This window comes from Euleptes europaea, chromosome 17, assembly GCF_029931775.1.
Source record: "Euleptes europaea isolate rEulEur1 chromosome 17, rEulEur1.hap1, whole genome shotgun sequence".
Classification (NCBI taxonomy): Eukaryota; Metazoa; Chordata; class Lepidosauria; order Squamata; family Sphaerodactylidae; genus Euleptes; species Euleptes europaea.
In genome coordinates, this window is record NC_079328.1 from 40580646 (window position 1) to 40651995 (window position 71350).

The 71350-nt window shown below is 46.1% G+C and overlaps 2 protein-coding genes across 2 annotated transcripts; one reads left to right on the plus strand and one right to left on the minus strand.

The window, feature by feature from the left end:
- Positions 1-5431: 5431 nt before the first annotated feature.
- LOC130488898 (borealin-2-like) lies at positions 5432-15804 on the plus strand. Its single transcript, XM_056862578.1, has 10 exons — positions 5432-5570; positions 8891-9019; positions 9322-9371; positions 9722-9782; positions 10170-10246; positions 10616-10680; positions 11244-11342; positions 13652-13781; positions 14748-14834; positions 15757-15804. Exons 1-10 carry the CDS (start codon positions 5432-5434, stop codon positions 15802-15804), a joined length of 885 nt encoding a protein of 294 aa, XP_056718556.1.
- Positions 15805-18863: 3059 nt separating this feature from the next.
- Positions 18864-37691, minus strand: DNAJA2 (DnaJ heat shock protein family (Hsp40) member A2). The gene is made up of 9 exons (XM_056862577.1): positions 37540-37691; positions 32148-32207; positions 28719-28942; positions 25142-25222; positions 24604-24737; positions 22424-22620; positions 21430-21574; positions 20568-20695; positions 18864-19169 (listed from the first exon to the last, which is right to left on the minus strand). The coding sequence occupies exons 1-9, from the start codon at positions 37615-37617 to the stop codon at positions 18981-18983; spliced, it is 1236 nt and encodes a 411-aa protein (XP_056718555.1). The 5' UTR covers positions 37618-37691; the 3' UTR covers positions 18864-18980.
- Between the last annotated feature and the right edge of the window lie 33659 nt (positions 37692-71350).

A 71350-nucleotide genomic window follows, 5' to 3' on the forward strand; every position in this document is an offset into this window, starting at 1 on the left:
ACAGCTTGGTGTCAATAAACACCTTTCTGTACTTAAAAAAACAACAGCCCTACCTTCTATACAGAGACAACAAAGCTTTCTGTCTTTTGTAGAAGCCAATAACTGGCCTGAAATATTTTTCGCATGAGCTCTTAGGTAAATTGCTTACTTGAGAGAGTCTTGCACAGATGTTTGTGGTGGATCAGGCCCGGTGACACCCTGTTAAGGCTCATGATTTTGAGCACTAGCAAAAAAATAAATGTGTTAATTTTTGGGGGGGGGGATTCAATGAGTTGCCAAAATTATGCTCTGTCTTTTGAATTCTGCCTTTCTAATGTGGGCTAGGTTGGCTCAGCATGAGAATGGTACTATCCAGGGTTTTTGCATGGAAATAAATAATGCCAATTCATCTGCTCATGAGTGCGAGGAAAGAAATTAAGGGCCTCAAAGTAAGGGAACATAGATAATCAGATTCATGCTTGCCTGTTGCGTTTGGCTTGGTGCAGCTTTAGGAAACAGTCACAGAGTAAATGAGTCATACAAAGGAGAACGCTGTTAATTGGAATCATCCCAGTCCGATAGAAAATATAAGATGCTGACATTGGATTCATACTGACTGTATACCAAACAGTGGTGTTAGGAGAAAGACATCAGACTACCCACAAATTGGGCCCAGAGTTAAAACAGTCATAGCCAACTTTCCAGGTAATGGTACAATATTGTCTGCCTATACAACCTCCCTAGCAGGGCTGTAGTTTTCAACCAAAATAGACCCCACGCCGGTTGTTCAGCAAAAAACATTACCCTACTGTTACCTCTCTGTGCTTCCACCTTTGGAAAGGGCGTCGGATTTGTGGTGGGAACATCCAAACCAAACTGTCGAACAGTGACCCCGATCTGAAGAATTCAGCCGTTCACAGCTGTTAAGCTTCAGTCTCTCCAATGAACGTTATTTCAAACCCTGTGACGTTTGCCTGAGATGCAGAATCGCTTTTTGATTTCGTGACATGTCGTAGGTCGTGGTTGCAAATGGGCCTACGACCCTGCTAACCAGAGTGGGTTTTGCCACTTGACAGTCACCACGCCCTATCCAGGAGTCCTCCATGATAGTTCCAGTTGGTGTTAACTCTATGATATGATGAAAGTACCATTATTTGTTTGTCCATACATCGCATTTTGGACATCTTGGCATGGTATCTGTAACCGTTCTTGGTACCAGCCCAAGTTCTCAGACAAACAAATGGTTATACTGAATTAAGTAGACCAGTCCTTTGGTTGGAAATTACTGGCAGCTGTACTTACTGGGCTGTAGATCTGTGCGGACTTCCAAAAAGCAAACCACCAAATCTGACGAGGGGCATTGGCAGACACAACCACCGAACACTGAGAACAGCCGAATCAGACTTCGTAGTTTCATCTTCGGCCTTCATCCTCTATCCCGTTCGCACCTCCTGAGGAGAGGAGTGGTCGAAAAGCATGACCTCTGACGGAAACACTCGGCTTCCCAGCGTTCTGCACTTCCTCTGTTGTGTAAGCTCTACGTAACTCTGGAGCAGTGAAAGGTTGCAACCATGTCAAGCTTTGGCGCACGTCAGTAAGAATTCTCAAAAGCAATTGCACTTTTTCCTGAAATCTGGTTTCGGACATGGAAGTACTACCAAATCCTGTGCTCTAAAAGTGGCAGTTAGGATATTATTTTTATATTTTTGTAAGTGGAGATTTTTTCATTGGGAGTTTTTTTTTGGGGGGGGGAGGGTAAAATTTGTAGTCTTAACAAGCCAATGAGTTTTATATTTACCTTGTGTTTACACCCAACGTTCCTGAAAACCAATGCAAGAGTTTACATGTTTCTAAATAACACTTTTGTGGGTGTTTTAAAAGGGTTTTTCCCCCCTCCTTCTGTCTTAAAAACAGGGGCAGCGATCCTTACAATGTACTTGGTTAAGTCAAGGAACACTGTCCTACCTTCGGTTGCGGAACAAACTATTCTGGTGCCTTTTTTTATTTTATTTTATTTGGTTTCTGGTACTGCAAAGGAGAATGTACGATTTGGGGGTGGGGGTGTCTCTGCATTTCTTTGAAAACAGCGTGGTCGGGCTATAGTTGATTGACGACGTTTGTACGTACTGTAATGAGATCGCGTCTAAATCCCGTTGTGCTTGAACGGAGGTGGCTGTCCACAGACCCCGGTTCGGGAACTGACCCGGACCGACACTTCTGCAAACTAAACCGGCTTGAGGATCCCCGACCCAAAAAAACCGAAGACGTTTAGACCCTGATTTTGTCTTTCGTTATGTTTTATGTCCATATCTTGAGTAATGCCGCTATTGTGATGCATGCTTGTAGGTATGAACTTCCTACAGGTGCTCCTCATAACTGTGTCCGGATAACTTTTTAAATGTATCTACAAAATAAATAAGAGCTATTAAAAACAGTCTACCGTGGATATTACTGCATTGGGGAAAGGGAGCACAGCTGTCCCCACCCTCTGTGTTATGTCACAGTGGACCATAGAGTTGGCTGAACAGAGCGGCTACAACAGCCGATTGCTGCAGAGAGGGAGGCCCGTGGTGGAATGGCGCTAGTGGTGCAGCTGCTCAGATAAGAATTTATTTACATACATTAGTGCCGTCAAGTTGGCTTATGGCGACCCCAGCAAAGGTCTTTCGAGGCAAGTGAGAAGTAGGGGTGGTTTGCCATTGCCTTCCCCTGCAGAGCCCTTCTTGGTGGTCTTTCTCCTTCCTTTTTTCTTCCCCTTCCTCAGCTTTCACACACACTGAATAACACACTTTAGATATGCTTTTAGCAATTGGTTTGCAAGTGGATTTTGCTGTTCCAGACCTGCAAAGTGGACTGAAAGTGCATAAATATATCCTTGCATGGGTCAGATGGAATTACCTTAGACCCTTGGTCGATCACAGTATTGTCCACTCTTGACTGGCAGCTGCTCCCCAGAGTTCTTGCACCACACTTCATCCTTTAAACGGGAGATGCCGGGGATTGAACCTAGGACCTTCTGCCTGCCAAGGGCTCTTAAGAGCTGGTCTTGCCACATCAAATCCATTTTCATTGTTCTCAATTCTTAGTAACCACTGGGTGTTACCACTTAGTAATCTGGCTCTGCCCTACAGGTCACAGTGAGGTTGAGATCTCCCACTCTACCATGGAAGTTTGTCACTGTATGGATAGAATCATAGAGTTGGAAGGGACCACCAGGGTCATCTAGTCCAACCCCCTGCACAATGCAGGAAATTCACAACTACCTCCCCCACACACACACCCCAGTGACCCATACTCCATGCCCAGAAGATGGCCAAGATGCCCTCCCTCTCACGATCTGCCTAAGGTCACAGAATCAGCATTGCTGACAGATGGCCATCTAGCCTCTTCTTAAAACCTCCAGGGAAGGAGAGCTCACCACCTCCCAAGGATGTCATATAGCAAGTTATAGCTATCAAATTGTGATGCTTTAAATGCCCTTAATACACACGCCTCCCAGAGAGTTGAGTTAAAGAACCACTAGGGATGGGACCCTTTGCTGAGGACTAGCACCTTAATTTCTACACAGTGCATTAAAGTAGATATTAGAGAGGAGTTCTCTGCTCACCATAGAGAGAAAGGATGGCTGTTTAAACTCTAGAAAGGAGACTACTTGGATATATGTTCATTTCGTTATGTTTTATTATTGTGATCCACCTGGGAGAATGGAGGGGTGCCTACCTCTGTTCCAGCACGGCTGGTTTTGTGTTCATGCCGTGGGGTTGGGGGGAGGCTTCAGGTCAGAGTATATGCAGTCCAGCTGAATGCTCTCTGGCAACTCTCAAGCATGGCAGGAAAAGGATGAGCATCCTGTGTCTGTAGGATCTACAATAATGAGGTATGCTGCTCCTGAACATGGAGGTTCTGTTTCATTAGCTGATATGCCAACCTTCCTTTACAAAAAACGATCACCATCTCGTGGAGATGCCTTTCAGCATGAAACCCAGCACTAACTCCTTTGCCTTCCTCTGGAAGAGTTGGCTTCCACGGTTTCTCCTGGTAGGGCTCTTGTGTTCTTTTAGCCACTGAATGGCAGGTAGGAATTCACCAAGTGAAGCCTCCTCCTGCAAACCCTACTGCAATTATCTGGTTGGGGATCGGGACCCAAAGGTCGGTCCACGCTGTCTTGCAAACGGCCGCTTTATCAATTGGACTCTATGTAGGCTGACCATACGTACTGTTTTGAAAGGTTCAGTCCGGTTTTTATCATATTTCCCGGCCGTCCCGTCTTTTTAATTAAAATGTCAATTTTGTCCCATTTTGCACCTCATTACACTCCCAACGTTGGTTTCCTTCAGTTCTGACATTTTCTTACGCTGTGCATGCAGGCATGGCTGGGTAAATTCTCATAGAAAAAGTGCTCCAATCGGATAATTCACAGTGGGTAGCCGTGTTAGTCTGCAGTAGTGGAAAAGGGCCAGAGTCCAATAGCACCTTAAAGACTAACAAGAATATTTTCTGGCAGGGTTATGAGCTTTCGTGAGCCACAGCTCGCTTCTTCAGATACAGCTAGAATGTGAATCCACCTGTCTTTAAGTAGAGGAGAGTGAATTCAGACAAGCATTAGTATGTCAATGTTAACAGTATGTAAATGTGAATAGCAGGCGTGATGGGATGAGGTGTGGTCTGCAGAAGAGTCTGTGATGTTCAGGGGAGAGATGGGCGTGGAGAAATCAGCCTCGGTCATGAGCCATGAATGCAAGGCCTTTATTCAGCCCAGGTCAATGCACTGACTTTAGTTCGAATATCAACCGCAGTTCAGCAGTTCAGCAGCTCCAATCGGGTTACACTACTATTACATCACCCCCGTCCCGTTTTTGCCACCCCAATGTCCCTTTTTTTGTCTCAAGGAAACAGGGTCAGCCTAACTCTAGGGCATTGACGATAATTCACAGTGGGTAGCCGCGTTAGTCTGTCTGCAGTAGCAGAAAAGGGGCAAGAGTCCAGTAGCACCTTAAAGACTAGCAAGAATATTTTCTGGTAGGGTAGGAGCTTTCGTGAGCCACAGCTCACTTCTTCAGATACCTTCGGTATCTGAAGAAGCGAGCTGTGGCTCACGAAAGCTCCTACCCTACCAGAAAAGATTCGTGTTAGTCTTTAAGGTGCTACTGGACTCTTGCCCTTCGGTATCTGAAGAAGTGAGCTGTGGCTCACGCAAGCTCATACCCAACCAGAAAATATTTTTGTTAGTCTTTAAGGTGCTACTGGACTCTTGCCCTTTTCTATGGCATTGAAGTCCCTCCCCGCCTCAAACCCTGCCCTCCTCCGGCTCCGCCCCCCAAACCTCCAGGTAATTCCCTACCTGGAGCTGGCAACCCCACCCCACCCCCGGGAAAGGGCGTGGCAAGCCCGGGGCCGGGCTTTTCTCTCCCCCGGGGCGGGGTTCCCAGTCCAGCCTGCCTCTGCCTTCGCCATGGCGCTGCGAAAGCAGCATCCCCCCGGGGCGAAGAAGCGCAGCGGGGACTCGGGCGTGGAGCCGGACCGCAGCCTCCCGAGCAAAGAGCAGCGGGACCAGCGCATCAGCCTGTGTCTGCGGGATTTCGACCAGCAGGGTGAGGAGGGGCAGGGCGGGGAGGGCAGGACTCCGCCCCGGGTCTGCACAACCGGAGCGCCGGGCTGGAGATTCCCCCCCTTCCCTCCCTGGAGCCGAGTTCGAGTCTGCCTCCTTTCCGGGCAGATTCGGGTCTTTGTCCAAAGCCTGGCCATTTATGCTTGGGAATTAGCAGGGCGTTCCAGGCTGAAGCGCCCAGCAGAGCCACCGGTTGCATCGCTAACGCGCGGCTGTGATTCTCCTTGCTTCCTTGAGGGGATTCTTCGAGGCGGGGGCGTTAAAGGGGGCTCTTCAGAAAGGCGGTTCGGCGTGAAAAACTATATATATATATAGTTTATATATATATAAGGGCAAGAGTCCAGTAGCACCTTAAAGACTAACAAAAATATTTTCTGGTAGGGTATGAGCTTTCGTGAGCTCACGAAAGCTCATACCCTACCAGAAAATATTTTTGTTAGTCTTTAAGGTGCTACTGGACTCTTGCCCTTTTTGAATACTGCAAACAGACTAACACGGCTACCCACTGTGAATTATATATATAAAGTTAATATATAGTTTTTCACGCCGAACCACCTTTCTGAAGGGCCCCCTTTAACTCCCCCGCCTCGAAGAATCCCCTCAAGGGGGCTCTTCAGAAAGGCGGTTCGACGTGAAAAACTATATATTAACTTTATATATATATATAGTTAACTGTATATATATAGTTTTTCACGCCGAACCGCCTTTCTGAAGAGCCCCCTTTAACGCCCCCGCCTCGAAGAATCCCCTCAAGGGGGCTCTTCAGAAAGGCGGTTCGGCGTGAAAAACTATATATATATATATATATATATATATATATATATATATATATATATATATAGTTTTTCACGCCGAACCGCCTTTCTGAAGAGCCCCCTTTAACGCCCCTGCCTCGAAGAATCCCCTCAAGGAAGCAAGGAGAATCACAGCCACGCATTAGCTATGCAACCGGTGGCTATGCAATGTTTGCTAATGGCTATGCAAACAAAGGGACGAAAAAGCAGGCGAGTGGGGGGGGGCTGGAATTTCTCCAAATTTCTTTTTTTTAAAAAAATATATTAAATTTTATAACATAAAACAAAACAAACAAATACAATAATAATAGTATAAAGTAAATTAAAAAAATAAAATTAAAAATATATATATTTAGTTTTTCACGCCAAACCGCTTTTCTGAAGAGCCCCCTTTAACGCCCCCGCCTCGAAGAATCCCCTCAAGGAAGCAAGGAGAATCACAGCCGCGCGTTAGCTATGCAACCGGTGGCTATGCAAACAAAGGGACGAAGGAGCAGGCGAGTGGGGGGCGGGGTCCTGGAATTTCTCCAAATTTCTTTTTTTAAAAAATTTTTTATTAAATTTTATAACATAAAACAAAACAAACAAAATACAATAATAATAGTATAAAGTAAATTTAAAAAAATTAAAATTAAAAAAGAAAATACAAAAGAGTATCTATATATACTTATTAATACATTCATGGTTACAAAATTATACAGTTCAAAAAGATACCCCTTCGACCCTCCACCCACCTTAAAAAAGTGACCCATCACCCGACTTCCGAAGAAGTGTCTAAACAGTTTTAAAGATATCTATTAACAATAAAATATAAGAGTATTTAAACTAGTTTCTATAACTCACTAATTAAAGTAGTAAAATCCATTTTTGCCAGTTTATCCCAATATATGATGGCCTTTGCCCAAGTTTTTTTAAATTCTTCCATATCTTTTCCATATAGGAATTCCGTTAATTTGGCCATCCTCATATACATCCATATTTTCTCTCTCCAGTCACAAATTGAAGGTTTATTGAATTTCTCCAAATTTCAACAGCCTTATTGGCATATATAAAACAGTTCTGGTAAAATTTGCCAGACAAAGGGTCACAGTGGCTGTTACCGCACTAGGTATTCCCAACGATGTATTAAGAGTTTGGAAATGCTGTAAAAAACATCGCTTTAAAAGGGTTTTTGGATGCCACGGCTTATAAATGGTTGGAAGACGTCTTCACAGCTAAAGGGGCCAAACAAAGTGCGAACAGTATTTTTTATAACGTTTTCAAACTCTTAATACATCGCTGGGAATCCATAGAAAGTGCGAACAGTATTTTTTATAACATTTTCAAACTCTTAATACATTGCTGGGAATACAAGTGCAGTAACAGCCAGTGTCTGGGGTATCTGCGTCGTTATCCTGAGACCTTACTGTATGAATCCAATATCTCTTTCAACTTTATTGCTGATTGGTTGGGATCATCTAAAATCAATAACAAATCATCAGCAAATGCTCTCATTTTAAATTCCTGTTTATTTATTCTCAAACCAGGTATATCTTTTGATTCACGAATCTTACAGCATAGGGACTCCAGCACCAAAATAAAAAGCAGAGGTGAAAGTGGACATCCCTGTCTGGTCCCTTTTTGTATAGTACATTCTCCTGACATTGATTCATTCACCAATATTTTTGCTTGTTGTTTGGTATATATAGCATCTATACCTCTTCTAAATCTTTCTCCAAAATTCATTGTTTCCAAAGTCTTTTTCATGTAGTCCCAAGAAACCATATCAAATGCCTTTTCTGCATCCAGGAAAACAAAAGCTGCCTTGTGTTGAATATGGTATTCATAATATTCCAAAGCATCTAAAAGTACTCTAATATTCATTCGGTGAAGCATTCTAAAGGAAGCCAAGAGGAATCTAGCTACCGACCAGGTTACATGGAAATTACAGTCATTTAATAGGAAACGAACAAGCCCCGCGTCCGTTTGAACTCGGCTGTCTTTTAGGAGCGGTTCTATGTTTTTTTCTCTGGCCGAGATGTGTCGTTCACAGTGCTGGAGGATGTGAGCTACCGATTCTGGTTGTTTTTTGGGGCAGGAACAATGGGGGTTACCGCACTTTGTATTCCCAGCGATGTATTAAGAGTTTGAAAATGTTGTAAAAAACATCGCTTTAAAAGGGTTTTTGGATACCACGGCTTATAAATGGTTGGAAAACGTCTTCACAGCTAAAGGGGCCAAACAAAGTGCGAACAGTATTTTTTATAACATTTTCAAACTCTTAATACATCGCTGGGAATACATAGAAAGTGCGAACAGTATTTTTTTATAACATTTTCAAACTCTTAATACATCGCTGGGAATACAAGTGTGGTAACCCCCAATGTCTCTTCTCATAAGGGGTATTTGTGTATTTTTTTTGACCTTTTGTGTCGGGACCCTGCATAGGCATTTTAAATAGGGGCTTTGAGCGTGCATCAGAACTGACCCTGGGTAAATGGCCTCTGGGTTGCTTTTGTTTCCTCCCAAGCGAAGGAGAACCTGCAAGCTATGAAGGAAGACCTAGAGGCGCTGCTGCAGACGGCCGAGAAGGCCTTCCGCGTGGAGCTCCTGACCATGCCCCTGCTCATGCGGCAGATGAAGAGGAAGGAGCTGATCCGTGAGTGCGGGGATGGAGCCCGGCCACCTCTACACGCGAGTAAGGCAGGCCAAGGCAGGGGGGGTGCTGATTCAGTATAAGGCAGCATCATATACGATTGGCCGGATGGATTTACACTCCGATGCATCTGACGAAGTGAGCTCCGACTCTTGGAAACTTATGCTGGAGTACGTTTTGTTGGTCTGTTAGTTGCCGCCAGATTCCTGCTTTCATAAAGAAAGAAAGGGTCCTAGAAGAAGCACGTGATTTTTATGTATCTGCAACCTGGGACCTTAACCTGATTGCCTTTCTCTGTGTGGCAGATCTGAAGGAAGAAGACGCAGCTGCCACGGTTGTGGCCGCGGTGACAGCGGTAAGTTTTCTTTCACGTAGCGGCTGTCAGCTTCACAGAAATGGGATTACGGCGCACTCCGGTGCCTTTTGATAGCTGTGTCGATGAGCTCCTTCGTAGCACGGCTTTTCAAAGGCGTGCATTGAGTCCAGCCTTCTCCCCCCCCCCCCCCCCCCGGAGTTGTCAATCTGTCTTTAAACAGCTGTGATGTACCAGGCTGAATCTGCATTAGAGGTACCGCAGAGATGCAAGTCTTAGCCTTTCTTTCTTTCTTTCTTTCTTTCTTTCTTTCTTTCTTTCTTTCTTTCTTTCTTTCTTTCTTTCTTTCTTTCTTTCTTTCTTTCTTTCTCCTCCACTTGTCTACCCTACAGAACGACTGCTCGGTGGGAGAGGGGCCCAAACCGAAGCTAGTAAGAACAGGCAGCAAGCGAGGTGAGCTGATTTGATCTCGATGCTTAGAAGCAGTCCTGGAGGCAGATGCCTCTTTGCCGTGGATGAACGTGGGTGGGTGCTGACCATACCGAGAGAGGCTTTTCTTCTTGCCAGTTTCCCAGTTTTGGGGGGGGGGAATTATTCCAGGACTCCCCCCCAGTAGTTTGTTTCATTGTTCAAACCACGCCAAATCCGCTTGCAAATGATCGTTTAAGTGCATCAAAAGTGAATTGAAAGTGCATTATTCCGCATGTGTGAAAGCACCCCTAAAATGTTCCGGCAAAGTCTTTTGAGAGATGGTTGGCTCTCTGTACCTAGCCCATGTGGGAGTTAATTGACAGCCAAACATTGTGTTCCTAACAATGGTCTGCTAAATGCTCCTTCTAGTTAAGGTCACCACAATTGTGCAATACGAAGATGCAAAAGAGGAGAGCGGATCGAAAACGAAGAAGACGTCACAAAAAGTAAGTATGGATTCAGGGGTCGGGTGATGGGTATCTTGCTCAACAGTGTGTGCATGTCCCACCACCAATCCAAGAGCTCACAACTGTGAGCCAAGGCGCGCATATCAAAATCTTGTGGGATAGTGCAGACAGGTTTGCAAATTGCTTTGTGGCTTTACTCACAAATGCTGCACGTACCGTCTTCATCTTGGAGGAGACGGTGTGAGCGAGTAGAACGTGATTCAGTGGTTCAGGACTAGAACCTCGCCATGGTGGAACTGGGCCGGGCGTCAGAACTGGGTGGCTTCCAGGAGACCTGAGCTAACTCAGGATTTTCTCGTCGTTCCCAGTTTGCCCGTAACTCAGTTGTATTGCTTACTCTTTCTCCAGATTTTCAAAACCAAGTCGTTGGCTTCCTTGACATCTGCCTTTAAGGGCAAACAGGGTGCTTCCTGGTAAGAAATACCTGGCGCCTTTTTACTATCCTTCATTCAACACCTTAAAATAGATGTAGCCGAGATGACAAAACGCATCAGCTTGCAAAACCACAGTTTTGCTGAATGGTTGAGGACTTGCCTAGTTGAAAGTAAACTCCAGGACCAAATCCGACTGAAGTTAGACGTTAGTCCTCTTGATCTGGGTGCTCAAATATCTCTCCCGTTGGCGCCTGTGATATTCACAGTGTTCAAGTTTGGCTGTGTTACATTCTTGTTTCTTAAAATGCTGTTTGTTTAAATTTGTTGATCTTATCCAGTAGAGGATTGTAGGGGTGGCCATGTGAGAATAACAGCCATTGTAAAACTAACAGTTCAGTCCTTCCAGGCAAGTCACCACCAAAAAGGCCCTGCTTCTTGTAGCTATCGGCCTAGTCGTGGTGAAACGTCTGCCTACCGGAAGATAGGTGCAGGTGCAGGTGTGGGAGGAAGCTCTTTCTAGATTTGAAAACCCTGTCAGTGGCGATTGTGTTGGAATCGTGCGTGCCTTTTTTTCTTCTTCTTCTCCGATCTACTTTGGCCAGGTCTGCATGCTCCACTCCAAACGTGAGAAATCCTGGCAAGCTCTGCCTGCTTGAACGGTCAGCATCTGCCCCTAAGTGCACCCCGCTGGGCTCTAAGAGGTAAACCTTGCAGATTTTTGAGTTTTGTTCTCAGTTTTTTTGGCTATCTGTGATAGAAGAATACTTGCTTGGACTTCCAAATAGGCAAAGAGCAGAGGCTAGATGGCCATCTGTCAGCAGTGCTGATTCTGTGAACTTAGGCAGATCATGAGAGGGAGGTCAGGAAGGGTTGCATCAGTGCTTGGCTCTCGTGGCCCTTTCGTACATGCCCAGAGAAATGCTGATCGCTACTTTGGGGTCAGGAAGCAATTTTCCTCCAGGCCAGCTTGGCCAGGGATCCTGAAGAGTTTTTGTTGCCATCTTCTGGGCATGGAGTGGGGGGTCACCGGGGGGTGTGGGGGGAGGTAGTTGTGAAGTTCCTGCATTGTGCAGGGGGTTGGACTAGATGACCCTGGTGGTCCCTTCCAATATGATTCTAACTCTTTCTTTGCACCCATTAATGGAGTACATCAGATTGAGTTTTGGATTGAATCCCTGCTTGGCTGCGAAAGCTTGGAGGATGGTCTTGAAGTCATCTCTCTTGATTAAATCTTTACCTTGTGGAGATAAATTCAGATGAGCCCTGCTGAAATGGCATTGAGTTTCTTGGAGGAAGGAGGGGATAAAAACAATGAGTTTTAAGGGTGGCTGAAAGAGAGATGGTCTCTGGGAAGGAATCGGTGGATGATCCTGGATGACTCCACTTAGATGTATCAACTGTAGCACCCCAAGGCTACATTGTCAGTGGCAAGATTTGTTTCAGTCCTTATATCCCTCCAACACTAGATATATGCTGCTCAGGATCAATTGATCAAGGAGCTTCTAAGGGATAAAAGGAAAGGAAAGGAAAGGTATCAACTGTAGCTGTGTCAAACTTGCAATCCAGCTTAATAGGAGCGGGTAGTGTCCGAGAGTCTTCGCTTGTTTGCCAGGAAGTCCTTGAGTCAAATTTCATCTTGGCTAAAAATTTGCAAGGTGGCTTTAAGCCAGCAAGTGCCCTACGGTTCCCCTTCCTGCAGTATCGGGATGAAGATACTGACCACGCTTACTGAGTTTGTTGACTTGTTTTTATACCAACCCATTCAGTCCTTCTCTCAAGGACCTGAGGGTGATGTTGCAAGGGTGACATGAACATCTCCGAGAGAGAAGCAAAGGTGGAGTCTTGCTTAGAGTGTCAGACTAGGATCTGGGAGAACAAGGTTCTAATCCCCACTCTGCCACAGAAGCTTGCTGGGTGACCTTGGGCCAGTCACACACTCTCAGCCAAACTTAACATAAGAACATGATAGGGGCTCCTTTGGGGAGGGGCTGTGGCTCAGTGGTAGAGAATCTGCTTGGTATGCAGAAGGTCCCAGGTTCAATCCCCGGCATCTCCAGTTAAAGGGACTGGGCAGGTAGGTGATGTGAAAGACCCCAGCCTGAGACCCTGGAGAGCCGCTGCTGGTCTGAGTAGACAATACTGGCTTTGATGGACCAAGGGTCCGATTCAGTATAAGGCAGCCTCATGTGTTCATGAACATAAGAAAATAAAGGTCATGCTGGATCAGACCAAGGCCCTTCGAGTCCAGCAGTCTGTTCCCACAGTGGCCAACCAGGTGCCTCTACGAAGCCCACAAACAAGATGACTGCAGCAGCATTATCCTGCCTGTGTTCCACAGCACCTAATGTAATAGGCATGCTCCTCTGATACTGGAGAGAATAGGTATGCATCATGACTAGTAGCCATTTTGACTAGTAGCCATGAATACCCCTCTCCTCCATGAACATGTCCACTCCCCTCTTAAAGCCTTCCAAGTTGGCAGCCATCACCACATCATGGGGCAGGGAGTTCCATAATTTAACCTGCCTCATAGGCTTGCTGTGAGGATAAAATGGAGAAGAGAACTCTGTAAGCCGCTTTGGCTTCCTGTTGGGGAGAAAAGTGGGGTATAAATGAAGTAAATTAAACAAGCAACCCAATAAATTGGGTCTCCCAGGGCTGTGAATGACTGATTGGAACGGTGGTTTCTCCAATCCCAGTTCAGCACTAACCACTATACCGCACTGATTTCTGATTTGTCTGTTGAGGGATCTGAACGCTGAAAATGTGCTGTGGAGATGCGTTCATGTTGCCTTCAGAAACGCTATGGCTGTGCACAAAATCTAGATTAAGTACCTGAACTTTAGTGTGTGTGGTTTTAGCATTAAGAGAGGTTTTTGTATTTTTCTGGCTTGCTAGAAACCAGAAATCTCATTTCGCCCCGGAGCAACGGTTCACGAGATCAGCCTGTTGGTAGCTTCTTTTTACTTTGGCAATACCAAGACTGATTCCTCTTCTTCCTTAACCCTAGACTTCCCCAGCAGGGCCTCTCCAACAGCACATCTGCTTCGGAAAAAAAGTTTGGCATGGCTCTCAGAAGTGCTTCCATGCCGCAGGAGAAAGCGGTTCCCTTTGTCAACATCCCTCTGGCTGATGGGCAGGTATTGTTCTGGGACTGTGGTGTATCTGGCGTAAAGACTAAATCCAGGCTGTGTCTGTCAGTCAACTTAAGGAAACCTGGCAGTGTGACGTATTGGTTAAGAGCAGCAGACTCTAATCTGGAGAAACAGTTTTGTTTCCTCACTGCGTGAAGCCTGCTGAGTGACCTTGGGCTAATCACAGTTCTCTCAGAACTCTCTCAGCCCCACCTCCCTCACAAGGTGTCTGTTGTGGGGAGGGGAAGGGAAGGTGGTAGAGAAAGTCAGCATATAAAAACCAACTCTTTTTCTTCTTCTCCTCTTCTTTGTTGCCTATTCCAATAACAGCAATGTTTCTGAGTGTGTGTGTGTGTGTCACAGCTGATTTATGGCGACCCCGTAGTATTTTCAAGGCAAGAGACGTTCAGAGGTGGTTTGCCATTGCCTGCCTCCCTGTGGGCTGAGAGAGTTCGGAGAAAACTGTAACTGGCCCAAGGTCCCCCAACAAGCTTCATGTGGAGGAGTGGGGAATCGAACCCTATCCTCCAGACTGGAGCCCACCATTCTTAACCACGCTGGCTCTCCAGGCAATGTCTGTAGCCCCTCTTTGCTCTTGCGTTCCCTACCAAGTCAACATTTCTCCTGTACTCTGTAATCCAAGGCTGGTCCCAGTCTTGATGTGGGTTGTTAGCCATCCCACAACCAGGTGGAGGAGGGATCATGTGAAATGCTGCATGCTTCCTTGGGGTTTTAAGAGACTACAGGAAGAATGCACAATCCTTGTGCTGTTAGATTCAACCCACAGTGATGAAGCCAACTGGAGGAAGTTCATTCCTGGGATCGTAGCACCTGCATGTGGACTAATAGCTGCACAGGTTTTGTGACCCCAGCAAATCAACTTTCTCGAGATTGGAAGGGAGGGAAAGTTGACCATCGGCACCTTCTACTGGCATTGTTTGTCCCAATTGGTACCTTTCTCCTCTTCTTCAGACTCTCTGTTCGGCTAATGATGACCTCCAGAACATCAACATGGACTTGCTAAATGATGACACTGTCCAACATATTCACACTCTAGTGGTAAGTATGGAGAACAGAGTGATTAATTAGCTAGTTCTTTCCACCCAAAAATGTGTCTGTTGAATGTCGTTCTTCTAAAAGCAGCTTCCTCCCAGTCCAACCCAAAGCAGGAACAATCCAGTGTAACCCATCCTTGAAAATTATTGGCACAAATGTAGATTCATTGGCACGTGAACATACCACATTCATGAAGTCACCTCATACTGAATCAAACCCTTGGTCAATCATAGTCTCTATTGTCTACTCAGACTGGCAGCAGCTCTCCAGGGTCTCAGATGGAGGTCTTTCCTATCACCTACTGCTAGATGCCAGGGATTGAACCTGGGACCTTCTGCACGCCAAGCAGATGCTCTGCCATGGCCCTTCCTGTGGTGGGAGTGGAAGTTTTATGTTTTGTGCTATAAATGGCCAAAAGGTGGTAGTTCATGTGTGTGTTAAGCATCCTCCAAAACGTCCTATCTTTAACAGCCTTGCTCAGATCTTGCAAACTGAGGGCTGTGGCTTCCTTTATAGAGTCAATCCATCTCTTGTTGGGTCTTCCTCTTTTCCTGCTGCCTTCACCTTTTCCTAGCATTATTGTCTTTTCCAGTGACTCGTCTTCTCATGATGTGACCAAAGTATGATAGCCTCAGTTTGGTCATTTTAGCTTCTAGGGAAAGTTTGGGCTTGATTTGATCTAGAGCCCTCTTATTTGTATGGTTGTTAGTACTAGGCCACAAAACCGCTTGGAATGGGTTTGATTCTACTTAAAATATATGGACTTGCTGAAGTCCAGAAAGTGACTAACTTCCCACCCACCCCCGACTTGACTATGCATGATAAACAGCTGTAACATTGAGGGATAGGTTAAAAAGTTGGTACCAGTTGCCTAATTCCTTCCTTCCTTTGTCCTCCTCTTCTCTCTTTTTTGCTTCTTCCTTAGAACCAGTTGACAGTCTTATGTGGAAAAGCAACAGTTAAGCCAAGCTGATGGAATCTCCCGCTGACTCTTTCCAATCCTGTATGGGAACGCTTTAGATAACTTCAGCCTCTGTGATGCTGCCATGCTTAATTTGATGGGTGATCCTTTTTCCTTTTGTTTTTAACGGCTTGTACATTATATATTAAACTTTGTATTTCTTCACAGAACTGACTTTGGTGCGGATGCTCGTACAAAAACGGTGTGGTGCCCAAAAATTACCCGTCCCACACAAATTGCTCCACTTGAGTGCGGTGTTTGTGTTTTGCAGTAAACAGAATAGGCTTGATCAGGTCAAGACTCGATGGCCGGGCCCTGGTCCTAAACAGCTTTGGGTCTCCCTACTGGCATTGATGTGTGTGGAGCAGTGTGCCCATGTTCTAATCATGTGCTGTCCGGACAATGGTAACAGGTAGGACATGAGACTTTGTACAGCAAGCGTGTTCCACCTTCACCCTTATTTTAAAGCCTTTTGGAGAAAGGCCCTCTCAGAACAGAAAGCTATTTACTGATTATAGTTTTCCCACCCTGACTCCAAGGAGTTTAAGGTGGTATAAATAGTATTTGGCTTCCTGTTATCCCCTACCCTGTGAGATAGGTTAGGTTGAGAAAGTCCAAGATCACCCAGCAAGCTTCATGACACAACAGGGATTTCAAAACTGTCTCCCCTAATTCCTAGACCAAGCCCTATGAGGAAAGGTTGAGGGACTTGGGAATGTTTCGTCTGGAGACACGATTGCTCTCTTTAAGTATTTAAAGGGCTGTCACTTGGAGGAGGGCAGGGAGCTGTTCCTATTGGCAGCAGAGGCTAGGACTTGCAATAATGGGTTTAAATTGAGGGCAGAAAGGTACTAGCTGGATATTAGGGGGAATTTTTTTACGGTAAGAGTTTTTGCCAGTGGAATCAGCTACTTAGGGAGGTGGTGAGCTCCCCCTCACTGTTTTTTAAGCAGAGGCTGGACAAACACTTATCCAGGGACGCTCTAGGCCAGGGGTTCCCAGACTGGGCTCCGTGGAGCGCTTGGTGCTCCGTGAAACATCTAGTGCTCCATGAAGAGATTGGAAAGAAAAATACTGTCATTCGGTTTAGTATATAAGTGCTAGGTGAAAATTAGTGCTCCATGATGAATTTCTCTCCTGAAAAGTGCTCCACGACTCAAAAAGTTTGGGAACCGATGCTCTAATCTGATCCAGCATTGAGCAGAGGGTTGGACTAGATGGCCTGTATGGCCCCTTCCAACTCTGATTCTAATCATTTGCAGGATTGTTGACAACTGTTCTCCTTGCCCATCTTAACCTGTCTGTTCTTCAAGCTTACCTTGCTGTCACTGAAGATAAAAACACCCACACTAAGACTTGAGGTTTACCTTTTAAAAGACTTGGGTCAGATGTGTCAACGTAAGGGAACTCTGCTGGCACGGAGCACGTCCCGACTGATCTAGGGGCTGTCCCCAGGCAACCCTACTGCCAAATGACGTAAGGCTGGCCAGAGTGAGCAGGGCAGGTTATTGGGTGTTGGTGGATGGCCAAGGTCTTAGAGCTTTGCTGAAGGGATGTTTCCATTAAGGTTACTCAGTCCCTAAGCAACTGGCAGTTATTAATAGATTCTTACGGTGGCAAAGGCAATGGACTTATCTCTGAAGCCTGCGCAGGACTCCTGTATCCTTAGCTGGTGGTGTGGCTGTGTCTTGTTTACAGTTGAGATGGATCTTTTAGTTGACATTAGATGCAATTTTTTTGGTGCCGTCAAGTCACAGCTGACTTATGGCCACCCCATAGGGATTTCAAGGCAAGAGACGTTCAGAGGTGGTTTGCCATCACCTGCCTCTGCTTCACAACCCTGACATTCCTTGGAGGTCTCCCTCCAAGTACTAACCAGGGCCAACCCTGTTCATCTTCTGAGATCGGATGAGATTAGGCTGGCCTAGGGTTATCCAGGTCAGGGCGAGGTAATTTATACATCTGCCTCTATCCCTAAAGCCTTAAGGAGAGATGGACTCGCATTCCAGCTGCATCTGAAGAAGTGAGCTGAGACTCACGGAAGTTCATGCCCTGCCAGAGATTTTGTTAGTCTTTAAGGTGCTACTGGACTCTTACTCTTTTCTACTGCTAGTGACAGACTAACATGGCTACCTGTCGTGATCTCCCTCCCCACAACAGACACCTTGTGAAGCAGGTGGGGGCTGAGAGAGTTCTGAGAGAACCGTGACTGGCCCAAGGTCACCCAGCAGGCTTCACGTGAAAGACTGGGGATGAGAGTTCTCCAGATGAGAGTTCTCCAGATGAGAGTCAGCTGCTCTTAACCACTACGCCACACTGGCGGTTGGTGGCAGTGTGCCCTGCAAGAAGGCCTGGGCCCCATGCAGCTGCCCCATCTCAGGGTATGCGGATGCCTGCCCTGCCACCTAGGGACTGTATTGTCCCCCCTCCTCCCGCCCCACTTCTGAACCATCCAATTTGAAATCCCATCACTAAATTTTCAAGGCACAAATTTAAAGAAAGGAGGAAGTTACGAGGCAGGGTTATCATACACCAACATCTTTTATTTAAGTTTCAGAAACCTTTCACAAGATGGTAAAAAAACTTTTACAACCACTTTCTAATTTCGTCTTCCATGGTTCCCCATCAGTTCTAACCCACAGTGTGCTAAGCCCGTTTACTTACCATGCATCTAAAGTGATAGATACAGGCTATGAAATTTCTTTAAGTCTATTTGTAGCAGCTTACGCGGGTGCAGCCAAATACCAAGCTTCGGGACAAAGTTTTACACAAAAAACCTTTACAATGTAGAATTTGAATTTTTCTTTTTTCTTTAAAATATGGAACTTAAAATCTACACAAAACTGGTAAAAATCAAGCACAAGTACAAGGACTGAAACTTAACCCAGGTGAGAAGGAGCTTCGTCTTCCTTTCAAGTGCCTTTATTCTGCTACAGAACAGTCAAAAAAAACAAAAAACGAAGATGTAAGCTTTCGTGGTTAGTTTAAATTATACACTCTGTAGATACTATGGACCAGTTTTAAAAGTTACACATACAGCAAGAGATGTCCATTGGGGTTCGTGTGGATTGTTTTATTTTTATACAATCCAACAGGATTGCTGAAAACAAGTCAGGCAAAATCTGAAGAGAAAAAATCCATGTGTAACTTCCCCCCTGCCCAAGACAAAACTCTTTTTTTTTCTTTTTTTACTGATGGGCACACTGAACCCCAGGTCCGTGATGGCCGCTTTCCTCATCCGAGCTATCATTGTAAGCTTCACGTCTCTGGCTGCCACCTGAACCACGAGTGGTATCGAATTCTTGGAGATCTACCTCTTCTGCCTCGCTAATTATATTGGGAACTTCTGGTCTGGCAGGCAGAAGATCTTCAAGTTCCTTCAATAAAACAGAGAAAGACTGATGTGAGGTTTCTTTGAAAAAACTGACGTCATTTATACCTCCCTAACTAAACCTCAAAATACAAAAGAATGTGGCTAAGGGCCATATCCTCATAAATTTAATTTATCACGTATAAAAGTTTAACTCCCCTATATATACTGTCTAAAATACATCCAAGGTTACAATCAATAATTCTACTGGCATAGAATCAAGAGTCCTTATGCAGTTCGTGAGAAAGCTCAAGAATTGCATAAGGACTCTTGATTCTATGCCAGTAGAATTATTGATTGTAACCTTGGATGTATTTTAGACAGTATATATAGGGGAGTTAAACTTTTATACGTGATAAATTAAATTTATGAGGATATGTCCCTCAGTCACATACTTTTGTATTTTGAGGTTTAACTCAGTGGTAGTGTGGCATAGCTACTGCTTTTCTTGGTCATTTATACCTCTGCCATTCTCCCCAATGAGAGCAGCTTCCATTGTTCCCCTCTTCTCCATCTTATCGTCACAACAATCCTGTGAGTTAGGTGAGACAGAGGATATGACTGGCCCAAGTGAGCTTGCATGGCAGACTGGTGATTTGAACCCGGGCCTCCCAGATCCTAGTCAGACATGCTAACCACTTCAGCTCTCTAGATGAGATTCATATGCACAGAGGTTCTTCCCCGATACATGGTCAAGACAAACACCCCCTACCATGAGTCCTGGCCCACGTCTGTGTGTCCTTCTGCACAACATTCCAACCTAGTCCAAGTCTGTGTCCAGGAGCGGATCTGCAGAGTACTGGAAGTTCCACACGTGGCAGGAAATCAAATCAGCTTGAGCAAAGGGCTGTGCGGTATTACAGCCGATAAAATTAGGCTCCAAAGTTGCCATAGAAAGAATATTTTAGGGGAACTATAACGTTAAATCAGCAATAATATGTATATACGTAACTGTCTGTAACATTTTTTAAAAAAATATTCATGCAATTCTGGGTGTTATGGGTTATATTTTGTATGGTTTTAATCTGAATATTGTTAAGGTCTGTGACTAAAACATTAATAAAATAGATGACGATGATGAACAGAAGTTCATCTGCCTTATGGATGTACACTTTGTGTATCTGAGGAAATGACCTCTGACTCACGAAAGCTTATGCAGGAATAAGGTTTGTACGTCTTTGAGTTTTATTCAGGCATGATTCAACACTGCTCCAATATTAATTAAGGAATGCTATCACCTTCATCTAACCGGAGAAACAATCTTATGACTAACCCACTGAAGCAGTCAATACGCTGACTCACATTTATTCCAGTTACCACCGGACCGTGGGAGAAAATATTTGCATTCCATCTGCCAGGGCGCACAGCATCAAACGTATGGTGTGATCCCCCGTGGGAAACTTACTGTAAGTTTTTCTGGGCTAATCCAGTTGTTTTCAGGAAACTGCACATCAAATTTTATATAAAGGTCCCCCTTTTCAAAGGGATTGCGGTACTGTGGCATCCCTTCCCCTCGAACAACACGAACACAGCCTGGAGTTCATGAAAGGACAGGAGATGATGATGAAGAGTTGGTTTTTATATGCTGACTTTCCCTACCACTTAAAGAAGAGTCAAACTGGCTTACAATCACCTTCCCTTCCCCTCCCCACAACAGTCACCCTGTGAGGTAGGTGGAGCTGAGAGAGCTCTACAAGAGTTGTGACTAGCCCAAGGTCACCCAGCTGGCTTCAGGTGTAGGAGTGGGGAAACAAATCCAGTTCACCAGATTAGCATCCACCTCTCATGTGGAGGAGTGGGGAATCAAACCCAGTTCTCCAGATCAGAGTCCACCGCTCCAAACTACCACTCTTAACCACTACACCACGCTGGGTAACTATTAATGGTAGTTAAGAGGCAACCTATCCCTTTCCCCCTTTAAGCAAATGAAAGCATCAAAACTATCACAGGAGATGATCGTTGCCATGTGATCTGAAGAGAGTAGATTCATTATCCCATATGATGTTGGAATGCCCCCAATACAAGTCTTATCGCAATCAAAGGATTACCTCCTACCTTAATCAAATTACCTGCCACCATTACAAAAAGATAAAACAGTCCCCTTTTTGCTGGAGGATGGAGACCCAAGAACAACTTTGGCGGTACTCAAAGTATCTTTAAAGAAATAAAGGCTCCCCTTTATTGATCTTTTGGTCAAGAGAGCTTGAAAGGAGGAAAGGAAAGGATTGTTGCCATTCACGGGCCTTTAGGGAAAAGTCAGTTGTTACCTGGTTCAATTACTTTCCCCGGAGGGTATTTCACCACAATCTGACGTCCATCAAGGTGCTTAAACGAGAACTGGAAGCCGCACAGTGCTTCAACGAGTCCTATCTTGTGTGTCATGTGCAAGTCGTTCCCGTCTCTCTGGAATATCTTCGGAAAGGAAAAAGGACCCGTGAGTCCATGTTACGATAAACCATATGGATGGCTTTCCAGTAACCCAGCAAAACCCACGCGCAATGCGACGGCTCAGGTCACAAGGAAAGGGAGACTTAAAACCGTTTCACCAGGATGGTTAGGACAGCAAAAGCAGCGCATCTCATAGTAAGACGACTTCTGTTATGAAGGACGCCCAATGCTAGCCTGTCTGGTTTTCAGAGTGTGAATATGGAATATTCTTATTTTATTAGGTTATTTATAGCCGTAGAAAAGAGCAACAGTCCAGTAGCACCTTAAAGACGAGCAAAAAAGACTAACAAAATAAAGACTAGCAAAAATCATACCCTGCCAGAAATTTTGTTTGTCTTGCTACTGGACTTTTGCTCTTTTCTACGGCTATTGACAGACTAACACGGCTACCCATCGTAGGTTATTTATAGTCCGCCTATCTTAATGAGTACCCAGCTTGCTGGGGGTAAAGGGAAGATGACTGGGGAAGGCACTGGCAAACCACCCCGCACACAAAGTCTGCCTTGGAAACGTCGGGATGTGATGTCACCCCATGGGTCAGGAATGACCCGGTGCTCACACAGGGAACCTTTACCTTTATCTCAATGAGGCTCAAGGCAGATAGCACAATAGCAGGTTTCTACAGATCTTTTCCAGTGGACGAGAGCTTTGCATGTAATTTGCGGGGGGGGGGGGGAAGCCATACATGGTTTCCCCAACACGCCACTACCTATTCATTTAATCCATCACCACTGACCCAGACGGCTTCTGTGGTCAAGATGCTCCAACGGGCATTAAAAAAAGAACAGTTCTGCGTTTCAAATACAAAGTTACCTCGTGCTCCTTTTCTTGGAGCAGGAGAACGATGTCTCCCGGCTCTACTCCTGGGGCTTGATCCGCTTCTCCGGTAAAGGTGATCCTCTGACCGTGCTTCATGCCTTTATCTACATGGACTTCAAGGATCTTCACTTCTTTGATCACCTTCTTCCCTTCGCATTTTTTACAGCGGTCTTTTTCATTAATTACTTCCCCTACGCCAAAAAAAAAGTACCACATTATGACTTCCGTGTTCTGCTTCTTCGCTAATAATCAAGGTGCCGTAGCCCACAGGCACCCAGTTCTTCAGTGCCACCCTCCCAAGATTCCCAACTATTCTCTCCAGGATCAGAGGAGCATGCCTGTTATATTAGGTGCTGTGGAACACAGGCAGGATAATGCTGTAGTCCAAGTCTTGTTTGTGGGCTTCCTAGAGGCACCTGGTTGGCCACTGTGTGAACCGCCTGCTGGACTTGATTGGGCCTTGGTCTGATCCAGCATGGCTTTTCTTATGTCCAACTTAAAGCAATAATAAGCTTTAAGGCACAGCCATTCTTTGATTTTACCCTGGCACTGCCCTGACTTGAATAGCCCCAGGCTGGCCTGATCTTGTCAGATCTCAGAAGCTAAGCAGGGTCAGCCCTGGTTAGAATTTGGATGAGAGACCTCCATGGACTACCAGGGTCATGAGGTGGAAGCAGGCAACTAGGTAAGCTAACTAGATGGCTAGGGTTTCTTAACTGCACGCCTATACCTGAAGCAGGCCTGACCAGACTCATCCAGAACAACATGCTTTCTCCGCTATGGCTCCCACTTTCTGGAATTACCTGCCTGAGGAGGTCAGGAAGACTCCCACTTGCCTGGCCTTCCACAAACTGTGCAAAACTGAATTACTCAAGAGGGCTTCTCTGCACAGGTAATAGGGCTGCAATGTACAAAACGATTCACAAACTTGTGAAGAGTGCCATCACGTCACAGCTGACTTACAGCGACCCCGTAGGGTTTTCAAGGCAAGAGACGTTCTGGGGTGGTTGGCCACTGCCTGCCTCCACGTGGGCTGAGAGGGTTCTGAGAGAACTGTGACTAGCCCAAGGTCACCCAGCAGGCTTCATGGGGAGGAGTGGGGAACTGAACCTGGTTCTCCAGATTAGAGTCTGCCACTCTAAGCTGACTAAGCTGAGGCTATTGTACTTTATGAGAAGACAAGAGTCACTAGAAAAGACAGCCATGCTAGGAAAAGTCAAAGGCAGCAGGAAAAGAGGAAGACCCAACAGGAGATGGATTGACTCAATAAAGGAAGCCACAGCCCTCAGTTTGCAAGACCTGAGCAAGGCTGTCAAAGATAGGACATTTTGGAGGTCACTGATTCATAGGGTCGCCATGAGTCGGAAGCGACTTAATAGCACTTAACACACAAACACAGTCTTAACCACTACACCACACTGGCTCTCTCACAACCTTGCTTGGATAAATTATAAGGGACTGTGGTCTATACTGCTGTAATAGCTTACTGCAGGTAGGATCCTATTATGTGATTTTTGCACTGCTTTATGTGTCACGTTAATAGTCATTCTATGCTTCGGTTCTCCCTGGTTCGTTCCAGACTTCTACAAACCTAATGCACTATTTACTGGATATTCGAGTTTGTGGATTGTATTGACTCTGTGTAATCCACTTTGAGTCCCCATGAAAAAGGCGGACGACAAATAATGCAAATAAAATAAATAATAAATAAACCTGAGACCCCGGAAAGCCGCTACTGGTCAGGCTAAACACTACTGGTTCTGATGGCCAATTGGTCTGATTCAGTATAAGGCAGCTTCATGTATTCACTGCCTAAGAAGCTACTACACACAACCATGACTGAACCACCAGAGGAGCTCTTTGAGTAAGTAGCGATTCCGTCAATCCTGAAGTCCAGACGCTTGGAATTCCATGATGCTGCTTAAACTTGCATCATAAAAAGACAGCAAAATCGAGAGACACCACAAAGCACACTGGAGACCTATCCAAACCACTCTAGGGCTATTGCTCCCAGTATCTAGGAACCCCTCGCCTTCCAAAACCGCAGCATAATTTCATATCAAATGTCATTACATGCTGACGGCCCAAATGGGTCCTTAACATGGAACCTGGCCTGCCAAAACGCTTGGGAATCTACTCTCCTTGCAGGTTTATGGGAGGACGGGGCGGCCTACCTTCTCCATTGCAGTCGGAACACACCGACTGCATCTGCTGAACCATTCCAGGAGCCAGCTGTCTGATCATGATACGCACGCCTCTGCCTCGGCAAGCCGTACACTTCTGAACCGCTCCAGATTTACCCCCTTGACTGGATCAGAAGATGGTGGTTAGGGATTATTACAGACATAAACAAGCAAACAAAGGTTTACGACTCAGCGAAGCCTTCAAACGGTCCGGGGACACCCAATACTGCTGTGACTGCTGAAGTGGGTTGTGGGTCTGATCAGTACCAGGATCCAGTCCCGGAAGAGGAGACCCAGGCGTGCCCCTTCAGGCTTAATAGCAAAGAACAGGATGCAACCGTGTTTCGTAATTTTATCCGCTGCAGTCATCGTGCTGATTCATACAACAAATTCTAGGCAGACAATAGATTTTCTGATCGCGGCAGCATTAAACCGATAGTTTCATACCTAAGACTTTGCTCAGTTCTTAACTATTTTTGTCTTCAAGGCCAAGCGATTAAAAGGCGGATGAACAAGGAGCGCTACTCACCCATTACACGAACTACAAAGGACATTCTTGCTAAGTTGTAGTTTGGTAGTCTTTCCGTTATATAGATCTTCTAGCGAAACTCTGGAAAGAGAATGGGAATGAAAACACAACGTGAAGGGCACTCACATACAATTTTGTTTTAGGCACAGCACCATTAACATGACATCATTAACTGAAAGGATAATTATACATGATATAAAATATAATTACACCTCTACATCCAAACTTTCCACATAGCAACATTTACATCACATCTTCTAAGTCAGGCTGTACTTTTTGTGTGTGATCAAGTCACAGCCAACTTATGGTGAACCTATTTCAGACAGCCAGTGTGGTGTAGTGGTTTAAGAGCAGCGGACTCTAATCTGGAGAACCGGGTTTGATTCCCCACTCCTCTGCATGAAGCCTGCTGGGTGACCTTGGGCCAGTCATGGTTCTCTGAACTCTCTCAGCCCACGTGGAGGCAGGCGATAGCAAACCACCTCTGAATGTCTCTTCTTGAAAACCCTATGGGATCACCGTTAACTCAGCTGTGACTTGACGATGCACACACACACAGGGTTTTCAAGGCAACAGATATTCACAGGTGGTTTGCCATTACATGGGAATGAAGCAAACTGGCACCTTTGTTTTATGTCATTTTGTCAGCTAGCTGCACAGAGAGTCAATGAACTATGCAAGACGTTATGCTCGTGTCCAAACATAGAAATCCTCTTCACCCCACTCGCTTTCTATAGACACTGCACTTGTGTTTTCTCGTTGCAGCCAAAAGGATGATAGGTTGCTTTTTAGAAATTAAGGTTCCTCAATTTTGCACCCAACAGATGAGTTTGTTTGGCACATTCGCAGGTAAGGTAGAAGAAGCATTGATTTTCATATGCCAACTTTCTCTTCCACTTAAGGGAGATTCAAGCCGGCTTACAATCACCTTCCCCTCCCCACAACAGACATCCTGTGAGGTAGGTGGGACTGAGAGAGCTGTGACTAGCTGGTCACCCAGCTGGCTTCAGGTGTAGGAGTGGGGAAACAAATCCAGTCCACCAGATTAGCCTCCGCCACTCATGTGGAGGAGTGGGGAATCAAACCCGGTTCTCCAGATGAGAGTTCACTGCTCCAAACCACTGCTCTTAACCACTACACCACACTGGCTCTGAGCCTGGCTCACCGGGAATGAGGGCGGGCTATAAATGCAAAAAATTAATAAATAAATAAACTTCAAACTGACTTATTTCAGGCATCCACAAACTCGCTGTTTCTCCCACAACCTTAACCTGCCTAAGACACCTCATTGTTTGAACTTGCCTGTTTCTCACACTAAGGGATGCTTCAGTACCTTCAGTCAAATTGCCTCGATAGAACTCTGAAAAATTTAGTGCGATCTAATTGTCGGGCTGTTAATAAGCAGTTTTATAACTGCGGTGATGATTTTTCTTCCTTTGGTAACTTCTTAAGTTACCTTAGGTGTGGGCGAGACCCTAATATTCTATTCAGTAATTATTTACGGGCTTGGCCCTATTTCCACAGACAAATATGTAATCAAATATGAATTCCTTGGGGCAACTCTCTCTCATACCAGGTTTAGGTTTTCAAAGTTTAGGGACCAAAACCAACACGCAGGTAGGCGTCTGGCTTGTGCAAGCATTGGGGGTGGGGGGGAGAAGAGAGGACAGATTTTTAATGTGTGTGTTAAGTGCTGTCAAGTCGCTTCCGACTCATGGCGACCCTACAAATCAATGTCCTCCAAAACATCCTCTCATCAACAGCCTTGCCCAGGTCTTACAAACTGAGGGCCGTGGCTTTCTTTATAGTCAATCCATCTTATGTTGGGTCTTCCTCTTTTCTTGCTGCCTTCACCTTTTCCTAGCGTTATTGCCTTTTCCAGTGACTCTTGCTTTCTCGTAATGTGACCAAAGTATGATAGCCTCAGTTTAGTCATTTTAGCTTCTAGGGCGAGTTTGGGATTGATTTTTGATCCAGAACCCACTTATTTGGTTTTTAAATATATATATATATTTTAATACCGCTGTCAAAATGTGATGCCTCCATCAGCATGACCCCTTAACTTCTTCCCAACGGTCCTGTGTTATGGACGTTCTTTAAATTTTTTCATAGATCAGCCAGCCATTCAAACTCGACCCTCACAACATGCTAAAGGTTCAGGTAGGTGGGAAGATTCGCAAAGGCAGATTTCCCCTTGTAATTCTCTGACCAGCTCCAGATTCCCTTTCTCCTGTGCACCCGTACTGCACTTTAGTTAAGCCACAAAGGTAAACTACTGTGTATGGTACATATTATCTGTCTGCCGCATGTATGATCTTGCTCTCACTACATTTTTTTCCTATCTATATTATTCCTTTTTTGGCAATGTTAACATGCCTAATATTTCTCCTTTTTCCAGATTTCTGTAATCCTAGGTCTACTACTTTGCTCAGTGAGAGAGAGAGAGAGAGAAAAAGGGCTGCACTGGTCTCTAGGAAATAAAAACAAGTGAACACTTAAAGACTAACAGATTCCCCTGAAGAAGCCTGTTGGCAAAAACATGCAGGGAATTTTTAGCTAAGTAATAAAATACAATTTTTACTTTACTCAAGCCATTGGCTTTCGCCTTATTTTTTATCTACTGCTTGGCTTATCAGATGACTTCTTCTACTGGCCGCACCAATTTATATTGTGTAATCTGCCTCGAGTCTCAACAAGACAGGCGGACCACAAGCACAAATAACTATGCCACTGTAAGTCATACAAGCTCCTTCATTACTAGTTAGCTGCAGCTTTAATTAAATTGTACATTGAATACTTCCCTTTTGTGTTTTGAGAACTTAAGCCCACCAACAGAGCGATCAGCAAGGTACTTACTCCTTGCTTTGAATTTTTTTAAATTTTAAACTAATAAGTTACAGATACACAAATACATATTCACAACATTCTACAAAACACATAACACACCAGGGCTCTACAAAACACACTGAGCTGTGGCTCAGTGGTAGAGCATCTGCTTGGCATACAGAAGGTCCCAGGTTCAATCCCTGGCATCTCCAGTTAAAGGGACCAGGCAAGGTGATGTGAAAGACCCCTGCCTGAGACCCTGGAAGAAGGAGGGGCCGTGGCTCAGTGGTAGAGCCTCTGCTTGGCATGCAGAAGGGCCCAAGTTCAATCCCCGGCATCTCCAGTTAAAGGGATTAGGCAAGTAGGTGATGTGAATGACCTTTGCCTGAGACCCTGGAGAGCTGCTGCTGGTCCCAGTACAATACTGGCTTTCATGGAAAAAGTGTCTGATTCAGTATAAGGCAGTTTCATGTGTATTACATGGTGTGCCCTACTCTGGCCTGGATCGACTATCAGATTATTATCTCTACCATCTATTCAACTTTATTTTTTATCTTCTTAGTTATATAATCAACACTAGCCATCACTTTCTATCTGTATTTCTCTTAGCATATATAAAAAACTACATTGCATTTCATATTTACCTTTCTTAAACATCAATATTTTGCTATTGGTGCCGCTTCTTCTAAATTGTTATTACATTTATACACTTACTTACTATAATATTATTTAAGGTACGCAAGGTACTTACTTCAGCGGATGCATCATGTCTTCGCCTCTTCTTCTGCCGTTGCGACTTCTACTCTGACTACCCATGAAACCGAACAGCCCCCCACCAAATATGTGGGAGAAAATGTCATCCATTCCTCCGCTTCCACCGCTACCTTCCCGGAGGCCCTGTTCCCCATACCGGTCATATAATTCACGTTTCTCTGGATTTGAGAGAACCTCATAGGCAAAGCTTATTTCTTTGAACTAAATAAGAAAGAAAAACAGATAGGAAAGAAATCAATTACTTGGCTGTTTAGTGACCACTGGAAAGACGGGTGTTTCTTTTGGGTCAGGTAAGGGTATGCTTTATCAGGGTAAGATTATCATATTACTATCTTGCTTTTCAGACAACCGTTTCCAAAAATGTAGCTCACATCCTGCCTCATAAGAACATAAGAAAGGCCATGCTGGATCAGACCAAGGACCATCAAGTCCAGCAGTTCTGTTCACACAGTGGCCAACCAGGTGCCTCTAGGAAGCCCACAAACAAGACCACTGCAGCAGCATCCTGCCTGTGTTCCACAGCATCTAATACAACAGGCATGCTCCTCTGGTTCTAGACAGAATAGGTAAACCTCTCAGGTTTAGAAACTAAACAGCAAGAAACACAATGGAAAGAGAGTAGAGGGGAAGAGTAATGAGATCCCTGTGACAATGTTAATATTGATATTCATTTGCTGTTTATTTCTGGGAGGAGAGGGGCGCAACTTTGTAGGGGCCCCAAGACATCTGACCAGTAGTAGAGGCCACAGTATCCTTCCTTAGGCAGTGGGAAGTCACAGCACAGTCCTTTGTAGCAAGGGAGAACGGAGGAAAGCTCCCTGCAGCAACCTGTTTTTTGATCAGGGGCTGGAATCAAGACTGGTTTCCCCCTTAATCTGGCGCTCTTCCCAGGGGACTTGGTGGGAAAGAACCGAGCAGCCTAGTGTTCTGCAAGTAGGTACCAACAAATTGCCTGCCCATTCTGGACTCGAGGATGCATCTGGGCGTTACAGCCTCTTTAACGATGTTTAGTTGGAAAGCCCCAGTTTGCCCTGTTCCACAGACACAACCCATAATTCCACTGCCCGACAATTACGCCACTTCCTCCTTGCTAAGTGGGTCATTCACGAGAGCTCCCCACTGCTTACATTCAAATTCCTCGGGGCCAGACTGGAGAGTTAGAACGGCCCAGGGACGAGCCAAGCCCGGCAGCCCGGGCGGGGCTGTGAGCCGGCACTGCAAGGGCTGCACCGTTTAGAAGCAACAACGATCGATAACAGTTCACCGGATGCCTCTCCCTGCACTGCTGGCAACCAGCAGCGCTGCAGGACGTAGCAACTGATGAGCCAACAGTGTTGAAGGGTGTGAGACAAGTGACACCAGCAGTGCTGGTGGAACCTCTCGGGCTTCCTGGCTGCCAGTGGCTAACAGGAATATTCATGGTTTGAACCAACAGCCAGGCCACCCCCAAAACCTCCCCAAAGAGCTCCACTGGTGCCAGAGCAAAGCGAAAATGATGACCACAACCTAAAAGCTTTACCTATCTTATTCGCACCTCCCTGTTGCTCCATAGCTGCATGCTTGGAAGGCAGCCTGATTTACTGTTGCAGCTGATCAGAGGTAACCCACGCTGATCGGGCTGGGCCCAGCAAGTCTTGTAACCGAGGTGCGAGTCAAACCCTCCATCCACAAGACCACCCTGCCATTCACTGAGGGCTTCTCTTAATCAGTGTGGTCTTTCTTTTGATTCTTTCTCCAGCTTTTCACAGATTGGACTCAAAGCCCTTCGGCACACAAGCTATTAGTGTATTCTACTGACCATTAAGAGCCCCGTGGCACAGAGTGGCAAGCTGCAGTACTGCAGTCAAAAGCTCTGCTCACAACCTGAGTTCGATCCCGACGGAAGTCGATTTCAGGTAGCCGGCTCAAGGTTGACTCAGACTTCCATCCTTCTGAGGTTGGTAAAATGAGTACCCAGCTTGCTGGGGGTAAAGTGTAGTTGACTGGGGAAGGCAATGGCAAACCACCCCATAAACATAGTCTGCCTAGTAAACGTCGGGATGTGACATTATCCCATGGGTCAGGAATGACCCCTTTACCTACTGGCCATTGCATTTATAGTCTGCCTTCCTTCCACCGTGGAACAGAAGGTGGCCGGCCAAGGGTTCCTGAGAATCCTTTCGTCCAGGCTTAAGACTTACTAAGTTTGTTTACAAAATTTGTATCCCACCTTTCTGCCCTTACAAGGGCCACCGAGCGGCAGGATCTGCCTAGGTTTAGAAAGGTTGCCACGACATAGGCCTTTCCAACATACTCTAGGACAGGGATCCCCAATCTCTTTGAGCTTGCAGGCACCTTGGGAATTCTGACGCAGCATGGGTGGGCACGAGCACAAAATGTAAGGGAGTTGAGGCGATGCATAACTAACAGTAACTCCTCAACATTTCAGGCAGAAGCTCTATTTAACAGGGTACCTTTATAAAGTGAACATATTGTTTAAAAAATATTTTATTGTGCACAAACACCTTCAGTCACGCAGCGAAGATCCTAGTGCTGTGGTGGCTGCTGCTGAAGCAACATTTAAAAATATCTGCACAGCCAGTCAGATCTCCAATGGCCATTCAGAAGTCCTGCTGGGCAAAAGCCCCACACGGCTCTGCTCATTTTCTAAAAACATTTGCTGGGCACCAGGACAGGCGTCAGCCAGGGCTGCCTTAACAGCATTATAGGCCCCCCCAGGCAAAGCAATGCACTTGGGGCCCCTACCTACACAACCACTCACAGGAATAAAAATGTAAATGGTCGATAAAATTTAAGATATATGTATTGGTACTTCCAACAAAACCAGTGTTTAAACATTAAAAACATGCTGAACAGCAAAGATTAATAAACACAAGCGTTTGAATGATATAACATGATATTTATAGTTTATACCAGGGCTTCGTAAACCTTTTCCACTCGCGACCCTTTTTCGCCCGAGAAATTTTTACGCGACCCCGGGTATATAGGTATATAAAACAAATCATACAAATCAAACATTTACTGATAATAAATCATAAAGAAATTTAGAAACCTTTTACTGTTGTCAAATTTTTTGCGACCCTCACATTCAGTTAAGCAAACCCATATGGGGTCGCGACCCACAGTTTAAGAAGCTTTAGTTTATACTATTGATAGTTTAGTATAGTATTTATTTATTCACTGACAGCAAGTCACAACATACGTGGATCAGCATGGGGCCCCTATGCTTGTGGGGGGCCCAGGCATCTGCCCAGCGTGCCTGTGCATTAAGATGGCCCTGGTGTTGGCCGGCACTATGGTGCCCACAGGCACTACATTGAGGACCCCAGCTCTAGGACCTGCATTATCTTGACTACCTCTGAAGAGGCAGCTTCACCTGCAACTCGAGGAAGGAAAGAAATCTTACCTTGTCACCTGCATTTGGATTCTTATCAGGGTGGTACTCTTTGGCAAGCTTCCGATATGCCTAAATGGGGAGGGGAAAACACAACACAGGAAGTTAGAGGGCAACTGAATGCTGCTTTCGAAGTTCGATGTGATGCCCCCAAATCCGCGACTTATTCCAGGGGAGCTGTTTAAGCATCTACCGGCTCCACTGAAAGGAATGTCGATTAAACAGCGACTGGGATTCAAGGCTTGTATCCAAATTAATAGAATTTGGCAGTGGAACACATTTACATTAGCTGAGTTGCTGAGTTTGCAACATCACACCTAGACTGTGGTGAAGATTATTATGTAGCCGTTGATCATACTATTGAAATCGCCTTCAAAAATCAAAATGGTATTCCAATTTAAGATTTTTTAAATTAAGAAACTGCGCAACTACTTCTGAAGAGACTGTTTTGGATGACTGCCACCCTTCCAAGTATACTTTTTTTTTCCAGATTCTGTCCTTCCCATCAATACTCGCAATAAAAGGCTTTATTTTTCATGAAAATCAGAATTCACTTTACCATAAAAGAATCCTCTCTACTACTCCCAAATTACTAACATGCAGAAAGGCACAGAAATGCTAGACCAGCATTATTTTCCTCACAAAGGAAGGCTTTGGGTTCGCTAAACAAAAGAGAAGACGAAGATGGTACTCCTAAATTACTGAAATAGTGTTAATAAGTTACTGAGTCAACAAAATGACACTGTTAGTTGACTTCAGCCCTTTGGAGACAGGCGGTGTGCAAATGTAAAATAAACTGCTGTGATGCCAACTGGGCCTAATTCTCAGATACAAAATTTCCTCCTCATATTTTATTCTTGCTGCCACAGTACTTTCAATATGCACTTTGCAGTCCTATGTCTGACCTTGCAAGAATCCTGTTAAGCAGGCCGGTGTTCAGTCCATTTTACAAAGGTGGAGAGATAATTATACCAAATGCACTCAGTGGAGATGCTATCCACACATCCAGCTCTCAACAAGAGGCTCTGCAATTTCCCCTTAACCCACTGGTAACCCCTAGGTGTAAACGGGTACCAACAGAGCCAAGTATTTCTGCAAACTCCGTACTCGCCTTTCAGTTTCCAGTATAACTACATCAAAATTGACCAGGTATTACATCAAGGAAGGGCTTAATCATTTCCTTAGAACAAGAGCAGCATCAGCACTTGACCGAGCCAAGCGCAGCTGGAGCAAAAAAACATGTTCCAACAAACCGAGAAGCATCCATACCTACTGCCAAGTAATGGTTTGCGTAACATGACCAAGGCCTTCACATACTTTCACCTCCAAGTTACCACCTTGTACCAACCCAATGAAAGGGAGATGATGCTAGGATTACAAGCATTGTCAGCAATGGAGCCCTCTTCTGTGTGCCTAAAAAGTTTCTATTGCAGATATCGACCTTCCTACAACGTTGAACAGGCCACCGCTCTTTTTACTCTGCACTCCTCCAACCGTCCAGAATCCTGGGCGCACAACTGCATCTTCCTGCTTCATAGACATTACCGCCATGGTTTGAGGAGCCTCCTATTTTAATTCACCTGTGGGTCATAGGACCTCATTTTTCTTTTAAAACAAAAGTGGTTCTGAACTATATATTGTGCTATATTTTGACAGACTCAAGAAGGTAAATGCTATCACAGAAGAAGAAGAGTTGGTTTGTATATGCCGACTTTCTCTACCGCTTAAGGAAGACACAAACTGGCTGACAATCCACCTTCCCTTCCCCTCCCCACAACAGACACTCCATAAGGTAGGTGGGGCTGAGAGAGTGTGACTAACCCAAGGTCACCCAGCTGGCTTCATGTGTAGGAGGGGGGAAACAAATCCAGTTCACCAGATTAGCCTCCATCACTCATGCGGAGGAGTGGGGAATCAAACCCAGTTTTCCAGATCTACCACTCTTAACCACTATACCATGCTCACCAAGGACAACAACCCAGGCAGCTCCTTTCAGCATGTGCTGGGGTGGTTGACACACATGTAGCAAGGAGTGTGGTTTCCTATACCACACTGCAAACTGCTTTTGAGATTTTGAATGCTCACAGCTTGTTCGTTCCTGAGCCTTGCAGCGGCCGGGGGTGGCGTGGCTGAGGCGCCGCCACTGCGCCTCCCCAGAGATTTCCTGGCCACTGCAAGGCTAAAAAAACCCTTTTAAAAAATGAAAAAGCAAAAATGGGGAAAACAGCCCCATTGAAAACAGCGATGCTGCGCCAAGAAAAACATGGCGCAGCAACGCTGTTGCTGGAGGGGGCATTCCTGGGCTGGGGGGGCGCTTAGGAAGCTGACTACAGTCGAGAACGCCCCAGGAACGCCCCCCCCCCATGCCAGCTCTGCATTTCTCTTCTGGGATTTAGGTCCCGGAGAGGCTGCGCCGTCGGAGCACCGTGCAGCTCCGCGGTGTCCAGGCACTGACGGAACCTGCCCCCGCCACCAGCATAACTGCCTCTTATTCCGTGACAAGAGGATACTTATGCTGGTGGCGGGGTCATGCAGCCTCTACTCCACTTTCAGCCCAATCCTCAGGAATGGGCTGTCAAATGGACTTTGCTGCAAAAGGCAGGAAGAAATGTTGAGCTGCTAAAGGCAGTTTTCCGGCCTATACATTTCCCAAAATATTTGCAAACAGAGTCCAAACCACTTGTACAGAAAAAAAATATTAACTTTGCCTCCCAGCCAAGAAACAGCAGTGAGTAAAAAATGAAATAGCCAAAATTATCTAATCAGTTTGCTATCCCATATGTAACTATTTTAAAATATCATTGTTTACGTAAGTAGCTTTTTAAAGAAAGTAACATTCCTACTCCATTAAACTTGGATGACTTCTTTCAACATATATGTTTGACTTGCAACTGACCAGTATATTATTTTTGCTTCTCAACTGAAGTTTGGTTTTTAAAAGTGAGAAGACATTTCTGGATCTCAGCAAATTATTGTTTTTTAAATAGCTATAGCGTTTGACTTTCATAATATATGACAAACAACAAGCAAGCTGTCTTATTTGTCAGTTGTGAAAGAAAAGTACTGGTGGTTTTATAAGCCTTCCTGCTAACTTATGATCTCAAGTAACGCTTTAGAGAGCCTGCAAATGCAAGGACACAAACACCCATGGAACACAAATAGGATTTTTCAGTCTACACAAGGGATCAATTTTTCCAGTTGACCCCAGATTATCTTTTTACGGCACAATACTTCCTAAAAGACACCTGTTGCCACAACACCCAGCCCAAACAAATTAGGAAGCCATTACATTCCCAGATGGACAGGACCTACCCCCTAGCAGCTCCACCCTTCTGTCGCAAACAGAGCGATTAACCAGCTGAAAGCTCTGATGTGGGAGAGAGCTCTCTCTGGGTGGGTGAGGGAAAGAAATGGCTTATGGGTTACAAGCACAGCCAATAAAATGCCGAGGAAGTCAGCGTTAAGGACAAGACTAGACTCACATCAGCAGATGACACTCGTCCCATCCCCTTGTCTCTTTTAAACAACCCCAATTTTATTTTCTAAACACTGTGACACAAAAAGATACAAGGTCCAGAAATGAACTACTGGGAACAGAAATGTATCTTGCTGGGTACCTGGAATGGGATTCACTACAGATGAAAGTAAAAGAGAAATAAGAACTTTAAGCCTAAAGTATTCATTGTGGACTACCTATCTGGAAGCACCGTGAAGAGCATTTCTAGGTCACCCTTGCCAATAAGACACACAGTTGTGCGAGATAATCTCATGGCCATACCAGCTAGCATTGAGTCACAACCAAGGATTTGAAGAGAGAGAAAAAAAGCAGGGAAGAGAGAAGAAATGAGGAGCTAATCTCTGGAGCCACCTTAGGACAACTTGCATAATAGTGGGAGGGGGGGACAGAACAAAGGAAGAAGCTCTAGGTCCCACCTGTCATCACAGAATAACTCGCAGACGGGCATAATTGGGCTGGGAGTGGGGACAGATACAGACATGAGAAATACTACCCAAATTGTCCTGGCTACCATAATCTCTCAAGGGGTCATAGGATTGGGGGTTAAGAAAAAGAAAATGGGGAGAGAGGAAAGAATGGAGAGTTTAACTCCGGGATAGTTATGCTATATAAGCTAAGTCATGAAAATCATAAGATTTGGGGTGGGGGGAAGAGGATGCAGTGCAAGACAGCTGCCAGCCATCCATAGCTCGTAGGGTCCTTGATCCAACCCCTGGCCCCTCCAACCAAAGAATGTCAGACAGCAGGTGATCAGAACAGGTGATCAGAACAGTCTTCCTCCTCCAGATGCTGGAAAGCCCTTAAACAGACAATACCAAACCGGATGGACTTGACTCGACGTACTGCAGCTTCACACCTTTTGCCAAATGCCAGGAAACAGTGAATGTCAGGAGAAAGGAAGAGAAATACTGGGGGGGGGGGAAGCAGCAGGGGAACTAGATAACCTCCAGACAACAACTCCCCTTCCCAGAATCCAAATACTTCCGGGCAGGGGGTGGATGTTAATTCTTGACATACACACAGGTGAAAAAATGGAAGATGTTTTTTTCCCCTGGGAAGGGGGAATAGGGGGGCCAACCAGAGACTGACCTACGATCAGCTTCCATAAGAAACAAAACTGAGACTAGAACAGGAGTTGAGTCCACAGGAAGGGAGAACAAGGGGAGGAAAAGGGGGCCGGCCGTGGGGAAATGTGCAGAGCTGCATTTATTTAGAACCATAGAGTTGGAAGGGATCCCCAGGGTCATCTAGTCCAACCCCCCCACACACACATACTCCCAGTGACCCCTACTCCATGCCCAGAAGATGGCATGAAATAAGATAATAGTTTCCTAGCCTGTGGGATTGCGAAGCCCGTAGGACGGGCCCCGGCCTCCTCCAGTTTTATCAAGCTACCTACGCCCTGGACACCACCCCAAGCAAATCCGGCCTTGTGGGTCACCCTGCCCAAAAGGGGCCAGGAGTAGTGCCGCCGACCGGGACGGCCGAGTGCCCTAGCTGCCTTTTCCCCAACGAGGACCCAAAGCCCCTGGCAACATCGCTCTGTTCCTCTACTATACCCCCAACAACCCTCCTGCGAGGTAGGCCGGGCCCAGGAATATTTCTCGCCCTGCCCCCCGGGGCAATGTGGGCATCACCTCCCATAGCCCCCACCCCCATTCCTGAGCCAGCAAGGGCCCACAGGCGCCTTCCTCCATGCCCCCCCCACAGGCCTAGGCCTGTTTTTTCCTCGGGGGGGGGGAGCCACCCGGCCCGCTCCTTCCTCCTCGCCGACCCCCCTCCCCGGAAACCCCCCCGTCCTCCCTTCCCCCCCCTCAGGCTTTTAATCCTTCCTTCTCTCCCCCCCCCCCGGGCTCCACGGCCCGCCAGGCCCGGCCCGCCTCGGACCTTCTTGAGCTCGTTGTCGGAGGCCCCCGGCGGCACCCCGAGGATGTCGTAGAGCTTGGTGTCGGCCACGTTCGCCATGCTGGGTCCGCGTCGGGGAAAAGGCCGCGCCGGCGGGGAAAGGCCGCAAGAGACCGGGCGGACGGGACGGCCGAGTGTGAGGGACGGAGGGGAAAGAGGGCGGGGCGACGGCGGCGGCGGCGACGTCACCGCGCCGCGACGTACGGACGGACGCGCTCGCGCCCGGAAAGGGGAAGGAGCGGAGGAGGAGGAGGAGGGGGCGGCGCCGCGTTCCTCAACGGCCGCGCCTCCCCATAGGCGGCTCGGCGGCCAGGCCCCGCCCACTCCGCGAGGAAAGGCACGCCCTTTTTCCGCTTCCAGAAGCGCAAGGGGAACCAACAGAATGCCAAAAATTGAGACCTGGATTGATAAAAGCGTACGAATACATAACAATGGCACAATCAACCGAAACATTGCAAAAGGATACTCAAAAACAAAATCGAGGCCAATGAAAATCTTTCCATGAATATATTAAAACCAAAAAAATAACAATTAAACTCTATGAGCTACAGCAGGATTAAATTGGAGATCAAATCCACTCTGCTAGTAATTCACAGTGGGTAGCCGTGTTAGTCTGTTTGCAGTAGTCAAAAAGGGCAAGAGTCCAGTAGCACCTTAAAGACTGAAGAAGTGAGCTGTGGCTCACGCAAGCTCATACCCTACCAGAAAATATTTTTGTTAGTCTTTAAGGTGCTACTGGACTCTTACTCTGCTAGAAAGTTAATGTATTACTATATTCTACAAGGGGGTAGTACTAGGCTTATCAATGTTGAACAATATTTATGTAATGTTTTTTTTCCCTTTTCCTTTTTTTCCTTCTGTACCCCTATTTCTTATTGAAAATCAATAAAAATATTCATTAAAAAAAAGAAGAAGAAGAAGCGCAAGGAGAAAGGGGAAGCGTCAGGGCGGGGATGCGCAGATGGCATCAATGGAACGAGCTTTAACGGTGTCTTGCAAGGCATCCTGGGAATTGTAGTTCCAAGAAGGGGAGAGGGTATGGGGGAGTTATTGAGGCTAGGCGTGAGAAAAGAGCAAGAGTCCAGTAGCACCTTAAAGACTAGCAAAATTTCTGGCAGGGGATGAGCGGTCGCGAGACACAGCTCACCTCTCCAGAGGCTAGGCGGTTAACCAAGCTACAATTCCCAGGTTTCTTTGTGGGAGAAGCCTTGGGCCTAGCTACTATCGCACATCTGGCTACTAGCTAGGGATGCCAGCCTCCAGGTGGGACCTGGGGATCCCCTGGAATTACAGCTCATCTCCAGACTACAGAGATCAGTTGCCCCGGTGAAAAAGGATGCTTTGGAGGGTGAACATTATGGCGTAGTACTAGGGTTAGAATCGTAGGATCATAGTTGGAAGGGACCACCAGGGTCATCTAGACCAACCCCCTGCACAACGCAGGAAATTCACAACTGTCTCCCCCCCACACCCCCAGTGACCCCTACTCCATGCCCAGAAGATGGCTAAGATGCCCTCCCTCTCATCATGTGCCTAAGGTCATAGACTCAGCATTGCTGACAGATGGCCATCTAGCCTCTGCTTAAAAACCTCCGGGGAAGGAGAGTTCACCACCTCCTGAGGAAGCCTGTTCCACCGAGGAACTGCTCTGTTAGAAAATCCTTCCTAATGTCTAGACGGAAACTCTTTTGATTTAATTTCAACCCGCTGGTTCTGGTCTGACCTTCTGGGGCAACAGAAAACAACTCGGCACCCTCCTCTATATGACAGCCCTTCAAGTACTTGAAAATGGTTATCATATCCCCTCTCAGTTGTCTCCTCTTGGGATTGCAACTGATCTCCAGGGGGCAGAGATTAGTTCACCTGGATAAAATGGCTACTTTGGAAGGTGGACTCTATTGCATTATACCCCATTGAAGTCCCTCCCCTTCTCTCCTAAGGCTAACTTTATGTTGGGAAATTCCTGGAGATTTGGGGTACAGCCTGGGAAGGGCAACGTTTGGGGTGGGGCTCAGCAGGGAGGTGATGCCATAGAGTCGACCCTCTGAATCAGCCATTTCCTCCAGCAGAACCAATCCTTGTTTCCTGGAGGTCAGTTGTAATTCTGTGAGAACTCCAGCCCCCACCTTGATGTTGGCAAACCTATTATTGCTGCAGCAGAATTTGAACCCTGGTCTTTCCCAATCCTAGTCTGCCACTTTTAACTACAATGTCACACTGGCTCAAGTGTATAAATGCAGTTTCCTTTGGGAGAAGGATCAGGGGACACAAGATTGCTTGCTCAATGGGCACATCTTTCAGTGAAGAACCTTGGGAAAGTAGGTTGTTTAATCACAAGGAGAAAACTGTTCACATAGTTCTATGTGTACAGGTTCCATGCAGACATTCAACTGAATGTGCTTAGACAGCCCCCCCACAAAAAAAACCCCATTATGTTAACTTGCCCTGGATATGTCATTTGAACCACATTCTCTGGTAATTCATTCACATATGCAACATTTCCTGTGTTCAACTGGGGATGACAACACATGCGTTTGTTACCACTTCATCTCCAGGTTGAGCACTGTTGGTCTCAATAGATTGGCAATGGTGTATTTTGGCTCAAATTAAGACCCAGGCAAGAATCCAAGGGCCAATTCTGTGACCTAGATTAAGTGAGTGGATAACTGAAGTTCACACATGCATTTTCAGCACTAGAAGTCTGGCATGTGTGAAACAGCCACTAAAGATCTAACACCACATGTAGAGCTTTCGTGTCGCCTCCAAACTACCCCAAACATGAGATATTTTTTTTCATCTGAGGCCGTTCAGACATTCAGCAGCACTTCTTGTTTTCATCTATGCTCTGGAGTGGAACGCATCTACCTCTTGATTACTCGAACCACTGCCCCCAATTCTGTAATAACTCCTTCTCTCCCCGTCCTTCTGTTTGTAAGCGTGCCTGTTGCATGTGTGTGTATACTAAAACATACAACTGCCAGCGCCCCTGAGGATATCACTTCATGAATCAGACCATAGTGGGTTCTGCTTCCAAATGTTTATGTCACAATAAATGTGTGTCCTTAAGGCAGTGGTGGTCTTGGTGAAGTTGATCCTTGGGGAAAAGTGATGGATGGGGCCACTCTTTATCAGAAGAAGAAGAAGAAGAGTTGGTTTTTATATGCCGACTTTCTCTACTACTTAAGGAAGAATCAAACCGGCTTATAATCATCTTCCCTTCCCCTTCCCACAACAGACAACCTGTGAGGTAGGTGGGGCTGAGAGTGTGTGACTGGCCCAAGGTCACTCAGATGGCCTTCTGTGTAGGAGTGGGGAAACAAATTTGGTTCACCAGATTAGCCTCCGCCACTCATGTGGAGGAGTGGGGAATCAAACCCGGTTCTCCAGATCAGAGCCCACCGCTCCTACTCTGAACAAGAATAAAATGCCCACTTTTCATGATGTGAAAATTGCCCCACAGTTTGTGTTTTGACTTGATTTTCCAACACCATTACCTGTCACCCTCTAGGCACTGGCTATTGGGTCTCCTATAGTGTGGGGCCCTGTGCATTTGCCCAGACTGCCCCATGAATAAGCCTGCCTCTGCTTTAAGGGTATGAAGAAAGGATGGTATTTGCTTGGCCAAATAGGTTTGATCTATACTGAGCACAAAGTCTAAGGCAAAAAAAGTGTGCCTTGCACATCTGAATGCCTTCCTCTGCAGTTCCAGGGAAGCGGAAGCGTGCTCTCGGTGGAGGTTATATTCTTTGATGCCACCCGCAAGGAAAGGCAGTAAAATGATCTTTAAAAGGTCACACTGGCTGGCTGTCTTCTCAAACAAGAACAGCGTTTGGCTTTCACTCACGGTTCTTTATTGTGGAGTGGTGACCGGACAGAACAGGAGCAAATGTCAGGGGTGGGGTGTGGGGGAGTCGGATGGTTCTTTCAGAAGGTCGCAAATAAAAGGTGACATTTTCTAGTTGATGGTGTCAGCGGCACAGGCCAAAGAATCCACATTTATATAAAGCAGTGAGGCAGGCTGCAGGCCTCCAGTCCAGGAGCCCATGTGAGATGTGATTTGAAGGTAACAAATATTGTCCCGGCTTCCAAAGCTTTCTACAGAGGAGGTGGGGAACAGATGCCAAGCCTCAAGGTCAGGTAGGGTTGCCAACCTCCAGGTAGTAGCTGGAGATCTCCTGCTATTACAACTGATCTCCAGCTGACAGAAATCAGTTCACCTGGAGAAAATGGCTGCCTTGGCAATTGGACTCTATGGCATTGAATTCCCTCCCCAAACCCCGCCCTCCTCAGGCTCCGCCCTAAAACGTCCCGCCGATGGCAAAGAGCTACTTGATAACCCTAGGGCAGGGATGGGGAACGTCAGGCCCGGGGGGCGTATAAGGCCCTCGAAATCATTTGGTCTGGCCCTTTATGGGTCCTGGTAGATCTCTAGCTCAGAAGGATGCTGCCCTGCCTGAATCTCTTGGGCCAGCTGGGGACAGCAGAGCTCAAAAGCGAGTCGCTCTATGTGGCAGACACTCGGAGCCATCTCCGGTCATGCCTCTTGGCTAAATGTTTGACCAAATATAGCAGGCTAATTTTTAAGATGATAATTTTGTATGGCCCCTGAATGATGTTATAAATATCCAAATGGCCCTTGGGAGAAAAAAGGTTCCCCACCCCTGCCCTAGGGTCTGGCTGCAGAGTCTCTCGGTTGATATTAAGAAGCACCTCCTGGATGTTGACACCAGAGGGCGCTTTAGGGTCATCAAACTTTATGTAGGATAGCTCTCGTTTGAGGAGGCGAAAAGAAGAAGAGTTGGTTTTTATATGCCGGCTTTCTCTACCACTTAAGGAAAAATCAAACCGGTTTACAATTACCTTCCCTTCCCCTCCCCACAACAGACACCCTGGGAGGGAGGTGGGGCTGAGAGAGTGTGACTAGCCCAAGGTCACCCAGCTGGCTTCGTGTGTAGGAGTGGGGAAATAAATCCAGTTCACCAGATTAGCCTCCGCCGCTCACATGGAGGAGTGGGGAATCAAACCCGGTTCTCCAGATCAGACTCCGCTCCAAACCACCGCTCTTAACCACTACACCATGCTGTCTATAAGTCTGGATAAAGACTTATCAAGAAGGCAACAAAGTTCATAAATTTATTGCGAATTACCTCCCCTCCAACCATTTTTTAAAATGGTGTATAACTTGCAGGAGATAGATCGCGATGGGTAGCCGTGTTAGTCTGTAAATAGCAGTAGAAAAGAGCAAGAGTCCAGTAGCACCTTAAAGACTAACAAAAGACTTCTGGCAGGGTCTGAGCTTTCGTGAGCCCACAGCTCACCTCTTCGGATACCTTTAACTTCAGATACTTTTAACTTGCAGGAGAGCTTAAAAAACACACACAAAAAACCCAGCACCATCTAAGTGTTGCAGCTTCCCTTCAAAATAAAGCAGCAAACATAGTTAAACACTGAATATATTAACAGTCAATTTCTTTTCACGTTAAAATTAAAGCCTGAGCCGGTACAACTTTTGGAAGTGGTGTAAACCATTTTTTTTTTTTAATTCAAACTGGTTTTTGGTGTCCAGGGATGACGTGCAAGCATTACCATTGTTGCTCTAGCCTTTGAAGAACAACGAAGTCTAGAGAAATGAAAACACACACGTGAAGCTTCTATAGAATCAGACCATCGGTCCATCAAGGTCAGCATTGTCTGCTCAGACTGGCAGCTTCTCTCTAGGATCTCAGGCTGAGGTCTTTCACATCATCTACTGCCTGGTTCTTTTACGACTGGAGATGCTGGGGATCAAACCTGGGACCTTCTGCATGCCAAGCAGAAGTTCTTCCACTGAGCCACAACCCTTCCCTATCCATAAAACTCCCTTCTACTGAATCACACCTTCGGTCCAACAAGATCGGCATTGGCTACACAGACTGGCAGCCTCTCTCCAGGATCTCAGGCTGAGGTCTTTCACATCACCTCTTGCCAGATCCTTTAACTGGAGATGCTGGGGATTGAACCTGGGACCTTCTGCATGCCAGACAGAGGCTCTTCTACTGAGGGTGAGCTTGAACGTCAGTAAATCAGTCTATAACGTATAAAGTGTTAAGAACACTGAAGCAACCTAATTTTTTGAAACCCCCCCCAACAATCCCTTCAAGTACCTTTCATTGTGGCCTGTGTTTTAAATTTGTGGGCATTTACAGCTCCGAGCGAATACATTTGCAGTGGCACCCTTGAAAAATAATATGCAAGTGTACTGTAATTTGCACAGTTCGTTTTCCTGTGCCTGCCTACATACTTCCTATTGCCATGTCTGGGGAAAAAAATATAATGTCCAAATCTATCCCATGGCTACAAATTAGGGCTGCCAATTTCCAAGTGGCACCTGGAAATCTCCCAGTATTACAGTCCGTCTCCATATTACAGAGATCAGTTCCCCGGCAAAAATGGCTGCTTTGCAAGGAGGACTCTATGGCATTATACCCCACTGAGGTCCCTCCCTTCCATAAATCCTGCCCTCCCCAAATCCCTAGGAGCTGGCAGCTCTAGGCTGAATCCACTCAAATGCAGAGCCCACTTGAATGCGAGGTCAGCACACTGCTCATAAGAACAGAAAAATATAAGAAAGGCCATGCTGGATCAGACCAAGGCCCATCAAGTCCAGCAGTCTGTTCACACAGTGGCCAACCAGGTGCCTCTAGGAAGCCCACAAGCAAGATGACTGCAGCAGCATTTATCCTGCCTGTGTTCCAGTGCACCTAAGATAATAGGCATGCTTGTGAAGAAGAAGAGTTGGTTTTATATGCTGACTTTCTCTACCACTTAAGGGAGAATCAAACCAGCTTACAATCACCTTCTCTTCCCCTCCCCACAACAGACAACCTGTGAGGTAGGTGGGACTGAGAGAGCTGTGACTAGCCCAAGGTTACCCAGCTGGCCTTATGTGTAGGAGTGGGGAAACCAACCTGGTTCACCAGATTAGCATCCGCTGCTCATGTGGAGGAGTGGGGAATCAAACCTGGTTCTCCAGATTAGAGTCTGACGCTCCAAACCACCGCTCTTACCCACTTCACCATGCTGGCTTGCAGCGAATCTGTGAGCTGACTAGGTCATGGCGTATGGAAATACGACTTAAAAAAAAACAAACCTCATTTTAAGCAAACAATGGCACAGGCATAGAATTGGGGCTGGATTCGAAGGCATCCTTCCGTAGACTGCATATGATTTAAAACAGCAACAGCCCACATTGAATTTGTTGGGTTTTTTTTGAATGGCCAATGTGCTATTTTGTGTTGAATTAAGCACTGTGTCTTACTTTGGCTTGCTGAGGTTGGACTTCACAGTCTTTGGGGGCCGCCAGACCAGAGGATGCACGCTGCCTACAGGCATCTCAGCGCATTCCGATAAACGTGCTATCAATCTTCTTGTGTGGTGGTCAGCATGAACAAGCGAGAGGAACATATGGCGGAACACAGCTGCCATATGGCAGCTTGCGAGGATAAACTCGCCTCTGATGAAAACAGGTGCAACACGGTGGGAAAGACGGCACTGTGCTCGCTTCAGCTGTAGGTGCTTAGAGACTCCGCTTGGCAGGATAAAAGCACAAGGGGCCATGATCCAAGTGAGCACATAGAGGAGCACATCAGCATGTCCTTAAATTTGACCCGGCGAATGGATTCTGGACTGCTGGACGGGAAAGGCATGAGCAGATGGGCAAAGACTGGGGAAACTATCTTCATTGTTCATAGAACCATAGAGTTGGAAGGTACCACCAGGGCAACCAGGGTCATCTAGTCCAACCCCCTGCACAATGCAGGAAATTCACAACTACCTCCCCCTCCCCACACACCCCAGTGACCCCCTACTCCATGCCCAGAAGATGGCCAAGTTGCCCTCCCTCTCATAATCTGCTTAAGGTCATAATATCAGCACTGCTGACAGATGGCCATCTAGCCTCTGCTTAAAAATCCTGTTATCCTGTTGTTTGCTAAGAGAACCCCCGAGCCAGTTCTGGGAATGTTTTGTGCTAGTTGAACTGAGGGAATTTTGGAGACCTGACATTCCCAAACTGTGTACTGGAGAGAACTGGTAAAGTGCTGAAAGGAAAATAAATAACTAAGGAGGCCCATCAGTCTAAATTACCTATCCAGAAAGGAGGCTGCCTGCTGCAACTCTAGATGAGTCAGGGCTCTGGCCTTTTTTCCAGACAGCCTCCCTTGGGGACAACTGATTCTGCTGTATCTCTACATAGGGTGAGATAGGATGACTCAGCCAGCATGGTATAGTGGTTAAGAGAAGTGGTTAGGAGTGGTGGACGCTAATCTGGAGAACCGGGTTTGATTCCCCACTCCTCCACATGAGCGGGGGACTCTAATCTGGTGAACCGGGTTGGTTTCCCCACTCCTCCACATGAAGCCCGCTGGGTGACCTTGAGCTAGTCACAGTTCTCTTAGAGTTCTCTCAGCCTCACCTACCTCACAGGGTGTCTGTTGTGGGGAGGGGAAGGTGATTGTAAGACGGTTCGATTCTTCCTTAAGTGGTAGAGAAAGTCAGCATATAAAAAACAACTCTTCTTCAATTAGTTTCAGTGCAGAGATGCTGGAGGATGAGCTGCCTTCTGAGTAGGCGTTGTGTCTCTGCATGAGCGACAGCTCCAATGTGGTAGCTTGGTCTTTCAACCCACCTTCCCCTTGTCTATCATATCAAAGATCAGGAATGCTATCAGGTTTCAGGAAACAATTATGTATTTGGGGTTCCCTTGCACTAGGGTTGTCAGGCAGGGCCTGGCAACCGGTGGGAGGGTAGTGGGGGAGTACCAGTGTCACAGGATATTTTTATAATGCAGCCTTGTGTACTTACTGGAAGTTCATACAGGATGTGACAAAGCGTAGCTCTAGGAAATACCGGAAACTCTATGGTGGGGAATCCCCCGCCCCCACCGGGGGCTTGGCAGCCTCACCGTGTATCCATCTTCACTTCCCTCACTGTTAATGGTGTTACTAGCAGAAAGGATGGTGCGCAATGATGCAGTTTAAAGCGCTATGCTGGTTTTGTTTAGGGTTGCCAACCTCCAGGTACTGGTACAGATGATAGCATACCAATTGTATATGGCAACAAGTGTATTGCAAATAACAAATAGCAACAAGCCAGTGGATAAGCAAAAATATATGTATACAATGTATAGAATATACAGTCACAATAACTTCAAACAGAAGTCTTCAGATGCAAAAAGATGAGCAGGGATACAATAGTTTCAATTCTTTCAGATCTTCATCAGTCCCGATTCTATACAATAAGCGAATAATATTACAATAACATACATGAAGATCTGATGAAGATCTGAAAGAATTGAAACGATCGTATCCCTGCTCATCTTTCTGCATCTGAAGACTTCTGTTTTAAGTTATTGTGACTGTATATTCTATACATTGTATATATTTTTTCTTATCCACTGGCTTGTTGCTATTTGTTATTTGCAATACACTTGTTGCCATATACAATTGGTATGCTATCATCTGTACCAGTTTACTAACCTTAGGTATAGGTACATTGGTGTTAATTTGGGTTGCTCAACCTCCAGGTACTAGCTGGAGATCTCCTGCTATTACAACTGATCTCCAGCCGACAGAGATCAGTTCCACCTGGAGAAAATGGCTGCTTTGGCAACTGAACTCTACTGCATTGAAGTCCCTCCCCAAACCCTGCCCTCCTCAGGCTCTGCCCAAAAAAACTCCCGCCGGTGGCAAAGAGGGACTTGGCAATTCTAGTTTTGTTTGGATTGGATGGCACCATTTTATGCTGTTTTATCATGCTCCTTTGTGCTGTTTTAAGTGTTTTTGCTATGTTTTCTGTGTTGCTGGTGTTTTATGCTGTTGGCATTTCTTTCACTAGTTATTGAACACATGAAGCTGCCTTATACTGAATCAGACCGTCGGTCCATCAAAGCCAATATTGTCTACTCAGACTGGCAGCGGCTCTCCAGGGTCTCAGGCAGAAGTCTTTTACATCCCCTCCTTGCCTAGTCCCTTTAACTGGAGATGCTGGGGATTGAATCTGGGACCTTCTGCATGCCAAGCAGATGCTCTACCACTGAGCCACAGTCCCTCAGTTATATGATTTTACAGTTTTATTAGCTATGTCATGTTCTGTATTTTTATCTGGAAACTGCGGCAGGCAATTTTTTTGGTGAGCGCAGTATAGAGAAATAAATAATACAGGGCTTTCAGTCTCCAGCGGCGATGGCTTCCGATCAGGTGGGCTTCATCTTTCAAGGTAAACTTCAGGCCTTCTCGTGGCATTCAACCTGGTGTTTTCTTAGCTAGCTAGCACCTTTCTTGGCACGGTTTCAAGGCGAATCAACACCTTGTGATGCTTTATTTATAATTATCGGTGTCTCAGGCGCATAATATACAAGACACAAAGTGCACAAACAATAACCTTTCCCCAAGGAGCTTATTATCTTGATAGCTCAGGTCCCCAGGTATGCTGCTCTGAGCTCCTTGGAGAGAAAAGTGGAATACCGTGCAGTAAATCAAATGATAAAAGGAAAGGAAGCTCCTGGTTGCTGCAAAAGACATGAGATTGCTTGGGAACATCCCTTCGGCTCGTTGTAAGTTATAGGGCTGAATAAGCTAGGGAAATGCCGCATTCCCCAGCACTTCCCAAAGGTCATCGAAGCTGCTGTTCTATATAGTCATTCTTGGTTCCAAGTGTGTTGAAAGAAGAGGCAGGAAGGGATGATGATGATGATGATATTTACCTATTTGCTTTAATTTATTTTTGATCCCCAGTGGAGAGCCAAAGCAGCAGCCAGCGTGGTGTAGTGGTTGTTATGAGTGGTGGTCTGGAGCGGTGGACTCTAATCTCGAGAACTGGGTTTGATACCCCACTCCTCCACATGAGTGGCGGACGCTAATCTGGTGAGCCAGATTGGTTTCTCCACTCCTACACATGAAGCCAGCTGGGTGACCTTGGGCTAGTCACACTCTCTCAGCCCCACCTACCTCACAGGGTGTCTGTTGTGGGGAGGGGAAGGGAAGGTGATTGTGAGCCGGTTTGATTCTTCCTTAAGTGGTAGAGAAAGTCAGCATATAAAAGCCAACTCTTCTTCTTCTTCTTCTTTTTGTGAGGAAAGCCCTGAGGCATAGCTTGAAGCTGCAGGGAACACCAGCAACTCAGAGAAGCCTGCTCAGAAAAGGCAAGACAAATGCCAGGTGGAGCTAGTGAGGGCTAACAACCCTGGCAGGACCCAGGGGAAGGAGCATCCCTTCTTCGGCAGTGGGGAGGGCTGGTGGGTGCTGCACCTCCTCCACTCGTCTCCAGTTTTGCTACTTCAACGGATGAGGAAAGCAAAAGCTTCAGCGCCTTTTCCCTCACTCTCCTCCTCATGCACCACCTGTGTCTGGAGAACAGCTATGTGTACTGTTCTCTGTTTGGGTTTTTCTTTTGTAAACACCTCCTTTTATTTACTTTTAGAAATTTTCTGCAAATCTGGGTTTCCTCCCAGGTTCGTAGAAATATCACTTTTGTGTCTACATGGCCCTCATCCATAGATTTAAGTATCCACAGATGGGGCCATGTTGACTATTAGATATACAAGATATGTTTTCCAGTACTGTGTCAGCACAAACAAGTTTGCGAGGCCTAAGCGTGTTAGCTAACAGCACAGAGTACAAAAACTCCTTTAGAAACAGAAAACTTGTTACGTTCCCAGTCTCCTAGACCTTCTTAGCAAGGGTGTACTACCAATGGAGACTTGTAGCTGTCATCAAGATCAAAGATGGAGCTCTGTTGACAGGAATTAAAGAACACAGTATTTTCAGCCTTTGAAGCTCCGAACATTGGAATATTACCTTCATCACCATTCTGGAAGAGGTCAGGAAGAGGCAGAGGAATCTATACTTACACGCAATTGAAAGAAGCAGCAAGGATTTTTTCTCCTTTCCCTTTGTTCTGTTTAGTGGGGATATTTTTTGTCCCTTAATGTTGTAATGATTGTGTATTATTTCCCTCCACCCCCCCACCCCCCGCAAAAGCAAATTGCAGCTGGCTTCAAGGACAGACACTTAGCATGCCATCCCAGGTGGGTGCTCAGCTTCAGGTGTTTTCAAGGATAGCGTTCTCCTATATATTCTCCCATGTGCTTTTGGACGTTAAAAGAAGGCCTGCTTTATTGTTTTATTTAATGATTGCAAATTTGTGACCCACTCTCTTGGCCACAAGGAGGAATTATATACCCACAAAGAGAGAGAATTAAATAATTCACCAGATGCAAAGAACATCCGTTGGCAGGAACTAATTACCAGCTTCCATGAAGATAAATACATTCTGGTCTTCATCACCAGCTAGAGCAGGGGTGTTAAACTCATTTGTTACAAGGGTCGGATATGACATAAAAGTCACTTGGTCGTGCCGGGCCATGCCTCATCAGCCCAGATCGGGACTGGGGTGTGGGGTGGCTGCCTCAGCTGGTGAGCCCGCAGCAGGCTTCCCAGCCCAGACTGAGAGTGGGGGTGGTAGTTGCCTTGGGACTGGAGGGGGCGTGGTTGCGCCTTGGCTGGTTCGCAGGCCGGATAAGAGCTGAATCTGGCCCCTGGGCTGTAAATCTGACACCCCTGAACTAGAGGAATAAGAGTTGCAGGACAGTCATGTTGCTTGCATACAAACCAGAACACCATCAAGGGAAGATCAACCTGGAACAACCTGGGATATACCTTCTAGCCTTCCCTTCCCTTGAGGTTTTTGTAAGCCTGAGGGCAGAACATGGGAAATGATTGGAAGAAAAGGATATAAAGATATCAAATAAACGAGTAGTTACAACACTAACTTACTTGGAATGCAGGTGCCACTGATTCCAGTTGAACTTAAAGAGTGGTTAAGATCACAGCTATCCTAAATAGGTCTAATCAGAGGGTTAATTTCCAGGAAAGTGTTCTTAGGATTGTGTTGAAAGTCTCTTACCCTCAATTACCATACAACGAACTGAACGCAGAGTGTAGCTGAGAGAGGGGTGTGTGTGTGTACGCATTTAGGGAGGGGCTGCATCTCAGTGGCAGAGCATCCACATGGCATGCAGAAGGTCCCAGGTTCAATCCCCAGCAGCTCCAGTTTCAAGGATCAGGTAGAAGGTGATGTGGAAGACCCCTGCCTGAGACCCCTGCCAGAGTAGACATCGATAGACCCAAACCTCTGTCTCAGAGTATGGCAGCTCCTTGCGTCCATAGCTCTCCGCCACTGTGTAGTGTAGGAACGTTGTGGGGTCTGCATTTCCAAAAGGGTAAAGTAGCCATTTAGAAAAAAGACATCTTTTCATCGGCTTGGATGGATACATTTGATATCCTTGGAAGCTGCTCATTCAAGAAATACGCTTAATTGAAAAGCATTCTCTCAATTGCTGCAGATTCATAAATAACCCTGGAGGCGGCCTCCTAAGACTAGGGGATGACAGAGGACGTTCCATTCAGTTAATTTGTAAAGGGGCTAATTAGCTAGTTATTGGGAGGGCTGCAGTATGGCCATTTGATTCCCAGAGGCAGCGCTGCAGTTTCACACATATGTTTGTGATTTTTATCTGGCTATAAACATATAAAACATTCTAGTTTTAAAAAATTAAGAAGGGTTGGTTTTTATATGCTAGTTTTCTCTATCTTTAAGGAGAATCAAACCAGCTTACAATCTCCTTCCCTTCCTCTCCCCACAACAGACACCTTGTGAGGTAGGCGGGGCTGAGAGAGTTCGGAGAGAACTGTGACTAGCCCAAGGTCACCCAGCTGGCTTCATGTGTAGGAGTGGGGAAACCAATCCGGTTCACCAGATTAGCGTCTGCCACACATGTGTAGGAGTGGGGAATCAAACCCGGTTCTCCAAATTAAAGTCCACCTCTTCTCCTTCTTCTATTAGGCATGATGGCCTCTGAATACCAGTTTTGAGGAAGGGCAAAAGCAGTGTCAAACTTTGCCCTCAGGATCCCTGCTTGTGGCTTTTCTGGTGGCATCTGGTTGGCCACTGTGGGACACATGATACTGGACTAGATGGACCATTGTCTGATGCAGAAGGACTCTTCTTAAATTCTTTGAATGTTATTGAGCACACTGACTCTCCAAAATGCCTGCATTGGGGAAAGGGGACCTGCATCAATAGCAAGTAAACTCAATGGGAAAAAACACACACACATCATTGCTTTAAAAAATTATATGTTTGTATCCAGATAAAAATCACAAGCCTATGTGTGAAACCATCTTGGGATGATACCAATCCTCGACAGCTTGTGTGGGCTCTGGACTGTCATAACCCATTTGTTGTGACAGCAGAGTTTGATCCAAAAGGGGATTTTTTGTCAGTATGGGTAAATGACGGCATCTTCTCTGTCCTAAAGGTAAAGGTCTCCTGTGCAAGCACTGGGTCATTCCTGACCCATGGGGTGACATCACATCCCAACGTTTACTAGGCAGACTTTGTTTATGGGGTGGTTTGTTGTTGCCTTCCCCAGTCATCTACAATTTACCCCCAGCAAGCTGGGTACTCATTTCACCGACCTCGGAAGGATGGAAGGCTGAGTCAACCTTGAGCCGGCTACCTGAAACCGACTTCCGTTGGGATCGAACTCAGGTTGTGAGCAGAGCTTTTGACTGCAGTACTGCAGCTTACCACTCTGCGCCACAGGGCTGTGTCCTAGTATCTCATAAAAAGGATCCGTGGTGTCTTGACAAGAGAGATCATGGCTTAGTGGGGGGGGGGGAAAGCTACGATGTCAGGATCCTAATTAATCACACATCAGTGTCACATGTGCTCTAACTATACCGATGCCTCACTTCTCACCGTCTGCCCATTGCAGTGGCGCATCTGATAATGGAGCACATCCTACGTATGGATGTGTTGAGTCGGTAGAAAAGCTACTCTTTCTTGACCCAGCACTACCTACATTGCTAAGTATTAGGCACGGCCTGCTTAGCTTTTGACTTCTCCTCCTCCTCCTCCTCCTCCTTCCTACTCCTTCCTACTAACCAAAGCTCACACTGCTTAGCTTCCAAAACCTGACAAGATCATACTACCGGGCCATCCTAGTCAGGGCACTAATTTATTAGATTGGGTTTTGTTCCTGTGACTGTGGAGAAGCCGAACCTCAGTTATGGATTGCATGGCAATTTCATCTGCATCACTGGAATGCTAGAAATGGATCTTTGTGAGTGTTTTTGTGAGTTTTGCAAGGACTCCTTTTGCAAGGACTCTTTGTGACTGAATGTGCCCTACAAATGACTGATACGACTACCTGAAATCCCTGCCATTCATCACAAAAGGAGGCCATTCATCACAAAAGGAGGCTCGCGTCTCCCTGCTGGGATCTCCTGCCCTCATGCATTCAAGCTGCAGCAGCCCTCGAACTTCCCTTTTAATTTAGCATTCCTGTTCAGATTTCTCTGTTTAAGAAAGTTGGTTTCAATTACTCAAGAGCTATTCCCCTTTTCACTGTGAGTTTAATTTCCTTAATGTTCCCGTAATCATATTATGGTTTACAAAGGTAATAGCATTAGATAGACTGGCTTTGTGTGTAAATGTAATGATATAATTAAGATTGTATGTCCTCAAGTAATTGAATCCTTTGGAGGGAATGGCATTCTTTCCCAACATTTTCAACAGCCCAGAAACATGCCAACTTTTCATCGCTTGATCTGCATAGCAATGCTGCCTTCCCAGAGGGAGACTTTGGTGGGAACCAATTCATTGGAGTTTCTCACTTTTAACTTGCATGCCTAGTAAAGTGGTAGTAAAGCTCCTCAGTGCTGAGTCAAGCAGCTCCGGGTGGAGCAAGACGCCTCCAGAGATTCACGGCTGCCACAGAAAAGAGCAACCCCGTGTCTATTCCAGTAATGTCTAGAAAAAAAGGGGGAAAAAACACATGAAGCAACACTGCCATTCTATTTGTTTCCTTGCTCCTGCGAGTGACAGTCAACAAAGTGGAATAAGGACAGGGAACCCTACGAAAGAGACACGGGGTTGCTGGTTTCAGTGGTAGCCATGCTTCTCTTGTAACAGTTCCATTGCCCAGTATGGGAAATGTAACATGGCTTCCTGGGCCCGTTTCAACTCAGGAGGTCTGATCTTCTTCTCCCTGCATGCCATGGTCCCAATCCAATCAGGGCCCACATGTTCCCAGGAAGGATGGAACTCCAGAGCATATCTCTTGACCCAACATGGGGACAGCCCTGGGGAAAATATAATGCGTGGTTAGGTCCTTGAATCACAGCCATCTGCATTTGGAATGTGCTTGCAGAGCTGCTGTGAGAAGTTATGTTTTGAAGACTTCGGAAGACTGATGTTGCTGTGAATGCGGTACTACCTTTGCGCTTGCTTCTGCACCCTCCTGTTATACTTGCTCAGTGACTGCATTTGTAAATACACAGGGTTGTGCAAAGATACCAGACTAACGGTTCCGCAGGCAAAAGGATTTCCATCTACTGAGCACGGTGTTCCCACCTCCCCGAAATGCTCCCAGAATCCTGTTTCTGGGGGTCCCCTCTTCCCCAAGAACAGGATTTTGGGGGCATTTTAGGCTACCATGGGAGGGGAAGAAGTAGGGCTCTTTGGGTGCCCATGGAGATGTCTAGTTTGGATTCAAGCCTGTAAGTTTTCAAGGGGAAAGAAAAAGAAGAAAAAAATGAAGAGTTGGTTTTTATACATTGACTTCTCTACCACTTAAGGAAGAATGAAACCAGCTTACAATCATCTTCCCTTCCCCTCCCCACAACAGACACCCTGTGAGGTAGGTGGGGCTGAGAGAGCTCTAAGAGGACTGTGACTAGTTCAAGGTCACCCAGCTGGCTTCATGTGTCGGAGTGGGGAAACCAACCCAGTTCACCAGATTAGTATCAGCTGCTCATGTGGAGGAGTGGGGAATCAAACCCGGTTCTCCAAATTAAGAGTCTTCTGCTCCAAACCGCCTCTCTTAACCACTACACCACGCTGGCTCTCAAAGGCTGACTGGAATTTGCCCCTATTCAGGGGAGAGGACGCACCAAGACAAATCTCTGTGGGTCCAGAGGAAGAGGAAGGGGAATCGAGCCCACCCTGGATAGCACAGGCAGCTGTCTGCTTTCTTTGACACTGGTGATATTTCTGCAACTTGAGGATGCTGCTAGGAAGCCAGCGCCATTCAGCATTGGCGGTTGACATACGTCTTTTCCAAGGGTGGTGGCTGTAGCTTTTCTAATAGAAGCAAGGGATTGTTGTTGATGAATCTTCTTTAACTGAAAGGTGACAACAAGAGCTGGTTGTTATTGACTTGCTGTCTCCGAAGAGGGATGGAAGGGGGGCTTGTCCCCCATTTCATTGTAATGCAGTTCTCTTCTAAACCTTGTGATTGTGTTCACATTTATCTTTGAACGCTGCCTTGTTAACTGTGTTGCAAAACTGTGGTTCTGCTCTCTCTGGGACTGTTTCACATTCCAGGATTGGAAAAAAACAAGACGCTTACAACCGTTTGCTTCGGCATCGTCCCCAAGCTTTGCCTAAAGCAAAATTTCAAGCTAGGGTGTTGTCGTGGGGACTAGGGAGATTTGGGTTCAAATCCCCACTCCACCATGAAGTTTACTGGGTGGCCATCTCAGTCGAATCCACTTCACAGGATTGTTGGAAGAATAAAATATGGGCGGGAAGACATCCATTAGATGCAAGGTGGAATTAAAGATCTAACAAGGAAATAATTTGAAGATTTCTGCTGTGGAGAATTTCATGGGTGCATCAAGGAAGCAAAATCTTGGATGTGTGTTTTGCACGGAGATCAAGGAAAAAATGGAAGTGCAGGCTTGGTTTTCCTTCACAGAAAGCTGAGGGAAGTAGAGAGTTTTAGTAAATTAGATCTGTGGTGGGAAAATGCCATCGAGACACAGCCAACTTATGGTGACTATGTAGGGTTTTCAAGGCAAGAGACTAACAGGGGTGGCTTGCCATTGCCTTCCTTTGCATAGCAACCCTGGATTTCCTTGGTGGTCTCCCATCCAAGAACTAACCAGGGCCAACCCTGCTTAGCTTCCGAGATCTGATGGGCTCAAGCTAGCCCTGGCCATCCAAATCCCCACCATCACAGACTCAAAAGCACAGAGGTGGGGATTCTCAGGTGAGGAATTTACAGCCAGGATAGTTACTTCTGAGCAAGTTTCATTGCTGGCTGGTAAATGCCTTAATATGAGCATAACGCAGTATGCCTGTTTTTCCCCAGAGCAAAGTAAAATACATCTATTTCTCTTTGAAGGCCCGGGGGCTTAGCTCTGTGAAAGCATCTTTAAAATTACATCCAGCCCTGTTTCTTCTGGAAGGCATCTGTGAGGGTCCTTTTGCCATCTTGAGGCCTTCTGGCCTCTGCTTCTTGCAAAATTAAGAATTTTTTTTCCTGGCCTTTGCCCTCCTCCTGCTCTTGTTACATCTCAGAGCTGATCAGTAATGCCGTCTGCATCTTAGTCAGTTTCTCTTGCGCCTTCTTTCTCCGCTTTAACAGTGCAGTCCTAAGCAGAGTTACACCTTTCTAAACTCATGGACTTCAGTGGACTTAGAAGGATCTAACTCCGTTTAGGATTGCATCATAATTCTGCCCCAGCAACAAGAAAGGCAATGAAAATTGTTTCCATTTCTCTGGGTTTTTTCCCAGCTTAGTGTCCATCAAAGCAGGCTTTCCTTTTGAAGTTCCAAACAGCCCATTATATCAGTTTTTCTGTTAAAAATATCACATCGGCATGAGATCCGCTGTTGTGTTTGTGTGCACTTGTTTTGAGAAGCTCCCTGCCCCCTTGGTCTTGGTTAAGTAATCCCCTTCTTTCAAAAGTCCTGTCTTGCTATTGTTGATCTTTTAAAAAATATATTTGCTGGATTCTGTAGGATATGTCCACATGGCTCTTATTTAGGGAACAAATGCTTTACTGCACAAAATGCTTGCAGAACCCATTCCTCATTGGTTGAGTCAACTCACAGAACTTGAATGGATCAGTTCCACGGATGGTGTTTTCCTGTGGGGCACACAGCCTTCTGCTAGCAGAATAGACTCACGAGGTCCAACCCCTGTTCTTGTAACTAATCACTTTGATTTCTGCCCACTTCTTTCTCCTACCTTCTTGCACACAGGGAATTGATGTTTCATGCCTGCGTGGTATAGTGGTTAAGAGTGATGGTTAGGAGCTGTTGACTCTGATCTGGAGAACTGGGTTTGAGTCCCCACTCCTCCATGAACTTGGGCAAATCAGAGCTCTTAGAGCTCTCATCCCCACCTACCTCACAGGTTGTCTGCTGGGGGGTGGGGGAAGGGAAGGTGATTGTAAGCTGGTTTGATTCTTCCTTAAGTGGTAAAGAAAGTCTGCGTATAAAAACCAACTTTTCTTCTTCAGACCTTACTGTTTCAGAGTTCTGTTGGGTGTCCAGAAAAAGGCCAAAGTTCCTTTATTGGTGAACTGGGGCATTGCCAGCACCAGCTTATAGAACTACCAGCTATTGAATTTATTTACACCTCTGCCGCTTGCTGCCCTCTCTCTGTTCAAAAACATTAAGGGAAACAACTCTTCACCCTGGAAACCTCTCAAATACAAAACATACAGAAATGCTTTTTAAAAAGCATTATGATGAATCAAGGGACAGCCTCCAAATTGGCACTCAGCTAAAATTGCCTCTTCATGGCCTTCAATGACTGAGGCAAGAGCAATGTTTCAACACGGTCTTGCAGATCACCAAGACATTTGACAACTGCTGCTGTTAGGAAGGGGCCCAAGGCCAGCCAGAGGTCTTCCTGGATAGAAATCAGTCAATACATCTGATCTTGGCAAGATCTGCTCTGTAATCAATGTGCTCACTAACCCTTCAAGATGGCATGCAATTTGGGCATGATTGGTTTGACAGTGTCCAGAGGAGGGCAACAAAGATGGTGAGGGGTCTGGAGACCAAGTTCTATGAGGAAAGGTTGAAAGAGCTGGGTATGTTTAACCTGAGAGGAGAAGACTGAGAGGTGATATGATAAACATCTTCTGCAGTTCATGAGAGGGAGGGCATCTTGGCCATCTTCTGGACATGGAGAAGGGGTCACTGGGGGCATGGGGGGAGGTAGTTGTGAATTTCTTGCATTGTGCAGGGGGTTGGACTAGATGACCCTGGTGGTTCCTTCCAACTCTATGATTCTATGATTCTTAGACAGTGGATTGATGGGAGCCGAGATCATTCTAATATTTTCTTGAACACGTGAAGCTGCCTTATACTGAATCAGACCCTTGGTCCATCGAAGTCAGTATTGTCTACTCAGACCGGCAGTGGCTCTCCAGGGTCTCAGGCAGATGTCTTTCACCTCACCTACTTGCCTAGTCCCTTTAACTGGCGATGCCGAGGATTGAATCTGGGACCTTCTGCATGCCAAGCAGATGCTCTACCACTGAGATGCAGCCCCTCCTCAATAACTTGCATGGTTATTATTGAACCTTTGATCACCATGTAATGCCTGTGGAACTCAAGAAGGGGTTTGCTAGTGGCAATTTCAGTCCGATATTTGATGATTGATAGATAGATCTAGTCTAGAGTGTCAGTGTGGTGTAGTGGTTAAGGCGTCAGACTAGGACCTGGGAAACCCAAGTTCAAATCCCCACTCACGCCATGGAAGCTTGCTGGGTGACCTTGGGCCAGTCACACACTCTCAGCCCTGACCCTGGCTAGTATTTGGATGAGAAACTTCCAAGGAAGACCTGGATTGTGACACAGAGGCAGGCAATCTCTTGCCTTGAAAACCCTATGGGAGTCGTCCTAAATCATCTGTGACTTGACAGCAAAAAAGAAAGAAAGATCTTGAACACCTGAAGCTGCCTTATACTGAACCAGACCCTTGGTCCATCAAAATCAGTATTGTCTACTCAGACCGGCAGCGGCTCTCCAGGGTCTCAGGCAGAGGTCTTTCACATCACCCTCTTGCCTAGTCCCTTTAACTGGAGATGCCGGGGATTGAAGCTGGGGCCTTCTGCATGCCAAGCAGATGCTCTACCACTGAGCCACAGCCCACTCTACTGATGACCAGCCTCTTGGTCATCAGTAGCTGAGAAAGGGATGGGAAGAGGCTAGCTACACCTGCTGCAGCAATGGTGTTGATGGTACACCCCCACCTGTATTGCCAGAGCTAGGGCAGTAGCTTTCAAACTTTTTACTCCCATGGAACACACTCTGGATCTTAACAAGGTAGCTTGCTGGAACAAATTCTCCGATTCCAGAGGCAGATCCCTGAACACATTTTCAAGACCTGGTGATCTGTCCAAGGTTCTGGACAGCTGCCCTACTAGAGAACTGGATCGTTTAGTCATGATGGGATGATACCACCTCCTACTTGACCCAGGTATGTGTCAGTCAATCACTCAGCTCCTCTGTAGGACCAAACCTGTCTGACCAACCCTACAGGCCCAAACATGCTGGACCTTGAATGCTGGGGACTCCTTGCATGCTGCTGGGCATGGTTCCTTTAGGGCTCATCATGTCACCTCAAATGAAAAATGTGCTCTCGAACACACTGAGAGCTCCTGTCTCCCAACACTGCATGGAGACATCAGTAGTGGTGGGCAACCTGTCTTTCCAGAAACTCTCTTTGCCAGTTCCACGTTTCTCACCGAGGAGATCCTGATGTATTCCAAGGAAAATTGTGTTCCACCAGATAGTCACTTGAATGAAAACAGCTCTGCTAGAGCTCTGTAACTTGCTTTCACATCAGAGTTTTGTATATGATTTCCCTGCCCATGTCAGAAACACTACATGCGAAGCAGCTTTACTTTCAGCATCTTCAAATTGAAGTGCTGACACAGCTGCCATCCAATAAAACACAAAAAATGATGTGTCAAGACTCTAGAGTTCAAGACAAAATCCACTAGTACGGCAGTTCCCAAACTGTGCTCCATGGAGCACTTGGTGCTCCGCGAAACATCTCTTAGTGCTCCGTGAAGAGATTGGAAAGAAAAATAAATAAAATAAATGTGACAAGATCTCAAAATTGTGAATTTTTGCGGCCATGAACTGTGTGTAGGTAAGAATTGAGTAGAAATACTACTGTCATTCGGTTTAGTCTATAGGTGCTAGGTGAAAATCAGTGCTCTGTGACGAATTTCTCTCCTGAAAAGTGCTCCATGACTCAAAAGAATTGGGAACCGCTGCACTATTCCTTCCCCCCCCCCCCAAAGTACCTTTTCTTGGCAACCTGGAAAACTATTTTGTTGAGGGCCAACCTGGTAAAGTTTCTGTTCAAAAAAAGATAAGAGTTTTGGTAAAGCGATGGCAAATAATTACCTCCAAAGACCTCTAGATTAGCATATCTAATGAAAACACAGCTTGGTCGATTAAGATAATTGGGGAGGGTTTTGCTCATTACTCGGCCTGTCTGAGAAGATTTGATAGCCTCTCTTACTCATTTAAACAAATACTGAACAATTGACTACATCTCAAGATGAGACCATTTATTGCAGCTTGCTTAGCTAAGTAAACCAAAATTATTGTGGTTGCGCTGGCTGTAAAATTAATAGACTGAGGCTCTTTGCTTAATTAGTTTTTTGAAAACTAAGTGCAGACACACTTGTCGATTTATAGTCCACATCCACGGAACAATGTCCGAGGTGAAAAATTGTGAGTCTGTCTTTATTTGGTTGGTGTCAGTTCTTGAGCTTTATGTCAGACTGTTGTTGCTTTTGTTGCTTTTGATTGTTTGGCTTTTCACTAGTTCACAGAAAATTTCAAAGAATGTGCGTTCTTAAAAGAAAAAGAGAGGATCGAATGGATGTTGGAGGACACAAATGTCCAAAGAGAATAATCTGCCATTAAAAAATAAAATAAAATCAACTTTCTGAAGTATTCAACCAGTACTTTTCTAATGACATGAATCTTTCCTTGGATGTTTTCATCCTAAGAGCTAATTTTCTTGATGATAGATTAGACTGGTTTTCTTTTCTGCTTCCCCCTTCAGGAATTGGTATGTTTTCTCAGTCTTTCCAAGGGAAGGTCATTCAGGCTAGTCGAAGTATACCGATGGGAAGAGGCCTGGAATAATTCAAGATCCTGGCTCATTTACTTGGCCCTTCATTAATTCCTGTTGGATTTAATGCTGGGGCCTAGTTTGATTGGCAGGGGGCTCTGTGCTCCTGTGGAGTCGGCCCCTCCCTTCAGGTGGCAGTTGGTTCTAACAGACGTTTCCAACTGTCATTCAGTCACGATTCGCTCAGCACTCAGTCTCAAAGAAAGATCCTGTCAGAAGTCACTCTGTGTATAACTGTGTTTGCTCTCTGCCTCACACTCATTTTTTTAAATAATTTTTTATTTTCTTCATTTAATATATCAGCAAAAACAATATAATAGTAATAATAAAAAGAAAAACAAGCAATATCTCTAATTTAACAGTAAAATGACTTCCCCCTCTCCCTCTTCCATCTAAAAATAAATTGCACAAACCTTTGCTAACGGAGCTAATCCCAATATTATTTTAATTAACCTCTTCTTGTCATATCCAACATTATTAAATCAATACCTAATATGAAAATTAACACTGAGTATAAATAAGGGATTTGTCTGCCTCACACTCATGAAGAAGTAACAACGTTTCAGTTAATATAAGAAAAGTAGTACAAACCTCTTGGGGAGACCATGTTGTTTATGTACAGAACCTTATAATCTTTTATTAAATACAGTTTTCTTTATCTTACATACGTGTGCTGTTAATATTCCTCCACATAGCTTTTGGCTGTTTTTGACGCTGCTGATTTACAAAGGTGGTGTATCCTGCAACAAGTGAGTGCCGGGATATTGCCCCACATAAAGGACTGGATTAACTTCCATTCCCCCCCCCCTACAATTCCAAGTTGGAAACGTTGTCACCTTGTGGTAACTGTACAAGCATGGCTGTTGTGAGTTTAGTAAAAAAAAAAAAAAACTGTTAAAATTTCTCAGCTTGCCAGGGACATTATTGATTGAATCAGGACAACCACTCTAAACCTTTAACTGTACTTAAGAGAACCCCCCCCCACCAAAAAAAAGAATGGGTAATTTGGGAATGGCTGTGGTAGGGGGAAGAATACCCCCCCCCACTCTTGTTATTTTCATTGACTTTTAATCTATTAATACCATTTTCATTTTATACGGTTTTGATTGGGTAAGTAGGCTAGATGCTGCTGTGCTTCCTGATTGCTGCTGTTTATTTTTTATTCTTGATTTGATGGTTTAATTAGCTTTTTTTGGTGTGCAGTGTTACTTATTATAAGCTAACCAGGGTGCTTTTAAACTAGAAGGATGGGGTATAAATCTTACCAATCAATACTTATCCGGTTTTCCCTTGCATCCTTAAGTTTTCCAGGCGAGCCAAGTGACCTTGATCAGTCAAACTCTCATTTACCCAACTAGTTTCTTTTGCTTATCTGACTCTGCCACTGTAGGTCCCTCAAAGGAGTTGAAATTTCAGGTGGGATGGGGAAAAGACCTCCAGCGCCTTTAAAAAGTGTTTAACAGGTGATTTTTCTTTTAGCATAGATTAAGAATGGTTAAAGGCTTCTGGAGGAGCCCCGTGGCGCAGAGTGTTAAGCCGCAGTACTGCAGTCAAAAGCTCTGCTCACGACCTGAGTTCGATCTCGACGGAAGTCTGTTCCAGGTAGCCGGCTCAAGGTTGACTCAGCCTTCCATCCTTCCAAGGTCAGTAAAATGAGTACCCAGCTTGCTGGGGGTAAAGGGAAGATGACTGGGGAAGGCACTGGCAAACCACCCCGCAAACAAAGTCTGCCTTGGAAACGTCGGGATGTGATGTCACCCCATGGGTCAGGAATGACCTGGTGCTTGCACAGGGGACCTTTACCTTTACAGGCTTCTACCAACGGAACACACAGTAAAAGGTTTCCCCTGTTTTCATTCAAAAGGGAGAAAAAACATTAAATGTTAACATTCTTATTCGGATTTTGAATCTGACAGCACCCTCAATCAGTTTCTTGTTATCCCTCTCTTAATTTATTATTTCTTTTTGATTCTTTGGGGGAAGAAAAAGACAATCTTGACCTAAAGCTAGGGGAAAGCCTGCAACTTTAGAATGGCATGAAAATGTTTAAATGCCATTGTTCTCAACAAAGCCCGAGCTAGGTCTAACATCCTACTGATTCTTTTCACAGCTCGGTTATATACTCATCAGTTTTACTGTTCCCAGTAAAAAAGTGAAGGAAGTAGCTAAAAATAGCTTGCCCAGGTTTTGATTTCTCCACTAAGTGCAAGCAAAGCTTGCATCTGTTTGGTTTATTGGATTTCTTTGCCTTTTCCATCACAGCAGCAAAGTTAGAAAAGGTAGGTCACATTCTGTAGGATTCTAAAAGAGAGGCCCAGAATGCTGTTTCCGTCAAGCCTCCATTTTGTTTTGACGCCAAGACTAGCTCTTTGCTCCAATATCCCAAAGTGTGGGCCATCTACATTACACAAGTCACACATGAAGATGCCTTATACTGAAGCAGACCCTTGGTCCATCCAAGCCAGTATTGTCTCCTCAGACCAGCAGCAGCTCTCCAGGGTCTCAGGCAAAGGTCTTTCACATCACCTACTTGCCTAGTCCCTTTAACTGGAGATGCCAGGGATTGAACCTGGGACCTTCTGCATGCCAAGCAGATGCTCTGCCATTGAGCCACAATCCCTCCCTAAAGTCAAGAGGTGGCAGAAAAGGGCAGAAATCGGAGGCAATTTCCATATCATCCCATCATGCTCTCTGGAAAAAAGGCATCTTCGTAGAAGAATAAGCTTCCCCAAGACCCTGCCAAGACCACTGATTACTCTCTGTAGTTGTTCAAGATAGGACATGGTGTAGTGGTTAAGATGTCAGTCTAGGATCTGGGAATCCCAGGTTCAAATCTCCACTCTGCTATGGAAACTTGCTGGGTGACCTTGGGCCAGCCACAAACTCTCAGCCTTGACCCTGGCAAGTATCTGGATGGGAGACCTCCAAGGAATACCAGAGGCGTGACACGGAGGCAGGCAATGGCAAACCACCTCTGAACGTCTCTTGCCTTGAAAACCCCACCAGGGGTTGCCATAAGTTGGCTGCAACCTGACAGCGCTTTACACACACAGAGAGAGATGATCAAGATACATTTAGACACAAAGGATCCTGCTCCATTAACATTTCTGTCAACAAAGATCTGAATTCCCATTGGCTTTCTTGATCAAACATTTTTTTCCCATTCGTGCTGACCTAGTATGCAGCACTCAGAATTTCCCCCAAACTCCCCAGCTAAATGAGGTGGCTAAGACTACCTCCAACTCAAATTACTTCCAAGAGTTCTTAAAAGCAAGTAGGGAGGAAGACAATCTCTGTTCTGTGAAAGAAAATATCCCCAAGGTAGGACTTAAATTGCTGAAAACATATTGAGTTCTCTTAATAAGGTAACTTGTACCTTTTATCCCCCAACCGCAGCATGCCTGACACTTCTCTTTCCAAATGTCACATTGCTTTATCTTTGCTGATTTTACAGTGTGAAATATGCCCCAGCAGCCTGTTTGATGGGCAACTGAGGCTTTTTTTCACATTATATGGAATGCGTCCAAATGAATGATGTTAGTGAGTATCGCAGGAAGCAGGGCAAGCTGAGATATTTAGGAATCACGCTAGTGAAGCTGTTCTTGCTTTCAGGCTGGAAGAAGGATTGAGAAGACTAATAATCCACCAGATAATGACACTCACATCTCAAAGATTTACCGTGCAATCCGGGGTGGGGGGGTCTGCAGTGGCCGGAGACAGCAGAATTGCACTGCCTCCAGAGCGGCTTGCTGCCAGCACAGCAAGCTGAAAAAGGGTTAAAAGAGGGTTTTTTAAAAAGCCCCATGGAACTTCCCATAGGCCATTCATGCAGGGTCAATTTTGATGCTCGCTCAAAGCTCTTTTTAAAAATGCGACCTTTAAAATGCTTATTCACGGTCCCGTCGCAAAAAGAGAAATTCCACCCCCCCACACTCTGCTGCTCCTTCGTTCCTTCCATTAGCCAACTGCCGTTTGCATAGCTAATGTGCGGCTGTCATTTTGCATGGTTCCTTCAGGGGATTCTTCTGTGTGGGGGCGGATCAAGCACAAAAAGTCGCGTTAAAGGGTCTCTTAAGAAATGCAAAGTAGGTCCGCGCCGGCTTCGCAGTCACTTCCTAAATGACGGTTCAGCATGCAAAACTAAAAAAAAAAAAATATGCGGGGCACTTCAGCCTGGAATGTGCTGCTAATTACCACATGTAAATGGCCATAGAGTTCCTGACATGGAAGCAGGCGGATTAGCAGTTATCCAGGGCACACCACCAGAACTCCTTGCTTTATAGAAAACAGTGTTGTTTAATTTACAGTGCACAGATAAAGGACAAACCGTCATGTACACTTCTCTCCACCAAACTTCCCAACATAGAGTTACAGTTACATAGGCTTATATACAGAACTCCACCTGAAACCAATAAGGCCACCTGTAGACCTGGCCACAGTATTACATCCTTACTGCGTCAAACCGGTTAGTTGCAGTTCACCCAGAACCTGCAAGGCTATTGCTGCCTCTTGCATCATCCTAGATGCCTCTGATCTGACAGCTACCTGTCAGCTGTCTCTGTTGGATTATGGGCAACTGGTTCCATGAGGCTGTGCCATGAATTTTGCAGACGTATCTTGACGCTTGCAAAATAGTGCATTTTAAGCCTGAAAGGGGTTAGGAAGCCTCTAGGCACGCCCCTCTAGGCACGCCCCTGGAATGCCGGCATGGGGAGACATGTCAGGGAAACACCAGCGGAGAGCCACACCGGTGTGCAAGAGCTGCGTTGCCGCCACGGTCCAAGGGAGCTGGCATAAGTCGCCCTATGCCAGCATCTATGCTAGTTTGCACAGCACGTGGCACAGACACCGGCGTAGGGGTCACACCAGCTCCTATGGGCATTGCCCCCCATTTTGGAACAGGCTGCCTGTGATGTTGGAGAAGGTGGCTGCCTTTTGGTTAGCTCCCAGTCCCATCATTAAGCACAGCACATTTTCCCATTCTAGAACAGTTCACAAACCATGTCGCTATTTTCACTTTAACGTCGCTCCTGAAAATGTCATATAAACAATAAAACAGTACACACGACTCTCAAAGCCTTCGTTGCCGTTTCTTGTGGGCCTGCCTTCATATAGCCAAACGGGTTTATAAAAACTGTACCAACTGTATTTGGGTTTAACAATAGCTAAAATTTGAACAAAAGAATCTGAGCATAATGGTTGTTATACAACATGAAGCAGCTGAAAAGACCCCCCCCCCCAATACTTTGCGATCTCTCGTTTCTCTCTCTCTCATCGATTAGGTCTTTTTATAACAGATGGATGGAAACAATAAACGTTGCAACTGCAAAATACAATTCTATTCAACTAAATGTTGAATATAGCTTCTCCCAGACCAAGATGATTTGGCACACGATGCTGGGTTCGTCTACAGGCTTCTGTGCAGTCCCACATTGGGGACTGCGCACGCGCAGGCCTGCCGCCGGGAAGATTCCATAGCTTCTATAGGCTAGAATAGGGGGCGCCGCGGCTACTGCGCACACGTCCGTTTTCCCGCCGAAAACGGAGCCCTCTAGCGGCGGCGCCCCCGTATTCCCTCAGTTCTTTCTCTGCCGCCGTTCGGGAAAGGACCTTTTCTGCTTCTCTTGTACATTCTGACTGATCTGTGGTGAAGTATTTCTATTTTCTTTGCTACGGATACGTTTTCTTCTCAAAATGTCGTCTTCAGATGCCGCGATCTTCAAGAAGTGCCAGAAGTGCGGCTCTAAGATGCCAAAATCTGATGAGCACACCCTTTGTGTCTATTGCCTGGGTGAGGGCCACAACATGGCCGCCTGTAAGATTTGTGTCCTTTTCACGCCCAGGGCGCGATCAGCTAGAGCAGACAAACTCAAGTCTTGGCTCTATGAAAAAGCATTGTTAGGCTCAAAGACGCCAGCTTCGACTTCTTCAGCCGGGCGTGAGCTTTTGCCTACTTTGGAACCCGTTAGTTCCATGGCTTTGGACCCTCCTGCTTCTGGGCGCAAGCGCGCAGTTTCTGTTGATCCTAAAGCTCCCAAGAAAAGCGCCACTGAACCCGTGGGCAAGAAGGCTAAGCGCAAGACAAAGCACTTAGAAAAGCCTGGGAAGCTTGCAAAGCCCTCAAAGACCGCTGCTGCGGCTCCTTCGGTTCCGAGTAATATGGATCCGACTGGTTTGGAGGAATCCGTTACTCCACCTCCTCCTCGAACCCCTTCGCCACAATTGGGTTCCGAGTCTCCTGGTTCCCAGGTGGCTTTCCCTGATCTGTCTGCTTCAGACTTGGACTTGGCTAAGTCCATGTTTATGCCTCCGGCTCCAAACCAACCCTCTACGTCTGCGCAGGCTCTTGGATCCGTGCCTCTTCAGCAGTCGATGGGTCCACAGCCTTGGTGGCCCCAGCAATGGCCGATGCAGTCTGCCGCTCCATGGAACCCCTACGGTGTGCCTTGGTTCCAAGCTCCGTTCCAGCAGCCGGTCCCGTGGTCTGCTCCGTTCCAAGCTCCCCCGCCGGTTCCAGGTCCGGCTGGTGACTCCCAGTTCTGCATGCATGGCAGTGGATCAGACTCTGACAAGGAATCGGTTCCACTCCGATCCGACCCTGGTTCCGAGACGTTATCGGATCCATCACCAGATGAAGCTTTCGCTGGCCTTCCTCTTTCCCCCAACGAGGATACTCGAGGCTTTGCCGACCAGATGTTGCGTTTGGCTAGATCCTTGGAAGTGGACATTGCTTCTTCTGTGCTCAAGCCAAAGGAGAAGATCCTGGCTCCTATCTATTCGGACGCCCCTCTGACTGTTGCGTTGCCTGTACTGTCTGATTTTATGGATAACGCTAACCGGATTTGGGAAAAACCCTCTACCTGTTCTTCTACTTCACGGAAAGTAGACAATGTTTATAGGATCCAGCCTTCCGAGTGTGAGTTTCTGTTCTCTCACCCTCCTACTTCCTCTATGATAGTGGCGGAAGTACAAGCTAAGCACCGCCAAGGTATCAATTCTACCCCAGTAGATAAGGACAGTAGGAAAATTGATATTCTTAGTCGGAAGGGCTATACTGCGGATGCGTTAGGGTTCCGTATAGCCAATTACCAAGCGTTCATGGCGGCCTATCAAGGTTACCTGTGGAACCGAATGAGCGCCTTTATGGAATTCTTACCTGAAGAACAACATTCCTTAGCTAGAGTTGTTATGGGTGAGGGCATCAAACTAGCTGGCAATCAAATGAATGCTGGTCGCCATGCCTCGGACTGCACTGCACGGGCTATGGCTGCCTTCATCTCGCTCCGGAGATTTTCCTGGCTCAGGTCGACCAACCTGTCGCAGGATGTGAAGAATCATATTGAGGACCTACCTTTCGATGGCAAGACCTTGTTTGCCACTTCAACGGATGAGGCTTTGAAACAACTGAAGGCTCAGAAACAAACCGCCAGGTACATGGGGGTTTCTGCTCCTCCTCCTCCTTCCTACCAGCGTCCTCGCTCCACTTATAGAGATCGCCAATCTCAGAATCGTGGTCCACGGCAAGGGCAATATCAACCCCAGTTTTGGCACAGCAGGCCCTACCAGCCCTACCAGCCCTACCAACAGAACAGACGCGGCCGCAATAGGTCTCGCAATTCGGGACATAAGCCTTCTTCTCCCAAGCAAGGCCAGAAACCTGCTTTCTGACTGGAGGGGGAGGGGGTGCCCTTCGCAGTTCAGTTTGGGGATCGCCTGGCCCCCTTTTTGTCGGCCTGGCAATCCATTACTTCCGATACTTGGGTTTTGCATATAGTTGAATTTGGTTATGCTTTGGAGTTTGCTGTGTTACCCCCTCTTTCATCTCCACCCTTCCCCTCTCACCTGCCCTCGCCCTCGTTGGGTCAAGCTTTGCAGGAATTGGTTTTCAAAGGGGCTGTTCAAATTTTACCCGTGAGTTCATTGGGTTTTGGGTTTTATTCCAGACTGTTCTCAGTGCCTAAGAAGGATGGGGGCCTACGGCCCATTCTTGATGTTCAATGTTTGAATAAGTTTTTGGTTATTAAAAAGTTTCGAATGTTGACGGTTAACCATGTCCTCTCTTTATTGAACCCTGATTGGTGGTTTGCTGTGGTTGACCTCAAGGATGCTTATTTCCACATTGGAATTTCTCTTGAGCATCGGAAATTCCTCCGTTTTGAGGTGGGAGGTCTTTACTATCAGTACTCTGTACTCCCTTTTGGGCTTTCTACAGCTCCCAGAGTCTTCACCAAATGTATGGCTGTGGTTGTAGCTCACCTTAGGTCCCAAGGTATCTCCATTTTTCCTTACCTTGATGACTGGCTTATTACTGCCCCTAGTGCAGATTTGGTTCGTACTCAAGTTCAGACTACGCTAGATCTGTTGCAATCGTTAGGCTTCCTCATTAATTTCAAGAAGTCTACGTTAATACCCACTAGGCTGACCCAATTTATTGGTGTTGTCCTGGATTCGTCCTTGGGTAAGGCTTTTTTGCCCGATGACAGACGTCTCACCATACAGAGACTGGTGTCTGTTTTTCAAGCAGTTCGTTTCAGACCTGCTCGGGACATACAAGTGCTCCTGGGTCTGATGGCCTCCACTACTGCTGTGGTCCCTTATGCCAGACTCCACATGCGCCCATTACAAAACTGGTTTGTTCGGAATTTTAATCCGTTCGTTCACTCACAGTTTAAGAAATTTTCCATCCCCAGGGCGGTAATTAGATCTCTTACCTGGTGGTCTAGGGGTGAGAATTTTGCATCTGGGATTCCTTTTGGGGTGTTCATCCCTACTAAGGTGGTAACCACTGATGCATCTTTGCTGGGTTGGGGAGCCTATTGTGATGACCGTTCGGCTCAGGGCCTATGGTCTCAATCCGAATCTGCCCTACACATTAATTTCCTGGAGTTGCGGGCTATCCGTTTTGCTCTCTCCTCTTTTTCAGATATCCTCAGGAACGAGTGTGTTCTCCTACAGACCAACAACACCACGGCACTGTGTTACGTCAACAGACAAGGGGGTACAGTCTCCCTGTCTTTATGCAGGGAGGCCGCAAAAATATGGGATTGGGCGCTTCTTCACAACGTTACCTTGCAGGCCGTTCACATCGCAGGTTCCAGAAACGTGCTAGCGGACGACCTCAGCAGGAACTTCGCTCCTCATCACGAATGGTCTCTGACTTGGTCTTACCTTCAGCAGGTGTTTCGTCTTTGGGGATTTCCCGACGTGGACTTGTTCGCGACCAAAGACAACGCCAAAGCCCCAGTGTTTTGTTCAAGAGCAGGATTCGATCCCCTCTCCATAGGGGACGCCTTCTCTATCCCTTGGGACAAAGGGTTGTTCTACGCCTTCCCTCCCTTACCTCTCTTAGTGAAGGTTGTCAAACGGGTCCAGTTGTACAAGACCCATTGCATTTTAATAACTCCCTTCTTGCCCAGACAGGTTTGGTTCTCAACACTCATGTTCCTCTCACGGAACACATGGTTTCGTTTCCCCCTTGTGCCCGACCTCCTGTCTTGCAACGGGGTCCCTCATCAAGATCCCGGCAGACTTCGCCTGACAGCCTGGCTTCTCAAGCCACTAGCATAAATTTTTCTAATGATGTTCTTAAGATGCTATTGGGTGCTAGGAAACCCTCTACCCGTCGATCTTACACTTGCAAGTGGTACCGTTTTTCTGTTTGGGCTAAGGCTCATGGTTTACGACCCCATTCAGCCCCTTTGCCCAAAGTCTTAGACTACCTATTCACGCTCAAGAAGACTGGCTTAGCTACGTCTTCGATTAAAGTACATATGGCCGCCATCTCTGCCTTTCATGTCTGGCTAGAAGGCAGCCCCCTGTTTTCGCATTACACCTCTAAAATGTTTTTGAGAGGTCTTAATAACCTATTTCCCCCGGTTCCTAAAAAGGTCGACCAATGGTCTTTATCTTTGGTACTTTCTAGATTAATGTTATCACCGTTCGAACCCTTGGCCACGGCTCCCCTTTCTTCCCTGTCTAAAAAGGTTTGTTTTTTGGTGGCTATAACGTCAGCCCGCCACGTGGGTGAACTAGCAGCTCTGAGGGCTTCCTCTCCTTTTACCCAATTTTTTCCAAACAGGGTCGTCTTGAGGCCCAGCTGTGAGTTTTTACCAAAAGTGGTATCCAAGTTCCACCTAACCCAATCTGTTTCCTTACCAGTTTTCTTTCCTCAGCCTTCTTCCCCAGCTGAACGAACTTTACACTCGCTTGATGTTAAACGGGCTTTATTGTATTATTTACAACGTACAAAGGGCTTTAGAAAGTCTGATTCTCTATTTGTTTGTTTTGCGGGACCCAAGAAGGGTCGACCGGCTTCTTCTGCTTCCTTGTCCAGGTGGATTGTCCAGACTATCCGGTCCTGCTATCATCATGCCGGTGTACAATGTCCTGAATCGCTGAAGGCTCATTCTACTAGAGCTATGTCGTCATCTGCAGCGTTCCGCAGTGGTGTTCCTTTGGAAGACATCTGTAAAGCGGCCACTTGGGCTTCTCCAGATACTTTCGTCTGTCATTACGCTGTCGATTCTGAAAGTAGAAAAGATGCTGCAGTTGGGAGAGCAGTCTTACATTCATTGTTTGACTAACAGCTCACTCCCTCCTCCTTGGTGAGTAGCTATAGTCTCCCAATGTGGGACTGCACAGAAGCCTGTAGACGAAAACAGTGTTTCACTTACCTGTAACTGTTGTTCGTCCAAGGTCTTCTGTGCAGGCACACATCCCTCCCTCCTGCCCCGCTGTGAGCTTTTTACTGTTTGTGCTTGCTTACAGGTACAGTTGGCAGGAGAAAGAACT

Coding starts and splice junctions, on each gene's coding strand:
- DNAJA2 (XM_056862577.1), bottom strand. CDS start 37,617: ATGGCGAACGTGGCCGACACCAAGCTCTACGACATCCTCGGGGTGCCG. Junction 20,696..21,429: donor GGGGAAAGTAATTGAACCAG/GTAACAACTGAC, acceptor CATGAACTCCAG/GCTGTGTTCGTGTTGTTCGA. Junction 19,170..20,567: donor TTAGCCCAGAAAAACTTACA/GTAAGTTTCCCA, acceptor GTTTTATTGAAG/GAACTTGAAGATCTTCTGCC.
- LOC130488898 (XM_056862578.1), top strand. CDS start 5,432: ATGGCGCTGCGAAAGCAGCATCCCCCCGGGGCGAAGAAGCGCAGCGGG. Junction 9,783..10,169: donor AAGAACAGGCAGCAAGCGAG/GTGAGCTGATTT, acceptor TGCTCCTTCTAG/TTAAGGTCACCACAATTGTG. Junction 13,782..14,747: donor TCCCTCTGGCTGATGGGCAG/GTATTGTTCTGG, acceptor CCTCTTCTTCAG/ACTCTCTGTTCGGCTAATGA.